The sequence below is a fragment of the Tachysurus fulvidraco genome, chromosome 17 (assembly GCF_022655615.1).
Source record: "Tachysurus fulvidraco isolate hzauxx_2018 chromosome 17, HZAU_PFXX_2.0, whole genome shotgun sequence".
Taxonomy (NCBI): Eukaryota; Metazoa; Chordata; class Actinopteri; order Siluriformes; family Bagridae; genus Tachysurus; species Tachysurus fulvidraco.
In genome coordinates, this window is record NC_062534.1 from 17,576,582 (window position 1) to 17,646,141 (window position 69,560).

At 35.0% G+C, this 69,560-nt stretch overlaps 3 protein-coding genes across 3 annotated transcripts in view; 2 read left to right on the forward strand and 1 right to left on the reverse strand.

Moving 5' to 3' along the window:
* Positions 1-23,575: 23,575 nt before the first annotated feature.
* slc25a48 (solute carrier family 25 member 48) lies at positions 23,576-31,449 on the forward strand. Its single transcript, XM_027136158.2, has 7 exons — positions 23,576-23,771; positions 25,731-25,774; positions 25,957-26,028; positions 26,209-26,461; positions 26,705-26,992; positions 27,167-27,300; positions 29,578-31,449. Exons 1-7 carry the CDS (start codon positions 23,726-23,728, stop codon positions 29,680-29,682), a joined length of 942 nt encoding a protein of 313 aa, XP_026991959.2. The 5' UTR covers positions 23,576-23,725; the 3' UTR covers positions 29,683-31,449.
* Positions 31,450-36,701: 5,252 nt separating this feature from the next.
* On the forward strand, positions 36,702-59,834 carry cplx2 (complexin 2). Its single transcript, XM_027135152.2, has 4 exons — positions 36,702-36,857; positions 52,738-52,894; positions 56,929-57,104; positions 58,048-59,834. Exons 2-4 carry the CDS (start codon positions 52,864-52,866, stop codon positions 58,243-58,245), a joined length of 405 nt encoding a protein of 134 aa, XP_026990953.1. The 5' UTR covers positions 36,702-36,857; positions 52,738-52,863; the 3' UTR covers positions 58,246-59,834.
* A 7,042-nt stretch (positions 59,835-66,876) lies between these two features.
* Positions 66,877-69,560, reverse strand: part of thoc3 (THO complex 3) — a 2,880-nt gene continuing 196 nt past the window's right edge. The window contains exons 1-6 of the mRNA XM_027136198.2: positions 69,529-69,560; positions 68,871-69,027; positions 68,345-68,549; positions 67,932-68,093; positions 67,712-67,812; positions 66,877-67,543 (exon numbers count right to left, since the gene is read on the reverse strand). The exon at positions 69,529-69,560 is cut by the window's right edge and continues 196 nt beyond it. Coding sequence (XP_026991999.1) covers positions 67,380-67,543; positions 67,712-67,812; positions 67,932-68,093; positions 68,345-68,549; positions 68,871-69,027; positions 69,529-69,560 — 821 coding nt within the window. The 3' untranslated portion in view covers positions 66,877-67,379. The remainder of the gene's footprint in view (positions 67,544-67,711; positions 67,813-67,931; positions 68,094-68,344; positions 68,550-68,870; positions 69,028-69,528) is intronic.

The window sequence follows — 69,560 nt, forward strand, 5'->3', positions numbered from 1 at the left end:
TTGACTGCTTTTATTTATTTAAAGTCATTACTAGCTTCAATCGTTTAAAGTTAAGAGTCATGACTTATGCATTGCAGGGATGAGTTGTTACAGTACGCCTGATGTTATTACGGTAGCTGTGAAGGGGACGACCTCAGCCATGGCTAGCACAGTGGGGTTTGTGCAGCGGAAGGAACATTTCAAAGCAGGAGCATCGCTCACAGGCAATTAAGCTGCTTTCAGCGTGCCTCCTGCACAGCCTACCTTAATACGCCACATTTCCCCAGACACTAGTGTTAGCAGCCTGTCGTGTGAATCAAGGCTGTTGTCTAGGATATGGAAGAGATAAGCAATCTGAGTCACTCTGCTTTTCATACAAACTTTGCACGCTGAGGCTATAAAATTAAATTAGGTGTCCATTTTCCAGTCAGCAGAGTATAATCAGACAGACTATGAAATATGCTGTACAAAGCAATTTCCATCCCTGTGTGTACTTACCAGACTGGATGATTTACAAAGGTAGTCTGATTTTGATTTTATCAGATGCTCAGAGTAGCAGACTACAAACAAGACAGAACACACTTTTTTCCTCTAAAGAACATTATCGGAATTACAAGAAATAATCAGCATGACAGAAGGAAGACTTAATCCTCGATGTTAGCCAAGCAAAAAATATAAGAATTCATTCATTCTTGAAGACAATAAATTGCTTTCAGGAATCAATCAAAACCTTAACAATGAAGGATTTCTCTATTTTCCTAATGAACCATCAAACTGAAATGATTGAGGTCATTGTTACACTGAATCAATGTACTAATTATTCTAAAAATCCCACAGCACTCTCAGGTCCAATAAATACCAAAGTTCTCTTTCAACCGTTTCACAGTGTGCTCATGCTAATTGAATTGCTCAGGCTTTGTGTTAAATATTCCCTTGAAGAGACTTTTATAAGATTCATGCTTTTTGGTTTATTTTTGATCTATAAGTCATGCGTAAGTTTGGCAGCGTGTAACATTCATGGTTTATTAAAATGACTCTCCCTCTGTGGAGAAATTTTGATTTGTCCCTCAGTATAATCATATTATGTCTTTTAATGTTCACTGTACCTGTACCTAAGGCACCACCACTTGGAAACAGGACCAGCTTCTCTGTTAAGTTATGTAATTATTATTAAGTTATTAATATTTTAAGATTACAAGATGATAAAGCTCAGTCTCATCAATACTGTACATAGCAGACCAGATATTACCTTCCACCTTTGTTCATTTCCTATACTGTATATAGGAGTTGAAGCATTAATTCTTTGTACTAAGAAACATGATAAACTATTTTTTTGTTGCTGTTGTTGTAAATGAATGATATATTGTTTGAACCAAATCTGCAAATTAGTGGGAGTTAATGTTATAAAAGTAGAATTAAATTATTTTGCTGCAGTTGATAATATTGCAGTATGTTAGCTTTTCAACGTGTCTTAAAATTGTATGACATCTAAAATTTGGAAATATTTTCGTAATAATTTTGACACACATATTATATAGATTCAACTGATCGAGAATATTCATAATCAACAATAGTCTACACAAACTGAGCCTTGTAACACAACAATTTCAACATTCACAATGGGGTTTTTCTGTTTAACCAGTGCAAATCTTGATCTTATTTTTGAGGATGTTTGTTAACACCAAATCTGTAATGTTTGCTTGAATCAGTGAACAGCCCCTGATAACACTACTGCTGTTAACTTAACTTAAGGCCGTTGCTAAAGTTTAATGAATGAATGAATGAATTCCCAGTGAATGGGAATAAATGAATGAAGTCCCACTCACAGAAATGAAGCAGTGGTGCTGTTGGTCCCATAGGTTTCAGTGGTGTTTCATATTCTACACCAGCGGTTTCCAACCTTATCCGGAAAGGGCCGGTGTTGGTGCAGGTTTTCATTGTGGCTTCTGCTTGGTTGGAATGAAAACCTGCAGCCACACCGGCTCTTTGTGGATAAGATTGGAAACCGCTGTTCTACACAAACTCAGAGACCTTGTGCATGGTGGTTAAGTAATCAATATATCAATTCTAAAATCCTTCTTCCATAAATATACTTACACCTAAGTAGCACCATATTGGTAAGACCCATGTATCTATTATTTGTGATATCTATATACTGTGGAAACCGTATTCACATTAAACATGTCATTCGCAAGCCAATCTTGTATAAATCCCACATGGGCATGTGGAGGAAACTAGAAAATAAAATGTGTGATGCATAATCCTGACTGAATGCTGTTGAAATGATGTATTGTTTCTTCTTCTTCTTAATCTCCAGCTGAGACAGATATTTGTTTCCTGGTGATGTGGAATGATGTCTTCTCTGAGACCGAGACACTGCACAAAGACAAAACATTGAGGATGAATGATATCATTAGAAGACGACATCACTTATTTATGTTTCTGTAATACCCCAAATTGATGATAAATATCTTAAGCCTCTATTTTTCATTTCTGAAGGGCGACTTTATAGTATCTCAGCAAGGTATAACCTTTTCTAAAGTTTTGCCACTGTGATTTGAAAATAATATTTTAAGAAGACCCCTATCTACTAGTTGGGTTCAAGCACAAACCTCACCTTTTTGCTCTTTATGGAATAACCTATGAATAATTTACCCCAAAGTGTCACCATATCCATGTTTAATTGCTCTCAGCAAGACACTTACTGTACTGTAAATGTATTAAACAGTCCCTCCAGGATTTGGTGAGCTTGTGATTGCAGATATTCTGTAATTGCAAAATCAAGCAAACTCTGCAATTTTCAGAGGAGCTTGCAAATTTTCAAAACTACTGCAGGCTTTCTGCTAATTTGGGCCATGACACATCATTAACATTAAAATTTCATGAGATAAGGTTAAAAATACAGATTTCATAGTGTTGCCAGGTTTTAAAAAAGGTAATTCGTCGGTTAATAAATATCCAATAGAATGTTAAAAATTGTGTTACTATTAGTTAGTTATATATAGTTATTTCAGATTATTTAATGTAAGGGAGTGAATCCGCTAATCTGGGCTTGATTGAGAGGGTAATAGCGATGATTAATCACGTGTGCATGTGAACAGAACAAAAAAAGAATAAAAAAATAAAAAAGTCCATACATTTCATTACAAATTTTGAAAAAAGCTGCAGCCATATCAAGCATTCTTTGGTTTGCAACAGTGATAGAAGATAAAATAAAATAAAAAACAGTCTCAGTTCAGTGCAAAATCCTCAAAACTCTATTATGCAATGCAGTAGAATGAAACATATGAGTTTCATAGATGGCCCCTGGTGATAAAACACCTCCAGGGTCAGGGTTCAATTCCCGCCTCCGCCTTGTGTGGAGTTTGCATGTTCTCCCGTGCCTCGGGGGTTTCCTCCGGTTACTCCGGTTTCCTCCCACGGTCCAAAGACATGCATGGTAGGTTGATTGGCATCTCTGGAAAATTGTCTGTAGTGTGTGTGTGTCTGCCCTGCGATGGGTTGGCACTCTGTCCAGGGTGTATCCTGCCTCAATGCACAGGCTCCCCGTGACCCGAGAAGTTCGGATAAGCGGTAGAAAATGAAACACTATTGGCTAAACTCAGATGAAATGACTTTATTTATTCTGCCTTTCAATCTATACTTATACTAAACAATTAAATAGGATTTTATGGATATTATCTTGCACCATGAGTACTGTCATGACAGTTCCACTCATCATTTTAAACCAATTCATTGATGAATATCAGAACAGAGTAAAGTTATTAAATATGCAACTCAAAAGCGAACTATTACACAAATTTCAGAAAGAGTCACAAACCTGTGCCAGGATCTATGATACTGTAATATAAGCTGCCACAGCTATAAAAGCCAAGCAAACTCTCCTCTTTCATGACATGAATAGCCCTGCCAATCAATTCCCTACAACATCCAAGGAAAAAAAAAGCTTAAATCAGTGTCAGAATATTAGCATATATTTCAGAAGAATATTCCCAGAGCTTTTGTCTTGTATAATGCAACGTGCACCATCACTGTTGGAATAGAGATCACACTCTGAATGATTTCTGGAATAACAATAAGACATAAGGTATCTGTGGAGTTCTCCAATGAGTGGCAAATAAAAGTATTTCTGGGTTATCAATGTCTGTGTGTTGTTTTGCTTGGGTTTACTCCAGGTTCTCTCATTTCCCCAACTGTCCAAAAACATGCCTATAGGTGGACAGGTGACTCTAATTGACTCATATGTGCATCATATGCAGGGTGGAATCCTGCCTTGAACCCAGACTTCCTGATGACCATGACCAGGATGAATGAGTGATGAGTGATGATGAGTAATTTATCTACTACAACAATTGACTGACAATTTATTTGTAGACAGTGCTTTGCAGTTCAATTCCAAAACTTTTAGCCTAAAAAATTGTAGCTTAGTAATTTTAGGATAGCATGTGTCCTATTTTTAATGTTTTTATAATACACTGTATGTGTACAGTGTATTATAGATTACTGATTATTTTCTAATTTGCAAATAGATTTTTGGTACAACAGCATATTGATATAGTTTATCAGTAGAAAATAATTTCAGTTTAAAATTTTAGCATTTTTCTCCTTTCTTAGCATGAAGTCTAACCTCAAATGTGCAATACTCAAATAATAGACTCCAGAATTATAACTGACTTGAAAATGAGAAACACAGGCCTAACCTGATTAGTTATAATGGTGAGATTTTGTAATGTATAAGCCACAACTGCTTCCGTAAAGAGGCAGGGAACTTCTCTTTCTCTTTTCTTCTCTACAGCTCGCCTCACTTGAGAAAGCAGCCTGTCTCAGCAGAGCTCTGGATTTGATTAATGACTAAGGAATGACTCAGAGTCAGAAACTGGTGGTTTCACATATTTTAAAAAGTCTCATGAAGGCAGATGCTAAAATTATTTGCATTTACACAGACGAGTGTCAGAAATGTACGTGTGTCAGCTGTCTTTGATGAAGTATGAATTGTTCTCAGAATTCAGGGCTCGATTTGATGCCCTGAGCTAAAATACAAATAAAACCGAACTTCTTTTAACTTCCTTTTTTTTCAGTCTGTGACTATCATGGTGAATGTCACGGTCTAAGTGGTTTTGCATGCCTTTGCTGCCACAAAAGCTCCTATGGGCCCTCTACTGTTTTGTCCTGATTAACATGAAAGGTCAAGGTGTTTAGAATTGATTTCTTAGCTGTCAGGGCTGTCCTGTTCTAGGGAGCCATAAAGGTAGCCTTTAAATGTGAGACGTCTCAGGCATCCCAGGTGAGATGCCGGTGTTTGTGTACAGGCTTAAATCACAGCAGCTCTTTGTCATATCTGCACATTTTTTAAACCTGAATTGTAATGAAATCACAGAGAAGGTGTCCCATAAAAAATATCTTTGATTTTCTGTTGCATCTTTTTAATACACGAAGGAATCCTTAGAAAATTCAACAAACATGAAAAATGAAAGGCTCTCTCACACCAGCATACAAATGCACATTGCATTCAATCTTTTCAGCATTAAGATACTAAGACTGTCCTAGTCACAGATGCTGAAGATAGACAGATCCCTCATGTGATCTGAATAAATTAACTAAAAGTCAATGTTATAGATCCATCCATCCGGTGAGATGCATTTTCATTATTTATAAGCCATAATTTCAAACGATTTTTTAAGTCATAATAAAAAAAGTCATCTCAGCTGTAGTATGTTTGAAAGTTATTGGCTATATTGCTGTATTCCATTTCAGAACATGTATCTGCAACTTTACATTCATTACATCTTGTGTTTATTTATTTATTTATTTTATTATGCTAGTTTATAGCTTGCCGGTTTCGTAGAATGTGCACCGAATAGCAATAAGGTAAAATTTAATTATGCAAAATCTCTTTCACCTATTGTACTAAATCTGTCTGTACAACCTGTGCATGATGAGTCTTGTGTCATGGGTACTGTAACATCGTTGTCTCAGTAGTTATAAATCAGTCTGTCAACCAGATGCAGGCAAATGGCTCATGTCACACATGGAGTCTCCTTCTGAAACATGAGCAGGCACTTTATGGCCAAGAACACAATAAAATGGGTAAAGAAGCACTTTTCAAGGTCAGTTTCCATAGTGTTTTAAAGGAACCTTTATATGAACACTGTTGACCATAGAGTCTAATAGTCATCGAATTGTACACAGTCATAAAGTGGAATTTCATTAAAATACAAACATATGTGTTATGCAGTGATAAAAGCAAACCAAGTACTAAAGAAAATTTCAATAGGTTAGATGTTAGCAGCTTCATGAGCAGTCTAAGATGCTTCTGAGTGGGCACTTTTTTTAGTAAACATTTCTAAATGGCAATAAAATATATTTATAGCTAGCTATCTATAGTTCATCATATAGTCCAGGGCACCATGCACACACACTCGCACCTAGAGGCAATCGAGTGTAGCTGATATACTGACAGGCATTTTTTCAGGAGGTAAAAGGAAACTGGGAAACTTGGAGAGGAACCGCAAGTGGGCACAGACAGAAAATGTGCAACAATGCACATAAACTAACCTGAGCTGATCTGACTTAAATACTATTGTCGAATCTTTACAAAAAACCCATAAAATACAGAAACATAGTACATTCCACAAGAGCATGTCCTAAATGGGAGGACAGGGTTATTTTGAACGTATCCCTCATTTAAATTAAATTTTAAAGACAACAATCATTGTAAGAGTTTTGCTTGTTTTGAGTGCATTAATCTTGATTTTCAGGCCTGTTGGGAGATCACCCTAAATCAATATAAGATTTATTTTGCTTATAGATTTATTATACTTAAACAACACTTAGTTCTAACTGTTCTTTGGGACTTTTTACAAATACTAGCTGAGATATTTAGGTTTAATAAAAAAGACTTTCAGTGAAGAAGTTGAAATTGAACCTGTTGTACCACAAAATAAATATCTTTTTTTTTGTCTCTTTATCAGGGCATCATATAATTCCCAAGTGTATAAAGTGACCAAATATTTCAGGTTAATTACTTTAAATCTTTCATTAAAAATTATATTAATAAGAATTACTGCTTAGACTATTGCTGCAGACTGTTCTGGAGCAAAGATGGCACTCATTCAATATCAAGTATTGGCATCAGGATGAAAGCAGCAGAAAAGCTGGATCAGATATTGTTGACTAAAAAAAGTACAAATTGAATGCTAATTAAACTGAATTAACCAGCTGATTCAGTTACTATAATCTGATATTTATAGTTCTGTTCTTTGTTGTATTAAAGATATTATTATATACATGATATACTAGAATTACATGTATTATTATTTGTATGTACTTTATTACATTATCTGTAGTCTATTGTGTGAACACTGGTGTAAGGCAGAAATACACACTAGATGGGACACCAGTCCGTCATATGGCATCATGCTCTAACACAATAACAGCTAGAGGTAATTTCGATCGTTTTCAGTAGGCAATCCACATACTAGCATGTTCTATTGCTTACATACACATCCACCTCCAATTTATCAGCAATTTACCACTAAGACATAAAAGTAAAATGTGGGAGAAGGTTAATCAGAATGGGTTCTTGCATTTGATGCAATACAGCATATTATACGAAGAAGAAAAAATATTTTACTGTCCAGTGAAATGCTGCTCTAAGCATTTTTTTTTTTGCCAGGGGTTTCTGACCTATCAACATTCAGGCCGACACTGGCTATAAATTACAAAGCTAGTCTTATATTGATTTCAAAGTGTAAGGAAGACACTGGAGCTCAGCTCTATTTAGATTCTCATTATCCACAGACACACACTTGTAAGTTGTAATACTATCTTTGCTGGTAGAAATAGCTTTGAAATCTACCCTCTCTAAACATTCAGGAAGAACATCCCGTATTAAAATGTTTTAAATGTAAAATGAAGTTACAGTTGACTTGATCCCTAGATACTGTGCAGTAGGATGCAAGCGACTTTTGCAATAATTTGAGGAATTAAAAGCCGTATGACTCATTTATAGGAGAAAATATCATAAATGTATGTGTTTTTTATTCTTTTTAAGGTTAGAATGTCAGATTACTTTTAATACCTACAGAAAAGAAGACTCACATGATCAATTGAGAAGAGATATAACACAATGCCAACTGTTCTTTTCCAATCATGCAGTTTTTGAACTACTAAACCTTTCAATAAGGTCATTTTGTATGAAATCACTTCACTTCACTTAAACAGTCTAGTGAAAAACATGACAACAGGATCAGGTATCTTTGTAAAATGCAAGACAAAGTGAAACAGCATAAATATCACACAGCGGCTGTGTGGGAAAATATTTGTAAAGGTGTAGCGTTCATGGTTCGATCCAGAGCTCAGGCTACTACCTGTGTGGAGTTTTTTTCATGTTCTCCAGTTTCCTCCCAGTTCTCCAAAACATGCAAATGCTGATCTACACTGATAAGAAGTGTATTAAATTAGTGCAGTTTCTCAAAATGAAGAGAATCTGAAACCAATCAGACACAATGTAAACAGATTCATGATTTCTGACTCTAATGTAATGCTAGAAACAACAACTAAGAATTGTTGTATGGATTTATCCCTTAAAGCCTACAGATTAATATTTCAGATAAACAGGTATACTGGATATAAAAGGTTTCTAGTGGCAGTGGTTCTGAGCCCAACAAAATTCAATTCACTATAGTGCACTGTTAACATTAAAGGGGGGAATATTGCATGTCAGTTGCATTTTGATAATGGATTTGTTTAAAGGCCTTTTCTTTTTCAGGGTGACATCAGCACTGTCTCTCATGTACAGTCCAGATGAGGTGTAGAGTCATCAGAGGATATAAATTATTTTCTTCCATCTGGAGTTGCTCTTCTTCTCTCACACACTGACTTTATTTATGGCATGAGTTCGCCCTCCTCTGTGAGCTACGATGCAATTATTCTAGCAAGCTTACGATAGATATTAGAAAAGGGCCCAAGGTAATCTAATGGTTAATGCTTTTTTGGAGTAAAAAAAAAAGAGGCTTTGATCAATGACCAAAACCTTCAATAAGAATTAAATTATATGAGCAGCAATGTAATGAAATAGGCAGAACGAAAACTATACCAAACAACCACACGTGTCCAGGTTTAATAGATAACATAATGTATAAATGTTCTCAGCTTGTGTCATCTACCATGGCATACAGCCAAGCATTTCAAGTTAAAACAAGAATAATAATGACTAGCCAGCTTCATTAGCAATCTTTCACTTGTTTGTTTAGTATAGTGTATTCTTTCCTGACACAAAGTGTTATTATATATATTTTAGGTTCTAACACTATATGTGTATCACTACAAACTACATACTGTAGAATTTCCAGCACAGACACAAATCTCTGAACCCACACAATAAAATCCTAGCTCAATTATACATAAAATCCTAATTTAACTAATTTAATTTATCCTTATGCAGTTAAACAAACCATCAGGAGCTTTTAATGTGGGGCTCAGGCACATATTGGTTTCAGTAATACTAAATTATGCATTAAAAATGCAAAAAAAAAAAAAAAGAAAGAAACTGAATGTTTGTAAACACATTACACTGTGTTCTCTTTATTAGTGTTGCTCCCAAACTTTTGTCTGTAGAATATCTCGAAAGTCTCCTGAAAGTAATACATTTTGGTTATGTAAGTAAGAAGTAAATATAATATACAGAACAATGTAAGTAGAATGCATTAAAGGTGGAAATTCTCCTCGCAAATATTTTTTAATATGCATCTATTTCATGGTCATTCCATGTTTCTCTACTTATTATACAATTATGGCCTAATAAATCTTCTAAATTGTTATATACGATGGAAATGGGCCTCATTAGGAGTTAGTGGGTAGCAGAAATATTTGTCTCAAGAGAAGGGAACATAAAGTGAGCAGCCATAATGGAGGTGTCTTAAAGCTGCAGTCTCAGTAAATACGCATTAATGAATGCGCTGTGGCTACTGCAGTGCTGTCGATACGGAGCTGAAGCTAGAGCTCTGCATTCGTGACAATATGCTCCAAACAAATGCAAGTGGGCTGGTTGCAAAGTGCAATCTCTGTTTTATTTTTTCAAACACTCGTCCCTCACTTCCCGCCCCTTCCCTCATTACATGCTGTTTTGGGCGGCTACACTCAGCAGTCCCGCAGTGCCATAATGAAGCTGCTTGCTCATTTCCCAACCCCATTCTGTCACACCCCCGCCACAGTGAAATATACATCAAACCCCACAATAAAGAGTGTGTGCAGCCAGCATGGCCATGCTATTGGCAGACCTATAATGGAGACAGAGATTTATTTCAGGGATCAGCTACGTGTTTGAGGGATTGTACTTGATCTAATGGCTAAGAGAGAGAAGTTGTGAAGGTGAGTGGTGCAGTGGCATTGACCCCACTACACAGCTCACACACTACATCACATCAGTGCTATGGAGCATTAGATTTGTTTTTAATAAAACAAATATTCTTTTCCACCTTTAACAGTCTCTCTTGGTTTTTCATTCGAGAGCAGAAGGGCAAATTTTCCCCATTTCTAAAGTGTCACTGCTGACGAGTGCTTTGTCATCGGCAAACTGACTTTCTCTTGAGGGAGCTCACCCATCATTTGTCTCTCAGCATGAGTTTAGAGGGAGGAGGGCATTATGAGTTGACATTGAAGTGATGATGCCATTGATCAGCCTTGAATCAACTCCTACACCATCATTTAATCATATCTGAAATTAAATTTGTGCCATTTTATTATTGTAGCAAAAAACTATACAGGGAATCGGTACAATAACATTAATATAATCTGTAGCAGCTGTGAAAGAGTTCATGATGGAGAAAACTCTGAAGTTCAACAACAACAACAACAACAACAACAAAATGTCATCGATTAAATTAAATTCCAATTCAACAGTCATCATCACAAAGCAGCTTTACAGAAATCCACATATATATTTTGCACTCTAATGAGCAAAACAGGGGAAATAATGGCAAGAAACAACTCTTAAGATTTCTACAGAAGCACACCACACATCAGACGCACATTAATTTCAGTCAGTTTGAGTATCTGAGCAAAAGTATAATTTCCTAAGAACTAACGTAGTGTGCAATCATATACATTTGTCGAATCTGACTTTTTATTGGCTACTGGTCATTGCATTGCTTTTAAATAAAGCATTTATTTATTAGGAAAAACCCAACTTCTTGTTCTAATATTGTTCACTGCTTGAATAACGGAATAAGCAGGTTCATTGTATATTTCAGAGGCAGCTACGATATCCCTTTATTTATTTATACTCAAGCCTTCGAAAAATACCATTGCTCTTTCACTCAAAGATATGAGTTTTTTTTATTATTACTTCCTTCCATCAAACCAGTGTTTTTCCTATAAAGTACACAACAGTAAAAAACAACACTGAAATCCATAAAGACAACAATCTCTGAACTCTTATCATGTAATTGCCATCTGTTCTTTGTAAACCCTATGAATGTTTGTCTAGAGAAAGTACATCATTCATTTCTTAAATCTGTTTACACCACCTGCTTCACACAGAGCAAACAGGACAATACACTGTGCTCTGTATATATATATATATATATATATATATATATATATATATATATATATATATATATATATATATATATATATATATATATAAAATTGCTCAGAAAAATACTTGTCCCTATAAGCTTTAAATTTTTCAATGACTACAACTTTTCAAATTTCAGTGACTACAATTCCTGACACCATTATATGGCAATTTTAAACAATAAATTAGTCACATGAAAGAGTGGGTCAATGTTGAATGTATGAAAATGACATTAAAAACTAATTTTAGCTCAGTGCTGCATTTCAAATATTATGTAGAATTTTTAAAAATAAAATGATAAACTATGGACCATTCCTTACAAGACAATCCAATTAGCCAACCAATTCCATGGTAAAATGATCAATTGCCTAATATTAATTAAAAACATGTTCTGAGATTAGATCAACTACATTCTCCTGGGTATGAAATGAACACTAATGGATTTTACCTGGAAATCCAAAAATATTTTTGAAGAAAAATGTATATAGTGAAATAAACAATATATGTCACCAGTATCATCTAAAACACTTCATGAAACAACCATCTTAAATGAAAAGAAATAGCATGCTAAATTATAAATGTCTGTTGGATATTTGAAGTGTGCCCTTAAAATATTTTAGGACCCTTAAAGATTCTGGTAGGGAACAGGACCATCCATTAGGATGCTATGAATCCATGCAATTCCCATAAATAAAATGAGCCCTTAAAAAAACTGAACGAATAATTTTGTAAAAAACTTTGTTGTAATAAAGGGTAAAAACCTACCGTGAACTAAATTCATTTAAGAAATAGTTAAAGAGGTTTGGTGCGTTGTAGACTGTGTTGCTTTACTGTATGCATTCTCTATAAAGAACACTTCAAGGGTTCCTTAAGGCTTCACTGGATAAGTAAGGCCTCTTAAAATCAGCCTCATAAAAGGTTTACTCCATAGGGATAAACAAAAAAAAAAACCTTAAAATGTTCTGAATTTCCTTGTGTTGGTGTAAAGCCTAAAGTGTATTAACTTTCGCAAAGTATACAAGTGACTGTTACTGGCAATCCAACACTATAGATTAAAGAAACTGGGCTTATTTAAATCAGAGAATAACTGGGGGGGAAATCATAAAAGATGTGTACTTAAAGGATATGTAAGTTTTTGTCTGTATCTTATATTCCATAATTAGCTTTTAGGGGTTTTGCCTCAGGCCATTATATCCAATAAATATCAAGCCATAGGATTCTGGTGTAATTTATAGTCTACAGCATCTAGGAATGCTCAGGGCTCATAAAAGAACTCTTAAGAACATTGCTTCTGTGGGAAAACAAAAAAAAACATTATGAACATTCATACTACAGTACTTATGGCAATCACACAGGCCTCAGGGTCAGAAAAGACCGCATTGACTTTGTCCCTAGCAAAAAATAACAAGACCTTTCATGGATGATTTACCATACACACAGATCAGGCACTGGCTTTGAAACCTTTAAAAGGCTGGACTGATTGCAAATTACCTTTTGTCTACCTTGGTTCTATGAAATGGTGCAAAACTAAATATATGCAGAAAATAGTAAGAGATATCCCAGTGGAGGGAATCAAGCAACTCGGATGCACAAGTACCTCTACAAAGGGGTACAATTATACTGTGCAGTATCATATACCATTTTTTCTTTGTCCCCTGAGAAGAAACCAAAGAAAATAGTGTTTATTTTCTCACAATATTCTCATTTGGGCTTTGTTTCAAACTAGAAGGAGGATAGAAATAAAAGTTGGTCTTGCACCAGTGGTTTCACTTTATGAAATTCCCTAAAAGAGTATGATACTCTAGGTATCATCCAATCATTTCTATTAGTAGACACATGTGACGGCACAAAAGGATAGATATTTGGGCCATCTATTGTAAGCAAAACTTTCTGATTGTCAAAATGTCTTATACATGTGACAAAATTCTGACTTTAGGAATTATGTTCTGAATTATTTATTTTATTTCTGGTTAAAGCTCTTCAGACTGCATTTTCTAATTGGACTGGAAGAATTCTATATCAATGTAAGCTGTCAGCAGAGGATTAGACATGTTCACCAAAGCCAAGAGAAGTGATTGGTATCATTTTTGGATTCAATTAGAATTTTAATTTTTCTAAATATTTCAATGTTGTATTCAAATATTACCATAGTGACTTTTTAATTTTCCATGCAGTATATCACCAGCACTATAAAAGCTCTTCTGAACTTCATATAAGGCTTTTCATATGATTCCCTGTAGGACTTTATTTAGTGTTGAGATGACACACTGAAAATTACTTGACAGATAAGCATTATGCTGCAGATTACCACGTTGATGATTATAATAACAAAGCTATCTGTCAGTATATTTTGATCACCTGAATACATTGACAAGCTCAAAAATATGCAATTGGACAGTGTGCCCCTTATCACCTCATCAGAGGCCCAGTCTGTAAGCAGTGTGAAGAAATGCCAGGAGTGACTAAGCACAAAAGATGCCAAGAAGGTGCTGCTCTGAAATGTAGCTTGTTTATTTATTAGCTAATTGACTAAACCTGTTGCATAGTGCACAGCATTATGACATTATGTTAACATGATCACACATCATCAAATATTACTTTAATACCTGTTTCTTCATTATAATTCTGATACATTAGTTTTGTGTTCTGCTACTTGATGGGCTGGTATACTGTAGCTTTGTCCCACCTTTGTGGAAGAATACAACATGGTTCATGGTACTGTTTGTACAGGGCCAGAGTTAGCCCTCATCTCATTCTAGCCTATAAGGTCCTAGTGACAGGTTCAGAGAAATACCAAAATTTTTATTTGTCCATGACTAATTTAAAACATATAAATACTTCATCAACTCTCTGGGATTCGTATGGACCAGTTAGCCGTGTTGAGCAGAGGTGGCCCATAGGTCGAGGGCTGGTGGTTCTGAGTTACTGATCAGAAGGTCAGTGATTCAATCCCCAAGTTGTCACTATTGGGGATTTCTGTTGGGCCCTAAACCCTCTCTGCTCCAGGGGTGCCATATCACGTCTGGCTCTGAGTTCTGACACCAGCTTCCTAACAAGCTGGGATATTCAAAAATGAATTTCACTCTGCTGCAATCAGTTGTGCTGCAACTGCACACTTCTATCCATGGATTATTTGACAGCAGGATCAAAACAAAATTTTGACTGTACCAACAAAAAAAACTCCTGGACCAGTTGTCACACTGCTAGGCATGAGGTCATTACAAGTTTGGAGAGATTGACACCTGTAATTTCAATTTAGCTAATGAATTGCAAATGTATGCCACAAATGAGATATATCTGTACATCTGGACTTCATGCTTTGTCTGATAGTGCCACCAACAAAACAGAGTTATCAACATCAAATGGGTATTCCAGGCCAATCAGCTCAAGAGTTGTCATGCTTGCTAAAGCTTGTGACTAGGGCCTGTGTGAAGTAAGGCAGCCTACCCAAAAGCTCTTCTAGAGATTATGTCTTTGCACTGTGGCATAGTGATTTCTTGATGATGAAATTTTAAAATACAGTTTCAGTGGTTAAAATTATATATCTATGTGTGTAGTTTATTCATTCATTCATTCATTTTCTACCGCTTTATCCGAACCTCTCGGGTCACAGGGAGCCTGTGCCTATCTCAGGCGTCATCAGGCATCAAGGCAGGATACACATTGGACAGAGTGCCAACCCATCACAGGGCACACACACACTCTCATTCACGCACACACTCACACACTACGGACAATTTTCCCAGAGATGCCAATCAACCTACCATGCATGTCTTTGGACCGGCGGAGTTACCCCCCCAGGCACGGGGAGAACATGCAAACTCCACACACACAAAGCGGGTTGGAGGTTGAATGTGAATGCACTGTGAAATGTTCTACATTTGTGATTACACGATCTAGTTTGCTATTGCAGATATAAGCATTTAAACTGATCTACCACTTTTTTACCACCAATTTGAGTTTTAAGAATATCACTCATCATTACTCAGTGTCTCCCCTCAATTTATCACTGTAGGGTAAAGAGCAGCTTTTACATAAGCAATTCATTCTTGTGCAAACCACTCCTGCAACTCAGGCATATAAATTCCCTCTCAGTGACTCAATAAAAGCCTTAACCATCTCTCTAACAAGAAAGAAAGTTTCCTCTTAAAGAAATGCAAAGACATTAACTGATATTAACTCTAAAGTTAACTCTTGGTTTATATCCACATTTTGGAGTAGACAACCAATCAGTTGTCATTTAGATGTTTGTTTTTGTTGTTACATTTGCATTGTGTTTGTCCTAACAGCTCTAAGCTTGGTAGCTTGGAAAATTTGTATTCATCCTTTCATGCTCACTGTTGTCCTTGACTTTTAAAAGGAACAGTTCCTCGAATGCAAATTAGCTCTGTACATCTGCTCTCAAGGCATTGCACTGAGCATTGCCATGTGGTTACAGTCAGTATGCATACAATATCACTGTAAATACCAGGTTTACAAATGAGGTCTATGCCCTAGCTAATAAAAACAAAACCCACATGAAACTAATCTTTACTCATTTGCAGCTAACATGATGGTACTAATTTACTAAGATCATTTGATTTTATTTGTATAGTGGTTTTAACAATGGACAGCTATACTGGAGTAATGTATATATATATATATATATATATATATATATATATATATATATATATATATATATATATATATATATATATATATATCCATCATATATATCCATAATATATATCCATCCGTCAATGGATATATTACTATACTGGAGTAATATATATATATATATATTTTAGGAAGAAAGTTCAAAAAGGAACCCATCCTCCTTCATGTGACATCAGATGGTGTAATTATAAATCATATTGCATTGGTTCAGTGTCATAAATAGAGTAGTGAGTGTTTCCTCCGACCATATTGTTATTGGCCATTCAAATTCTACGTTTGTGTTCTTTGTTATAGCCAAATGGAATAACTTCTACAACATGGATGGTGACAAAATCTACCTTGATGGTAATGGTGCATATTTTTCTGAAAGGATGTAATAAATTTCCAGGTATATGCATATGAGGTGAGCGCAACCTTGTGAGTCATGTGATAAAATGCTGTTATGGACTAACATAGGAGTGACTAAGCAAAACCAGTGATTGTAAATCTTTAGTTAATTACCCAGAATCCCCAACCAGACATGTCTGCATTTTAAACAGCTTATTTCAGTGAACAGAAGAGTGAAAGAGAGGGAAGTCCAAATGAATAAGTATTTGTTAATTTTTTTATTCTTTAAAAGAATACCCTATGAATGTCACTGCACAATGTCTCATTCTAAAGTGATGGAAAATTCCACAAAATCAGGCTGGACCACATTATAGATTAAATGCATCAGGACAGCTAAGATTAGTAAAGGAAGGTGCAATGAGGACAGAGAGGAGGAATTATGGAAAACCTCCACAGCTCAATGGATGTGAAGAAATTCTTCCAGACTCTTAAGCTTTTGCAGCAGAAGTCTATTGCAGTAATGGAAAGGTCAGTGATAATTTAATCTATGGAAAGGTTACTTTTAACCAGGGATCATCAAAAATACTCTAAAACAGGACGTTTAAAAAATTGGGCTTTTCTGCCACCTGCAGGACATGCTAAAAAAATGCCAGTTAAATGTTATAATAAATACAGTCTGTTAGCAAATATTCCTTATTCAGTTACATTTAATATGAAAACAAATGGCATTTAGAAACTATTTTTTGTTATAAGTTTGTGTGTTTTTTCTTCTGTGGTATTGAGTAATATCTTTCTTATTTTCTTATCTAATATCTCTCTTCAACAAGTTCCACTTTAGGAGAAGTACAAGTCAGAATCCTTCTAAAGCAAAGTACAACATGACCATATCTTTATTTTATTGAATGTACTTTCAGTTGTGAAAGTATTTGGCATTGTCTATTCATTTTTTTTTATTTATTTTTTTTGCCAGTTTATGACAAATTTGTCTTGCATATATTGCACCATTTGAACAGATACTTCTGAAACAACTTTGAGCTTTAGACACATTGAGCAATGATAGGGTAGGTGGTGTACTGATGCATTGGGTCACACACTGATATGAAGAATGTCAGTGGCATATTTTTTATCTGGTGGTTATTTGCAAATGTTGAACAGGTTTAAAGGCACAGATGCAGTGAATATAAAAATATCAAACATAATATATAAAAATATAAAATAAAAAAAAATCCACAACCTCATTAAAATTGCAGTGGTTTGTGATGTAGATTACCAAAAACAGGATGTCCGCTCCAAGTTTGATTAAAAGACAAGAATAAAACTTTTAAATGAGTTGCAGGAAAATTTTGAATATCTGCTCAATTACTGAATGTGACAGTAATCTCTCCTATTCTTCACTTGTCTGGGCTATGGGGTAAAGTGGCTAGGTGGAAGCTCTTGATTAATACAAAAAATAAATACATAAAAATAATCAAATTTAAATCACTTAAATTAACAAGACATCACCTAAAGAACACCCACAGCTGGTGGAAAAAAGTAATTGAATGCTGTATTACCAAGAAGAGGTCATTTGAGTTATAACAGTTGAGCCACACTTAAGCCAAAAGGTTATTGAAGGTTAGAATTTTGTCCAGCATTTTCTGTTTGTTTTCACCTTGATGTTGATAACTGAAACGCTTTATACTTAGAATAATATGTATATTTTGAGACAATAAGAGAAAAATATTTACAACAGTAGAAAATAAGTAGTCTATAATATATTTCCCATTTACGTTAATGTTTCCCAATCTCTAACAAGGGTCCTGACACTGTTATATTTATTCAGTGTTAATAATGTTCTTGACCACACTAGGGCAAGTCAGGGACCATATGGCTTATTATCAGTGCTGTTATTTATTATTGTTAGTTTTGAATTTAATCATAAGCATCATTTTTACAGAATTTACTTTTCTGGACTATGATCATCTTCACAGAAATCAGTGAAAAACAACACAGACAGATATTCAACATTTATTATTATTAATTTCTTCTTAACGAGAATCATAACTTGACATTATAAAATAACACATACTGAATTGTGCAGTGATCAAAATAGTGGGATTCCTAATAATGCTTTGTACATGTGCCATGTTCACAGCTGGCTTCATGAAGGGAAACTTTCTTAAAATCTCCACACAAAAAAAACCCTCTAAGATCCTTACTGATTCTCTCTAAAAATTCTAAATGTAAACTGTTTGTCTGGGTAAACAAAATAGAAAAAGAACTTAAATTAAGTAAAGTAAATAACTGCCTATTCAAATAATATTTGATGCAATAATACATTTATACCTATGGACTGTATTTCATTAATTTTGTCATAAGCATATGTCAAATGTATTTAAGACAATGAATTTTTTTCATTGTTTTTTTTTTCTTACTAAGAATAGTAAATAACCTCTGACTTCTATTTACCCAGTCAGAGGTTTGTTGACCTGTTTTGATCTTTGTATAGGATTTGACCACACTGAACAATTCGACCCCAGCTCAGCCTTGTTCAGCCAAAACCATCAGACGTCATTAGCCTTGAACTGTATTCCTCTTATCTAATAAAACAATATCCCTCTTAACTGATTTCCTGGAAATTCATGAAGGCTGTGAGACAGTTTGTGTAGGAAAATGTTGGTGTGAATCAGATATTTACACAGGGTTAGGCTAACCAAAAGCAATTCACCATCTGATGGTTTTTCTCTAAGTCTGAACGTCTGAAGCCATTTCACAGATGCCTTTATGTATTAGCTGTATTGGTTGTGCTTCCACTATTTTAGTAATCACAAGCCACCACTAATAAAACATTAACTTATTAAATCTGTGGCATAGCTGTACATCACAAGAAAAGTTGAACATGGATATGTCCATTGTCTCCCCAAGTTACAACATAGATGAAGGTAAAATTAGATTTAAAAAAATGAGTTAAGAAATTATTTGATTCCAAGTTCACTTTAGCACTTTCTCCTTCCAAGATAAGTCATACACGGCATGAGAGGTGCAGCTGGTGGAAATTATTTACATTGGAAAAATGGAAATTTTGAGGAATCATTAACAGTAGGGGCAAGAATAAAATGGTGAGGTCTGAAGAGTGCTCAATCAACTGTTATTTCTGAATATAACTGAATAACTATAATCACTGTTACATTTGTGAGAAATAATTTAGATGAAAAAATACCACCTTAATTACTGATGGGAAATCTTTAAAAAAACATTACAATCACACTTACAAGAACAATTAGTTTTTTAATGAAAGAAGCCTCAAATAATGCAAATTAAAACCTTCCAAGAAATCAATAAATCAAATCAATTTTTTATGTTGCAATGGCACTTTCCAAATTCAAGCGGAAACTTTGCAGTCTCAGCATCTACAAGCTCCTTCAAAATTGTGCTGCCATCACACTGCCATCTTTCTAATCTTTGGAATGTGCCATCTCATACAATATATTATTGTGTCGTTTATATACATGTCCTATTGTTTTTTTTTTGTTTTTTTTTTTGTTTTTGTTTTTTTTTTGGGTTTTTTTTTTTTTTATGACCGGTGTCTGTGTAAGCTGTAGATGATAAATAAGAAAGAAAATGGGAACCAACAGAGGGCAGTGAATGTTCTCATTGTATTTTCTAGGTGTTTGAGTCTTTTTTCAGAATCAGAATCAGAATCAGAAAGGTCTTTATTGCCAAGTATGTTTTCACATACGAGGAATGTTTTGTAGTACAGGAGCTCCACAGTGTAAACAATGATATGAATGGCAATGATAAGAAATGAACACATATATAATAGACAGTTGTATGTACAATGGAAAAAAATGTGCAAATTCAAATATAGATGTGCAAATTCAAATATAAATGAGTACTGTATGTGTAAACAATGTAAGAATAGGGTTTGTTCTGTGTATGTTAGGTGTTCATCAGATGTATGTTGTGTTCATCAGATGGATTGCCTGAGGGAAGAAACTGTTCCTATGTCTGGTCGTTCTGGTGCTCAGGGCTCTGTAGCATCGACCAGATGGCAACAGTTCATAAACAATAATTGTAGTTGTCATATTTCACATTTATATAGTTCACAAATGCAGTTCTCATACTTCTGATATCTCTCACCAAAATCAAAAATGCAATGCAAAAATACAAAAAAACAATGCTATTTGTCATGATATCCCCATTTCCATTTAGTCCTCATGCTCCCATATTAATGTTAGTTTAATCTCAACCACAGATGTTCTGTTTATGTCCCATGGAGCATCTGCTGTCTTGTGCAATTAACCGGCCACAGTTTGAACTTTGCAGTCTGAATGTCTGTTCGTACTTCTTCTGTACATGCACATTTGTGATGGGGAAAAAATCTCCTAACAATCAGGATTTAGGAGAAAGTTTTTGCCATTGAAAAAGATTACCAGATATCTATAGATCATAAGCACAAACACAGGGTACAAAAATAGTATGTGCATTTAATAAAAAACCCTCAGGCTCAACCTAAGGCCTAAAGAATAATGTCTGAAATGTAAGGCTGTGTATGATTTTGTCAGTTTAGCTCGTTAAGCAAGTTAATCACGACTGAGAGTTGAGTTTTCGAATTTTTCCAAGGACTTCTGGTTATTCACTGAAATTCTGGCCTTTGGTGTTTTATTTAATAAAGCATAAGCAGCCATAATGTAAAGTTTTTCATTGATAATGACACTTAAATCAGCAGTTTTTTTGACTATAGTGTTATGACTATATTGTTGTCAGATTGCAGGTTGTATCTGCTTTCTGTTACCTAGAATGACATAGGTAAGGTTATTAAAGGACAACCCATGAGGTCATATGTAGTTGTTGAGTTAATCATAAGACAAAATAACCGAGAGTTACTGTTGGAAGGTTTGAAAGAGCTTTTATGGACATAAGTTATCCATCATCCATCCTTCAGGGTTTGTTAAATATTACATAAAAGAATTGATTTACTAATCATTTGGCTAATAGGAATCTAATGAGTATCCTCCTGGCTGAGTTGCATTGTGCCTATAATATGTTTATTTTAATCAAATATATAATAACGTTGTCTTACTCAACAATTAACAGTGTGATTAAAAAAGACACAATCAATGGTTGATAATTTCCCCAAAGTTTTTCATTCAGTAAAAGAGGACATCTGATAAACAAATTAAAAGTATTATTGTAGAATTTATGTTTCAGTCAATCAAATAAGCCTTAATTGGTTTAAGGTGCAAAACTAATTAAGCGGTTTTCTAAATGCTGGACAGAAGTTTGTTTGTAAAACAGCAATATCTTCAGTCATTTCTGACCGCTCTTAGATTAACAAGATGGATATTTCCTTAGCTGTGTTCATAAATCTTAGAGTTCATATAGTCTAAACGATCTAAATAATATGATTTTAAAAAGGCAAGTGAATGTTTAACCAATGTTATCATGGGTTAGTCAGTTTGCATTTGATATTACATGGATGCTCCTAGAACACATCACAATAGTAATTATTCTTCTTCTTCTTCTTCTTCTTCTTCTTCTTCTTCTTCTTTTTCTTCTTCTTCTTCTTCATTGGTCTTTTTTCCTCTTTCAGAAACTTCTGACTAAGGATTAAGATTGCCAAAAAGCACAAGCAAAAGTATATTTAGTGAAGTCAGTTACAGTCATCAAATACGATGAAGGAATGTGAAAGGGACCATATTGCCTGTCATTATCAATAAAAGGGCGTTGTTGGATTAATGTATAACTCAAATAAAAAATAAAAATTTATGAAAGTTTATCATCGTAGTGACAGTATATGTAGGTCATTTGATGATTATCTATGATCTGAATATATGATACATTATCAACTCTCAGTAACTGTCTCAGTGTGTCAGGTCTCAGTGTGTCAGGTCTCAGTGTCTCAGTGTCAGTACTGCTGTAGTAAATATGTACACATCTAGAGCCTTACCTAATTACTGTAACAGCTGCCACTCTTGCAGTAACTGTATCTACAGTACCAGTCAAGTTAAGGTCATGAATGCTCCAGTAAATCTCAATAAACCTATTACATTCATACTGACAACAAGAGCGCTAATTCATAGACAGAATTAATCATATATTCAACAATTCCAACATAAGCCCGATAGGATTTTGTTTTCTTTGTAGTTTTTGTTCAGCATCAACCAAAGAAAACAATTAAGAAGGTTGTTGAAACTACTAAAAGTTTGTTTAAAAACATTATTCAAACCTGGAAGGGTATTGGTAAAAAAAAAAAAATCTTTTTCAACAACCATCATCTTGTTTTGATCTGAGCTCACTTAAATGTATGGTGAACTCAAGGCTATGTTTAATAGTGAAAGTAAAAGCATTTCCACATGCACAAAGCAAAGAAATCTCAGTGGATTGGGAGCAAAATGCTGTGTAGTTCTAAGAAAACATCTTATCAGTAAGGCTAAAATCAGTAAAAAAAAAAAAAAAGATGCTTCAAATTGCTAGGCAGCATAATGATTATACGCTGTAGCAATGGGGGGTGGACGGTCATGTGGTCTAATGAGTCCAGATTTAAACTGTTCCAGAGTGATGGGCACATCAGGGTAAGAAGAGATGGCAGATAGTGTTGCACCCATCATGCCTAGTGCCTACTGTACAAGAACGTGGTGGTAATGGGTTTGCTGCAGTTGTTTGGGGTTAAATTAGCAACATAATGTGCAAAATGAAATAATCTGACTACCTGAATATAATAAATGAGCAGGTTATTCTATCAACTGGAATATTCTAAGATGACAATGGCAGGATCCATTGTGGAAGTGGTTCAGGGAGCATTGAACATCATTTTTGCCCATAGAGTCCAGACCTTAACCCCACTGAGAATCTTTGGAATTTCCTGTAGAAGGTATAAATGCATCTCTGGACGGAAATAAATAGTTATAAGTATAAATAAAAGGCAGTCTAAAGACATTAGAGTGTGGGACACTTTTTTTTTTGTCCAGGCAGTGACTATCGGTGCAGTGAGCAGTGCTTCCAAAAAAAAAAGAGGAAAAAAAAAGCCGCGCCCCCTAGAACGCACAGATCGAATGGAAATTTGTTTTTGCTGTAAGTTCTGTTGTGCATTCGCTGTGCTCAATAAAAAGCCGGTGATCTAAAATGCTCCCTGCAGTTCGGCGGAGACTCTTAGAAAAAAAGACCCTTTTTTAGTGTCTGAAAAAATAAACGAGCAGGATGAGTTTGTTTCAGCTGGATGATTTTTTAGCAGGATGGATAGGAGGTAAGTCGGTTAGAAGGAAAAGTTCAGATGGATGTCTGGTAGCTGCTTTGGGAATTAAATATAAGCAGACCTGTTTGTTTGCTTTGAGAAGTGTGGTAACATATAGGGAAAAGTAGGTCTAGGAGTGCGGTTTAAAGTCAAATAAACATCTTAGGAAGAGTCGATAACACGCAGGCTGGGAATCTGTGCACTGAACCAGTTTACTGAAACTCACATTGTCACTGATTTAATGTGCAAACTGTTGTTTAATTCTAAAATAAAACACAACAGCGTCTCGAATGCATTAAAGTAAAATGTCTGGAACTTCTATTATTATTATTATTATTATTATTATTATTATTATTATTATTATTATTATTATTATTATTATTATTATATAAGAAGAAGAAGAATAGTAATAATAATACTACTTTTTAAATTATTAATGGTTAAAAAGCATTTTTCTTTCTTTCACATTAGTTGGTTGTTAAATATACCTGGTAGAAAGATATGGGTTTTTTATGATTAAAACATATACTTATTTTTTTTTCATTATTTACTCATAAACAAGTGTAAATGTGGAAAAGTAACAACATTGTAACATGTTCATATGACATCTAAAAACCCCACTCTAACAATATAATCTGTTCATTAAAAACATCAAATAAGCTAAAGATATCATGTCAGGAAATATATTTATTAACTTTAAAATTAATAAATTGTTTAAAAATAAATAACTTATCAAAACATGAAACAACAATGTTTTTTTTTTCTATTTACTTACTTGCTTGCATATTGCTTAATTATCTGTGAGTGAAGGCTGTCTATGGATTAGTTTGTGTATGCATGATCCTTTCACTGTTTTACCCACCTCCTTTGGACACATAGTACATGGCAGAGGCTGTTTAAAAGTACTGGCTAAGTACCCTGAGGCTAACTACCTCCTGATGTTCTCTGAAAATGTCCTGAGGATGGGAGTACCTAACAGAGGGGTTCTGTTAACCCCCTATTTATAACCCCTTACTCCTAAGCAATTATTTCTTTCCTTCAGTCTGCTAAATCTATAGAGTGTCACATGACAGCTATGTGTCACATGCTAAAGTTATCTTATTGACTTATTTTGTTGACAGCAGCAGGTACACCGCTGTCTGTTTTTCTTGCTGCTTTTCTTGCTGCAGTAAATATAATCATTACAAAGAGAAATATTTGCATGGCTAACTGCACGGATTATTAACTACACATTTATTTGAATACCAGAGAACGTTCTAACACCTGTGAACAACTGAGATTTGGACCTGACAAACCCTGCAGGCTATGTAGAATTACAGCTTAGACATTATTGATTAAAATGATTCTAATGTTTCAAATGAAAAATGAAAATTAAAGTCTGTGTGAAACCTTAGTTTTGCTATGGTTAAATAATTTCCTTTAATGTCTTCCAAAGATGTTTGAATTTAAGTGTGATTGCTTTTCAGACAGTGATGGTATAGCAACCATTAAATACAGGAATTATTCTCATTACTTATTACGTACATTCTAGTGTAGGTGAAAACTACTAAATAATGTCTGTTACAACATGCCCCACTTTGGTTAGTGACCTGCCTGTGAACTTTGATTTTCTCCCCAGAAAAGTGGGCAGAAGTTGCATCTTAACTGTTGTTTAATAAGACCTATTTAAAATGCAAAGTGGATGCTTAATGCAACTAGCACTGCAAGTTGTTTTGAATCAGCTGTACCCTAAATCCATCCTTTTACAAAGTGCCAACTTGCATGTTTACTTTACGACAATCTATCGCATGGGGCTGCAATATTATGCCTGAAGTACACAATGTATGGTATTCAACAGAGTGAACAAAGTGTTATTCATTCAACAGCGCTCAGGCTGGACAAGAACCTACAAAGCTGAATAGCTCATCCTCTCCAGCAGCCTGTTTGCTCCCTTTTAAAATAGGCTAATGAAACATTTTTATTTTTCACCAGGTGCCTCCAGTGTGATTGTAGGACATCCACTTGACACTGTGAAGGTATATCAAAATATACAAAAAGAATAACTATATGTTTAAAACAGTAGCTGTAAAAGACAATAACTGTGATTTGAAGCTTTCTCCCACCCTTGTGTTCACATTTTTTTTTTTGTTTTTGGAAAATTTTTTCTAAAACTCACTATTCGTTGTTAAAATTTATTCATACAATCTTCATTTAACAGACACGATTACAAGCTGGAAAAGGCTACAAGAATGCCTTCCACTGTATTGTAACCATATACAAAAAAGAAACTGTAAGTGATGTTAAACTTTCCTCATTTTTATGGATATCTGCCAAGAAAATTGACAAAATACAATTTATGTTTTCTCCTTGTTCGTCTCAAAATAAGTTATTTATTTCTAAAGTTCCAGAAGGATATGTTTTTCTTAACAGGTCTAAAATGAAAACCAGTGACCTTATGTTTTACTTCCAGATTACTGGCTTTTTCAAAGGCTTGTCCTTCCCACTAGCAAGCATCACAGTGTATAACTCAGTGGTGTTTGGCTTCTTCAGCAATGCTCAAAGATTTATCAGTGATCTTCGGTATGGTGACAGAAGGCACCCGTGCGATATGATTGACCTTACTGTGGCCAGTATGATTACAGGCCTAGTATCAGTGAGCCTTGGGGCCCCAGTGGACCTGGTCAAAATCAGACTACAAATGCAAACTCAACCAATCCTTGCACGTAAGTCTGAAATTGAAACAAGAAAGAGTGATGCTATGCTCTTTCTAGTGTCGGCCATTTCCAAGTCAATAAAATATTGTGCATGTACCGTGCAAATGTAGTTGTTAAAATTGGATGCAGTGCAAGCAGATTAGCTACCATTGTAATCACTGTTTAGGACTGCAAAGTTAGCAGAATGGAGACATGACCTATTTTTGTACTCGGACAACATGTCTCAAGGGTCAAACTAAAATATGTTAACAGAAAACTTCACACTTGCTGGCAATGGCAGTGTCCCTCTTCGATCAGTGGGGCTTCAGAATCAGCGTACAGTGTGTACAGTATACAGAGGGCCTCTTCACTGCATCAGCAGCATCCTGCAGACTGAGGGAATCCAAGGGCTCTACAGAGGTGCAGGGGCCATGATACTCCGTGATGTGCCCGGTTATGCCCTTTACTTTATCCCATACACACTCTTCTGTGGCTGGATGAACCCTAACAGTAACAGCTCCCCTCATCCCTGCTCCATATGGCTTGCTGGTGGGTTAGCAGGTAAATAACACCATGGTGTCATTGTAGACATACTCTGAAAACTTCATGAACAATCAGTAAGCAATCATAGAAACAGCCAATGGTATGGGAAATTATGGGTCAACAAAAAAAGGACGTTTAGCTGCTTCTCAATCAAGCATAGGTCTCACATCTCTCATGTGTCTTGTTCCACAGGATCTATCTCCTGGGTCACAGCAACACCAGCTGATGTAGTTAAGAGTCGAATGCAAGCTGACACAATGCACCACAGGAAATATAGAGGAATTGTTCACTGCATCATACAAAGTTACAAGACAGAGGGAATACATGTGAGTATATTAGATTCTAGTTTCATATTGTACTGTGTGGATTAGGGGTTCACTGGAATACCACCTTTTATTGTATACCTTATTTTTTATTTATGTCAATTTTAATGTGTAAATTGACTGTATTACACAGTATTTGTACAATGTAGATTTTTGCTTTAAAAGACAGGCAATTCTGGAGTTAATCCTATAGTTAGATACATGTACCTATAGTTTATTTCATCCCTATTAAATGTCATGCTTGGTTGATATCTGATTATGCCAGAAATAAGTACTGTCCATGAGAAAGAGATGCAAGTCACATCCTACCTAAGTTTGTAGGCTATACTGATGACATGTTTAGAAAGGGGTTCCTCCAGTCAAAAGAGTGTTGCAAGTTACACACTGTGAAGGAACAGTCAGCAGGTTCCTATCATGGAACGAACTTGTTGTGAGATCAATACATTGGTAATCTGGTTAAGTGTGTGATTGGAATTCAAGCAAAGCAAGGTACAGTTATAGCCAAGGCATACGGTTCTCCCCTCAAAGGAACTGGTCAGTAATTGATCAATCACTTTAAACCCATTTGCAAAAGATATCACACAATATAATTATCAGATCACTTACAAAGTGTTTTTGATTAAAAGAACATTATGATCAGCTGAGTTTGTAGAATTTTCTTGACATCTTCTTGGTTTTATCAGACTTCTGAAGTCATGTTCTGCACAGCGTAACATGCGTATATGGGATCTCATTGTCAGAATGTATCAGGATTATTATTCACTCCTTACCCGTGACAACTTGCTAGTTTGTCTCTTGTTTTCTTCACATTCTTTGCGTGACTAGGCAAAAGACCAAAAAATATTTCACCTAGCCTACTGGTTATTCTCTATTCTATGAAACCACAGAATTCTAGATAGTGAAACGTACAAGATTGTTCGTATACTTCTGAAGAGGTGAAATTTAAGGGCCCTGCCTCAGGGCTTAGCAGTGGCAGCTTTGTAGTCCTGGGATTTAAACTCACAACCTTATGACTAGTAGGCCAACATCCTTAGCACCTTAATCCTTAGAACAATATTCAGTTCAACAAATGAATGGCTTTAGATGAAGAAAAATTTCAACATTTTGGAATGGCCCATCCAGAGCTAAATCATATCCAAAAGCTGTGGGATAACTAACAGAGGGATGTACACTGGAAATCCTCCTACAGTTCAATAGCTCTGGAGTATTTTGGCCAAGAAGAATAAAGTTATGGTAAAGACATGGAATAAAGTTGCCAAATTGAGACTGCTTAGTTGGTACTTGGTAGGCTCTGTTCTTGATTGCTCTATTGCAAGCAAAAGTGCTTTAACAAAGCACTGGTTAAATGGTGTACACACATATACCACAGATACATATACATTGTGTTTTTCACTTGAATATTGTTAGTGGATGCTATATCATCTTAAAGGTAGAAACAAAGTTGACGATTTAGTTAAGAGATTGAGTGTGACACTGTCTGTTTGAGGCTAACTTGTGCGGTTACCTAGAAAACTGTGGTGATTTAAGGATAGTGGGCTGTTTAATTGTGTTGTTTCTGAGATCTGTCGTCGTTTCTCAAGGGCTTTTGGGCAGTGTGAAATTAATCCTTGGCACATATAGAAGGTTTCACAGGGTTGATTTATATGGGTCTGGCAGGGTGGATTGTGCCAACCACACTTGAGCCTGGGCACGTTTTGAGCAAAGAAAATGAAAGGAAATGATAGATGATTGACATCACCACATGACTCTAACTGCCCATTGAAGTTACTCAGGTAAAAATCATAGTTCAAAGCATTACCCATTTTAAAAACTATTATAGTTCCTTTAGAGCTTCTAGCCTGATGCTTGATTCAGCCCACCAGGTACAAGCAAGTAGTAGGTGCTCAAGTTATTTTTAAACATATGCATGAAGATTTTTATCAGTAGAGGCACACAGGTAGTGAATTGAACAATGACTGAAGATTCAAGCATTGTAATTACAAAAAACATAGTGTGTTATTGTTGCTGACTAGTCTGTTGTTGTTGCTGTAGTAACTTGTACTAACTCCTTTCAAACATTCTTGATTTTACCATAATAATATGCTTTAACCTTGGCCTACTTGTAATAGCATAACTTGTAAATTTTTATGAATTATCGAATGACCGCTTTAGTTTTATTGCTGGAGTAGAATTATCGTATTCCAGTTGTTATATACTCTATTGTAGATTGTACTGTGTCATCTAGGACAAATGTATTCATGGTCATGTCTGTAATATTCCTCCTTTTAATCTCTAATTTAGGTCTTCTTCCGTGGTGCATCTGTGAGTGCCGTCAGAGGATTTCCAATGAGTGCTACAATGTTTCTGGGTTATGAATTATCTCTTAAGTATTTCCGAAGCCTGTGATAAGTGTCTAAAGTTACACCTAACATCAACATTTTTAACATGGAACATGTTTAAAGTTGTTTAATGGTTTTTAAGGTTCAACTGTGTTTTTACTTCTTATATTAAGAAAAATGAAGGCTATGAATTGCATATGATTTTAAAAATCTCAAACTTTTTATAAAAGCATTTTAATATATGTATATTTAGTCATTTTTTTCTTTTATTGACATGCTTTCTCTAAACATAATATGTTGGGCAGTAATTTAGTGTTTTAAAATGCCATATTTGCATGATTATTTTATTTTCATTTTACCATATCATCAAAATGAGGTTATAATGCAATCATGTAAAGTAGCAAATTTAACAAACACGATTCTATAAAATATACAGTTGAATCAGTGGCATTGATCTAAGTAAGTAATAGTATATGTTTATCAAGATCCAGCAACATTTGACTGTGGGTTAGTGTCTTAACTCTTTAGTGCAGAAACAGCTGCACTAAAATGTAGCTTAAACAACCCTCTAAAAACCCACAGACCTAATCAAGTCAGCACTTTTTGTTAGCTACTTTAGCTAGCTAGATGGATACACATTACTTATATTAGTTATAGGTTTAAATGGCAAAAATGATATATATAATACATATGTTAAAAGGGGTCTAACCCCATGGACACTGAGCTTATTTAAATAATTATGTTAGCAGATACCTGAGGTATTTTCCCTGAAGTCTGTGTTCATCCTGCATCCCCCAACAACCCTGTGGCTTACTGTGCATAATTCAAAAGCAATTTTAATGTATTTTTATTTTATTATAATTATTGTACTGATGTAAACTATTGGAGAGAATGAATATAAAACTGATGTGATGTTTCCACTAGGTGGAGATATTGTATAATAATCTGTGCTGTGAGTTGTGTGTCGTATTTAATAACAGTCACCCTTCACTTGCTTTTTTTAATTACTTAATTGTATAACCCATTTTTCTGTGTTAAGCTTAAGGTATTGTTAGACAACCTGTACTCACTGTTGTGGCTTTTAATTTAAAATATCAGGAACGACAACAGTTGTCTTTTTTTTAATATAGAACAAAGATTTAATGTAATGAAATTTTTAAAAGAACTTGTGTTATTCTATAAAAGGATATCTTATTATTGACCAACATGCACTCAATATGTCAGTGATATCTTTCCTTAAGATCTTCAGGTAGCTTTACATGCATATTTAGGATATTAAGTAGAACATATTGGATAATAGTGGATCAGTGGAATAGTGGTTACTTGTGTAAAGTGTGTTTGGTGGTATTTACAGTGCACTTTTAATGTTTTTCTTTTATTGTTTATATCATTAAATAGAATGCATTAAACCATACAGATGCTAGTGAACTAAAACCTGAATATTCTGAAAAGTGGTTATGTGGCAACAGATTGCAGTGTTTTTATAGATGAAGGTATTGCTGGCAGGTCATAAAATATCTTCTAGATAACCCTGTTTACAACCAGTGTATAAGAGATCTTGATTCAGTTACTCATCACTGTTGATTCTGAGCAAAATGAATCCAAATAATCTTTATATGACTGAGCAAGATAAATAGCATACGATCAATAATCATATGGAAAAGGATTGAAACTACTTTATAAAATCGCAATAGTAGTAGGAGCACAAAGTACATGTATGTATTTGAATCCTCTGAAATGCTTTAGAACTGGTAAAATGTAATTATTTTTGTTAAAAAGTATTTATTATTATGTACAGTTAAATATCCAATAAAAGCCTACAGTAAGAAAATGAGAGAAGGGTCTTTGGACATTGATTTCTTTCACAGGATTAAAGTGAAATCTAGGGGCTTGAAACCTCCTGAGCCACATAAATGCATCCTCATTCCTAACATAGATGGATTATTGTCCTCCTCAACTCTGTCAGCCAGGCAATGCTTGGCTCGGTTCCTTTAAAAAGGAAAAGACATCATCAACCAAACAGTTATACTGTAACTACTGTAGCTTTAAATATAAAAGAATAAAGCAAAAAAAAAAAACACCTTCATGTAGTTGGCCTGTAGTGAAAAAAAAACACATTTGCAAAAAAAATCTTATTTAAGATTTTTTCTGATCCAAACATTCCAGTTCCATTACCGAAACAATACATTAAACTAAATTTGGTTGCAATTGCATTTTTAATGACATTAATGCTTGAGTAACAGCACTTGCAGTCCACGTGCTCTAATTCATTGTGCATAAGTGACTGTTTCTCTGCAGAGACAATGTGATTGAGTTACCTCAGCGTGTCCGTGGATGTCATGAATAAGGTTTTATTGCTCTTTTATTGTAGGGACAGGGAAGGTTCGTATGCCAGCTGCTGCTCCTGGCTGGTATATAAATCCCCTGAGTGCACCTACCTACAAAAAGCAAACATGAGCCAAGAGAAACATAATAACCAGCCTCTGCATTACCTGGGGATTCCTCTTTACTAAACTGACTTGAATGTAGAACAGATTGCCTGGACATTATTTTGTAGCAGTGACATAAACCAAAAATGAAAATAAATTAGTTTAAATAACGTGTGGAATTTAGTTGTCATATATCCTAAAAACTGAGGTGTGGCAATAAAATGAAACTATGGTATTTATGGTATGTTGGCCCCCTTTTACATGCACATCTCTGTGCTTATTGTAATAGTATGAGAGTCCTAAAAGCAACACAAAGATCATTGCAGAATGCTATAATTTTGAATTGCTATATTTGCTATAATTATTATGATGTGATGCTTTTCGAATCCTGGATAAAAATAAATGGCTATGCCAATAGCCTTTGAGATGAAACACAGGACAGATGTTTTTTCTTCACTGTCACAAGCAAACTGGACATTAATCTGTCTAAACAAGACATATGTTTTCCCTTTGGACCACTAAGCTTTTCTTAGGATAAATCAATTGCATTGAGTTGTGGGTTCAGGTAGAGCAGCACACCATGTCTCCTCACTGTATTTCACATATGATATTAAACATAAAAAAAATCTATTTTATATAAAGTGTAAATCATTTTAATTCTGTTTCCAGGCGGGATTGTAAAAATCCTGAGACCATAATGAATGAGACCATAATGAATAAAAGATTGCAATTATATAACTGATCTATTGAATCTATCGTTCAGTGAGCTGCAAAGTCATAAAAAAGCTGTCCATATGTTACGGTCAATAGATCACTCTGATGTAAATGCTTTCAGATAGATTTAGTCTTCTGGGCAGCAGGATTTATTACAGAAAACTGTGGAATGCTAGTAGCAAGTGATTGGGCTTCTTGCTATTCATAAGTACTGTAGTATATCAAATGTGCAAGCTGTCAAATGGATACACTAAACTGAAACCAAGATCAATCACATCAGAACTTGATTTCTCCATCTTGATATTATAATATTTTTCCATTCTTTCTTGCAAAAACCCTGAAGATCCATCAAAGTGTCTTCTGTGTACGGCCTGCTCCAGATCACCTCACTGCTTCAGGATTCTGGATTCAGTTTAAATGTCGGAGGTTTTGAACATGATTTGTTCATCCTGAACACAGTCACACCCCCAGTTATAAAAGTATGTGCACACTTATGCATTCAGATTCTTGTAACTTTTTTATTTTTCCTATTTTTTTCCCTAAAATGTTTCTGATTGCTTTTCACATTGTAATTTCACACCGATTGTGAAAATGTTCTGACATGATTTCTCTTAACATAACAAAAAGCTGACATTTGCAATATGGTAGTTCAGGACGGTTTCGACTTTCCAATAGTTATTTTTTGTATTACAATTTTTTTTCACTTAATAAATGCTATTTTGGTTTTATGGTTCTTTAATGCTATTCTAACATAAAAGGTCTCAGAATATCCAAGCTTATTTAAAATTCACAGTAATAACTTTTCACTATAATAACTTTTCATGATCTAGAGCTCATTGTGGCTCTAATTATATAATCATAATATTATAATCTCAATCCTCATTGTTCTATTGTTACAGCATCATAAATCATTATCAATATACAAAGTTTATACATTCTATTGTTTGTTTAAAAGGTTATCTGTGATTAAAGATTATAATCCATAACTGATAACATTTAACTAATTACAGATAATAAATTAAACTAAAACACAAGCAAAAAAAAGACCACAGTAAATCTGAAGAATATTATACCGGAGAAATACAGGAGTGAGTCTGTAATGAAACAATATGATTCTAGCTTTAGGAATGCATTGTTGCTTTTTAGATTATAACATATATTATGTCCAATGACGTTATACACTTCATTTAATAATCCAAGGTTTAAAAATATTGGCTTACATTACATTATATAGTGTGTTATGGTGTCAGCATGCAAGTTACTATTTTTAAAGAATCTCAAAGTAAATTAGACATACAGTGGACCAAAACATTAGGAACATGTTTTATATATGTTATAATAATATTAGTGATAATGCTATAACACTAAAAAACTACATAAAAGAGCTTACATTGCATATTTGCATATATTCTTTTTATGTGGTGTAATTTATAAATGTACTTTTTTGGACCACATTTCAAAATAAAATATCAGAATTGAAAATAATGGATATTTTAATGTTTGAGATTGAGATTGTATTTATATATATTTTTAAAGGATATTTTTCCCCTAGCTAGTTTAAACTGTCATGTTTAATATATAAAAAGAATTTAGTTTCATGTGATGTATTTAATCCAAATACTGTATATTCAAACATTTATGTCAACTTCTAAGCTCCATAATATTCTACCCTGCCTATGCCCACAGCACAGACTGAACAGCTGTCAGCAGTGTTTGTTTGGCTCTGATGAATAGGAGAGATAATGAAAGATGAGTGCTGCACCTTCACAGCATCACCTAAAACCTGTAAAACCCCTCTTATAAACAAACTAAAGTTACTGAACACATGTAATGCTAAGCTGTTGATTGATGGTGCCAGTAGCAAAGAACAGTAATTCGGTGCTGATGTGTCCTTCAGCACAGGTGTGAATATATGACATGGCAGCCAAAGTCATTGGTGTTAGTGAAAAGTAATAGTATTTAGAATCTCCTCAAAATATCCGTTTTCAGATAAGGTACAGTACACACCTGTAGAAGCTCAGAACCCCTTATTCCCATCAAGTATGTTGTTTTAATCTTACTGCGTATATTTTTGTTTATTGCATGAATGTACACTATACAGTATGTGTTAATGAAACAGCTGTATAGAAAGCAGAATCTAGTTGTTTTGAAACATTGTCCACAAAGTTCAATCAGGTGCTTGTTCAATGCCTTGTTATTTCGAGACTGGACTACAGCAACTCACTCCTGCCTCTGAGCATCATGCAAACTCTGCAACTGATCCACAATGCAGCTGCACGGATTGTTTGCAACTTTCTGAAGTTCTGCAACACTACTAAATTTATACGCTCTCTCCACTAGCTTTCTATAGCTGCCATCAACAGATTTAAAACACTGATGCTTGCCTACAAAGCCAAAAACAGACCTTCACCCACAAACCTCAAAGCACTTGTCACACTGTGTGCTGCGCCACACTCCATCTGATCCTCACACTAGAAACACATTCATTACATTATACATTTCTGTCATTTTTATCCAGTGTCATATTTTATTCCAATTTAAGGGTAATTAAGGGTTAAGGACCTTGCTCAGGGGCCCACCAGTGGTAGATTGGTGGGCCTGGGATTCAAACTCATAACCTTTCAGACAGAAGTCCAATGCCTTAACCACTAGGCTCTTACATCCCTCTGAACCCATTTCAAGACTATTCTCTGTTTTGGCACCAAGGTGGTGAAATGAACTTCCTAGATGCCCAAACAGCTTAGTCTTGAAATAAATGACCTAAAGATCTACCTCAGGTTTCATGTTTATTCTCATGTGAATAAAGAGTGCTTTAAGCAATGAAATTCTTATGCTACCTTATACAGTACTCCTACCCAGACATAGTGCAAAAATTAAACTTAAAATAAAACTGCAAACTATGTATGCAGTCATGAAGTGACATAGTGGCAGATATTGCAGACATATTCAATACTATAAATTATTAACATAGACTCTTTCTAAAGTACTTAAATAAATTAACACTGAAAAGAAAAGAACATTTTTAGTCTGATGGTGTTTTTAGTCTGTGGCCTAGTAGGCCAGTATCAGGATGTATTCATTGTTAAAGACTTCAAAGCACTTCTGTAAGTCTGGAAAAGGGCGTCTGCTAAATTCTATAAATATAAACAGAAATGTAAAACTTCAGATTCTTCCTCCAGTGATCACCTCAAAAAACAACATTTGAATAGGCAGAAAATGTTGTTACAAGAAAAGACAGCATAAGTGCTGGGCAAGAAGAGACACTACCTTACCATGGTTGGTTGGAACTTGGAGTTTATTGATATAAGCATAAATGGAGAATGGAGAAGAAAACTAAATTGTACAAAAGGCCTAGTTTAACACAATGTCACATTAACATTGCATAAAAATAAAAAAAAAGACTGTCTGCAGGGCTGCATGATGGTGCAGGGAGTAGTTTGATCACGCCAGAAATCCAGAGGTCTGGTGCCTCGGTTAACGTCTTTGACATATATCAGATGTTGTCCTCATGTCCGTGTGAATTTTACATCCTCCCACCTGTCAGTATTTAAACTGTTTTGTTTATTTCTTGCAGCTACCTAAAGATTAATGACTAAATGCATTTGTACAACAGCATAAGTGTTTAGTCTGTCTTGTCAGGTACAATTCAGCACTTTGGATGTAAAACAATATAAGTATTTATGCCACAGTAAGAATGTGTCCAGATGAACAGCTTTGCATCCGTTGAAACTCTGTACACGTTAAAGCAACAGTGAAGGGATTCCACACTATGATAGCATATTGAAAACGCCATTTTAAATGGAATATTATCTTGATAATGTTGTTGTTGTCGTAGGAAGTATTACTGCATTGTTTGCAAGGAAAAGACGCGTAGGACTGCTGTTATTTATAGTAGGTTTCTGAAGACTAAAGTGAGGGGACAGAGAGAGGAGGGAGGTACAGAGTGAAGGTAGGAGGAGTGCAGCTCTGCGGAAGAAGGGAGGGACGGAGGGTAAGAGGGAGTCTCGAAACAGCGCAGGCTAGCAGACGCTGTCCTCTTCAAACAGATAAGGCGGACTAACCCGAAGGCTGCAGCCCTCTCTCCCTCCTGTCCACGCAGGTCTGTATGCCTTATGATCATTGCATGTCTGCTTTTATAGCTCATTATCATAGGCACGCGGCCGAAGGGTATCGTGTGAGGCGCAGGGCGCGCGTAGTAAAACGGGATGCGCCGCTTAAGCCTCATGTTGCACGGGGAGTGAAGAGCAAAAATAAATCAATTAAAAATAAATTAAAAAACATAAGAGACTCACTCAAACACGCACCCACACACCATGAGTATATACCAGTTTCCATGTGCATGTGCGTGCGTATTTGTTACTGCTTTTATGCGGAAGGAGGATGGAAGGATGCGCAGGATACAGAGAGAGAGATGGTGGAGGCGGCGGAAGATGTTGCTGCTGTTGGTTTCGTTGTGGAGGCTGCCGGTGTAACGCTGGTATCCTAACCCCGAAATTACATACACATTGCTTCTTCTCATAAGGTTCCTTTCCGTTATAGTTCCACCAGTAACATGCATGGGCCTGAACAGATGCGTTTTGTTTATAACAGGTTTTCACATGCATACACAGCTTAAATAATTGATTTGATGCTGAATTGATCTTCCCTGATGTCTCACGATCACGATCGGCTGTGTTTGTTTGTTTGTTTTTTTGTTTGGTGTGTGTGTGTGTGTGTGTGTGTGTGTGTGTGTGTGTGTGTGTGTGTGTGTGTGTGTGTGTGTGTGTGTGTGTGTGTGTGTGTGTGTGTGTGTGTGTGTGTGTGTGTGTGTGTGTGTGTGTGTGTGCGTGCGTGTGTGTGCGCGCGCTCTGTAACGCTTATTAAGTAATAAGTCTTATCCTATGCATAATGTCTTTTTTTGCAGTTCGAAATACAGCAAACACGGAGGTGGGATGATGTGTAAACTGCACTCAAAAGTCTCTCAATTAGCTTGGGACAGAGATGTGTAAAAATGAGTCAATTAGTACTGATGGGCAGATCGACGACACTAGCTGACGATAAACACAACACGAAACCTTTGCAGAAAAACATAAAGCATGGTGATGCTTCTCTGTGCTACAGAGACACTAGCTGTCAATGAAAGCCTGCACACCAGATGCCTTGAATGCACATTTATGTTTTTCACCACTGGATACTGATACTGAGGTATAAGTAGAATAATGCGTAGCCTCTGAACATGCATGTGCTTTCACAACACAAGGATGCTGTCATTACTGTAACAGTCAGACACTAAAGCTGCTGTACTGCACTCTTGTGTGCTGTTATGTGTATGAAGGTTAAAATATTGCAATAATCCAAGTATAAAAGGACATATAATTATTCAATTAAAAACTATACAATTATTTAATAATATACTAATCTGACAGGGAGGGCAAATAAAGAAAAAACCAAGGAAATTGTAGAAATAAAATCATGCACATCCCATAATTAGATAAATGCTGTGGAATTTCAAAATAACCATTTCAGACACATCTATGGGGAAAAGGATAACATTAAATAACAAAAAAATTATATAACACAGTGTGTCTAAAGCCTACTTCTATTTTGTCATGCAATAATAAGCAGCCTTTTTACTTATCCACTGCTTAAATGATTGTTGTAATATATTTGTCCACTATTAAAAGGTCAAAATCCAGGACACCTTGGTGATTCTCCTGCTATGACATGCTTGTTATGTTAGTAAAATACTAAACATGACAATGAAATGAAGAGTTCAGTCATGTGACACTGAGTCGCATAGTAATTAAATGATCCTGGATCCTGGGTTTGATACACTGGAGTCTGAAAAACTTAATTTAAATAATCCTGATAACCTTACTGGACCTTTGGCTCCAGAAAAAACAATGTTATAACACACATACACACCTTAACCGAATATAAAACTAACCAAAGTGAAGTGTGTGTGTGTGTGCGCTACATCATATGTTGTATGTGACAGGGGAAGAATGGCATATTCTGAAGCTTTTTCTTGTTTATTTATTTTTGCTTTTTTCAAAAACTCATCAGCAAAGACCCAGCAGCAGAGAGAGAAATCAAGTTCTAAATAATTCATATCTGCACCAAAGAAATAGCCCATGCAGGATGTAGTCTGAGCTTTCTGAGATTCACATTCATCTTGCTAGGTTATAATGGCATTTTCCCCATAGGAAATCCTTAAACATGAAACAGCCAGAGGGCAAAAAAAAATCTAGTAGAAAACATGAAACACCTTCCTGAGTACAGAGCACATGAACACGTGTACATTTTTTTTCTTACTGGACAATACTAATACCAACACTAGTACTGAAACGAGAAGTTTTCCAGGTTGACATAGTAGCACACAATACAAATGTCCATTTCTGTACGCTAATAGATCTGTTCTTTATTACTTTAGCTACTTGCATTTTAATTGGTTAAATTAGTTGCTGATGTGTGCTTCTAGCATTTTATATTTAATATGTTTTAATAGGTTACTTGTATTGTAGGAAGATACTGGCATTTTGTATCACTGCGATATGTGATAGTCATCATTAATCATGAAATATGTCCAGATCTCTGACATTTTGTGTCGTCTGTTTAGTGATTAGTCATTAGTGCGAGAATACACACTAGATTAGTAGCACACAGTATCAGAGTTTTTTTTATGACTATGAATAAATGAGCATGGTATTGGACGCCACTCTACTACAGAGATTAGAAATACACATGAAAATATGTCTTATCTTCTTCTCAGTTATTGGCAGTCTAAACAATAAACAATATTAATTGAAATGCACACAAAAGCTCTTCCAGTGCTTGGAGAGCCTCATGATAGCAGGTGTGTGTGCACAGGTGGGAGTGTAAATGATAGACATAGAGAAAGGGACAATCACATTAGCATCAACATTTTATTTTAGATTTACATGCAATGTTCATTGTCAAAAGGTACCTTGTTAATCCAAGATTAAAATGGAATAAACATCATTTTTGTAATACAAACATGATTTAAGAATTTTAAAACGTTTCGGATTGATCGGAGGAGATAAGGTTTCACGTTCAGTAGGACTCTGTGTTAACTAATCTTTTTGACCCCAGACAGAACAAAAGTGTTAAACAAAACTTGCCACACGCAGTTAGACATTTGAAAATATTTTTAATTAAGTTAAAGTTAAATAGCTGGAGATGATTTTCTTTTGGATGCCTGCTCACAGCAATCATTTTAAATAAGAGCTTATCTTTCTTCCTACTTCTAAATAGCACACTATTGGGCAGACACTTAGCAATCCTCCAACTCACAACAAATGCATAAGGTACCCAAACATTAAGTTTTTTTTTTGTTTTTTTGTTTTTTTTTATGATTTATTTAACTGAATAACCTATTATTTTTCATATATGTTTGAACTGATAGAACTTTTAATACAATTTATTTTTCATGATTCGTTGTATACAAAATATAATTTAATATAATATAAAATAATATAATAATGTTGTTTTTATAATATTGTTTTTTACTCATTTTAAATGCAGTTGCAAAAATAAAAAGCTCTACCATACATCATAAAGCACAGTAGGCCTGTTCCTGTGCCACAGATGGACTAATATATGTTCCACAGGAGTATTACTGCTAATATTGTTTGCAAATCTTAAAAAACTACATGTGGTGGATGAAAATTAAATCATGCTTTTATGTGAAAGTCTTACTAGCAGATGTTGCAAGCCAGGATTTTTGGATTGTTTACTTTATAAGCTCTGTGTTAACTACCTGCTGTTTATACTCGGATAATGATAAAACACCAGAAAGTAATTAGCCTTTCTACAGGCCTGAGAGTCAAAGTAGCATGCTTTGCAAATTATTTGTTAATGAGTTGAGCAGGACAAGATTAAAAGAACATGACAAGATTTATTGGTAAACAAAATATGGGACTAATAAAACAAAAAAAATGTTCTTTGTATAGTGTATACAAATTTATATCTAAATTTGTATACAAATTTATTTGTATAGTGCTTTGAACAATAGACATTGTCTCGAAGCAGCTTCACAGAACATAAACATAAAAGAAAATGTTCATATAAATATAATGTTAATATAGTACAAAAATTAAAGATTAATATTAGATATATGTCAATGTGTTTGCTTTTTCCCCAATGAGCAAGCCTGCACTGTAAAAAAATGATGTGTTGGATATACTTAAAATATGTATGCACCATTTTTGCATCACACTTTTTAAGTAAACCCAACTTGGAAAAAAATTACTTAAAATTAACAAGAAAACCGTTGTTATATGTACTTAAATTTTTGGGTACACACAACATTGTTTATTTAAAAATATATGTAACATGATAGAATCTACTAAGTAATTGCAAGTTAAGTTATCTTAAAATTTAAGCTCATTTATGTTAAAAAAGACAATTAATTGAGTTGAACCAATGTAAAAATTTAACTTATTGTAGATTATCAGCTATTGGTCTGCATATTGCACTGTTTAATGGGTTAAACACAGAGCACAAATTCCGAGTACAGGTATGGGACACCATATGTCACTTCACTAAAATAAATTACACATGCAAATCACACAAAATAAAGCATTTCACTTTATTTTTTGAAACAGGCTGCAATGCAATGGTGAAGCCTAAAACCACACATCATTAATGTACAACAAATGTGTTACATTAACAAATGAAAGATCACTTCCAACAGGACACTTCCTTCATGCTGCCCCCTTTGCAATAGTTTCTTGCTCTGAACTAGAACAAGAAAAAAACAGTTTTATATTTAGTATGAATAGGCTAGACATTGAAGTGTCTTACTAACATAGACCTTTTCAGTAAAGGATTGTATATACTAAAATGACCTAATATTACACGGACCAGGGCGGGAACAGAATTATCAAACGTGCTAACGTGATGCATGGTCATATTCCTCTAAAATAAACAAATTAACCACTAGAACATTCATTCGATGGAGTCACACTGTTTTTGCTAGTCGCACAATCGCGTGCACACTCGTTCCTCCTTATTTGTACAAATAGCTTATTTGTACAAACTAGACTTTCATAAGTATTTAAGTAACACATTTCTAATTGTTGAAGCTAAATTCGTAGCAATTCAGATATTCAATTTAAAAAAGTTTCTTTCTTGACCACAAACGCATTAACACAAATAAACGAATGTACATTAAAACGACAAATCTTACCTCTTTTCAGCGTCTTCGCCTCTTTACATTTCAGAAAATATCGTCACCTAACACTACAAACAAGTGTTTATTAATGTCAAAATCTCAAAATCAAATATTTTGCTTAGTTTATAGAGAGTTAAGCTTACCTCTTTCCACCGTATTCACATGTGCATCACCAGATGGATCCAGTTTTTTCCAGATTTGCATATCACGTGGCCCAGTCATATACTTAAAATATTATGTTATAATTACTTAGTTTTGATGCAATTTTAATACTAGTTGACGTGACGTGTTTTTTCATTATATTTAGGCATACACTTAGGTTCACCTTGTAACTTATATATTTATGTTACAGACACTCTATATGCTAAGTAGAGGTTGAAAAGTTAAAATTACTTTGTTATTTGTGTTTAGTTTATTTATTTTTATAAGTAATGGTTGTTCAGCCAACGAATCGTTTTTTAGAGTGTGAGGTGTCTGAGGCGACCATGATCATAAAGTGATGATTTATGTAAAGGCTTTTTAGATATGTTTTTTTTTTCTATTTACTATATATTTAAATTTGTCTAGCAGTTATTCTCTGTCTGGTTATTATATTATATTATATTATATTATATTATATTATATTATATTATATTATATTATATTATATTATATTATATTATATTATTATTAATAAATGACATTTAGTTCTTAATTCAAACTCGCAAATCAGAAATTTGTATAAAGTTAATCAACGATTGAAAATTTGTAATGATATCTAGTAGTATATTGTAGCGCCTTCTTCTCTTTTAGAACTATAGTCCATCATAAGACAATAATCTTATCGGTTTTGTAATCATTTTAAAGGTTTTAATACCTATATACATGCACAACAATCTTGTAACATTTATTATTAAAGTAATAATAAAAATTTGAAGGAGATATAGAGTCCTAAACGTTTCCATATAAGTGGCAAAAATATAAGTACTTTTGCATTAATGCTGCACATCTACGTATGAATACTGCTGTAACTACTGAAGTCAGTAGATGTGTGGCAGACATAGTGTTGTGACAGGGGCTAATTGGCCCCCATATGAGAAAGGATTTTCTGTGACCTCCCATGCTATTAGCACACTCTGATATACTTTGACACCTACTTAGCAGGTGGTTAGTGAAAGTGAGGACAAAAAACCTTCCTTTAAAGCAACTGCTCTTGCAATAAATATTCATAAAGTAGTGTAAATATTCTTATGTTGGCCCATGTGCATCAATACAGAAAAAAATAGAAAGGAGTGAAAGAACTAATATTTGATGTTTAATTTTTGAACATTGACATAATATTTAAACATAATATTTCTACAGTGTGTGCGATCTCTTTAGTTAAAACAACCAAAAATTCAGGGAACAAAAAAAATACTATATAATAAGGTACTCCTACACTGCTGTGATAATGAATAAATCCGTCAGTGCAGTGTCAGAAGGATCAAGTCACATGTCAGCTTTGATATATTAAACATCATCAAACTACATCTTTATTCACAAAAGAAATCTGACTCCACAGTAGCATGCAGGAGTCATAGCCTCGCATTATATTTATTATACATAAGATATTGAATGGTGTTAAATATTTTTATGTAAAATTCTGTTCCAGAGAACCAAGTATGAATATATTATTCAGAATGAACAGATAATGTGTTCTACATATGAGGATATCAGTTTTTTTTTTTTTTTTTAGCAAGTTTGCAAGAAAGATTCACAGGGCATTGGTTGTTGAGACTAGAGACGTGGATCAGAATGGGGATCACAAAGGACACAACAAAAAATGTCACAATAGTTGGAGGGAATTTACTTTTATGCAGGTATGAGCGAGTGGTCAATTATGAAACAAGACATGTAGCACCGCACATTGTACTTACAGCATGATTAAGTGGGAAAAGTCATGGCCTAATGGTTAGAGAGTCTGACTCGTAATCCTAAGGTTGTGGTCTCGGGCCGGCCATGACTGAGTTGCCCTTGAGCAAGGCACCGAACCCCCCAACTGCTCCCCGGGCGCCGCAGCATAAATGGCTGCCCACTGCTCCGGGTGTGTGTTCACGTTGTGTGTGTTCACTGCTGTGTGTGTGCACTTTGGATGGGTCAAATGCAGAGAACGAATTCCTAGTATGGGTCACCGTACTTAGCCATATGTCATGTCACTTTCACTTTCATTAGTAACAACCTGCTAAGGGTCATGGTGGTTATATAGGTAGAATATATCATACAAACAGATCTAAAAACTATGTTTTAGGGAACCTGTATATAACTCTAGTTGAGAACAGTTTTGATTTTAAGTGATGTGGCTCAGATTCAGGTACGGTCAGAGCCATATTTACCAAGCTGACAGTCCTGCCATGTCTACTGATATTTTTTGTTTTCAAATAAAATAAAATAAAAGCCTCCAGTTTAGGTCATGTCCACTTTGGGCTTAAAATCTAAATACAAATTTGAATATCTACCCGCTAAACAGTTACAGATTGCATAAGCCAATATACTTTATGTCAAAGGTTTGCACCACTCATCTGACCACTGAGTGACACAGTTAAACAAAGAAACAAAATAAATTCTATGCAAAATCTTTAAATGTTGATCATTACATTTTTTTTCAATATGCAAATTAGTATGTTTAACAATATTTAAATATTTAATGCACAATTTTATTGATGTATATTTTCGACTGGATGACTTTTATTCTAATATGATTAAATATGATAAATGGGCATATAATCATATACAGTAATATGGTAAAAGGGCAATAGATTGTACAACCATTGAAGACCTGCAGAACATATTCAGAGAAACTGTGCAAATGTATGTAGTAGAAATCAAGGTGACTGACATAACTTGTGGGCGTTTTAATTAATTATCTGGGAGCTTAGCCTTTATAAGTAGCAAAAAATATCTTAAATTTTTAAATTTTGAATGTAGACATTCCCTATTGGTCAGTTATTAAAAGCCTTGACAGGCAAGTACAGGTGCCTGAGAGAGATGATGCAAAACTTTGGCAAAAATTAGCTTCTTCCAGTCAATACAAGCTTTATTCTGTAAGTCCCAGGTACAACCTGCTGTGTGCTGAAGCGTACAGTGTGTGGAAAGAGTGATGGGTAATGAAGAGTTGATGTCCCGGAGTCTCCTGTTCTCCACTAAGCCTCATCATCTCCTCATGGCACCCTATGTTTTACATGGAAAACTGTTGCCCTGGTAACAACACTTCACACCTGATTCTTAAAAGCCACTTCATTTGCCCCTGCCAATTTGTGCGAAACACTCAGGTGGGACCTAAGAGGTTATTTAAATGTGATCTTTGGGTGGATATCCAAATCTCTTTTATTCCTATTGAGTATTAGCTTTGCAAATCTCATTTTTATTATATTCACTACTGGAAAGTTTCAGACAAGCAGCATCTCTACTTCTTGTCCCAATGACAAATGACCTAAACAATATAGGTTACAATACAACACAGAACCTATACAATCTGGTTTCAACCTTGAAGACCATTATTTATAATGTTAATCTATGCCTATACAAAATTATGGACAATTATTACATTTTCTGTCATTTTGTTATATTCATAGAGTAACATAAAAAACAGACTCTTTACAATATTCAAGCTCTACTCTAAACAGCACTTGTTTTATATTCTTACTAATTAGACAGGAGTTATTGGTGTGATGTTGACGTCACTGGCCTAAGATTGAGAACCCCTGGAATACAATAGTACCATGTGTGAAATGCAAAGATAATTCCTTGGCAAACTCTACACCCAGCATCTCAGCAGCACTTACAACACTGTCACTCATCATTAAAACCACAAATTATTGTTCAGTCAAGCATGCATGAAGTAGGCAAAGCAGAGGCCAAAGTTAATTAAAGACACAGCACGAATGGGTGAAGTATCCCATAAATTCAAACATAACACAGATATATAATGGTTTTGATAAGACTTCCTCAAGAGACTTACTAAGACTTTAATTTCCCAAAAGCAAAGACCAACCTTCAGTTACTTAACAATTTATTGTCCTTTTTAATTCTCCTTTTAATTTTACAGAAACAGAAATGCTTCAGGTATATATGTTTATTCTTTTTCATAGAACATTTATTTTTATTTTCATACATTAATGTAATATTTTCATTAACATTATCAGCAGAATCAGCAGTAATCTGCAGATCCTCAACATGTTTGAAACAGGCTCATGTAAAGTAAAGAAATTAAAGCCTTAATGTCTTATGGAGTAATGGATCTGCACAGCATCTTCTCTTGGCTCTATGCCGTACATTTAATCTTACCGTATATGGTGCTTTGCTGTCAGAATCATTTTGGATACCAGGTTGGGAAACATGCAGTTTAATTTAATTATTCTTCATACCCTGACTTCCAGTATGCTGACATATGACCCTTATGTGTTCATGTTTAACGACTCTGATTCTTTTCATGTGCAGCTCGGACCACTTTGTTGTTCTTAACATAAAACTATGCAAATAAAGACTTGTGTGAGAAATAATGATTACAGACTGTAGTATATACAGTACTACATTTTTAAATGTCAGATCTCAGCTTGAAATTGATTCCAATTCAGTTGTGTTTCAGTACAGATTTGTTATTTTGAAACAGACGTTCTTCTCTTCACAAGGACACAACAATTACATCACAATTATTGTCATTACAAATAACTAATTACATGATTAGGAATTTGAACAATAATATGAAAATCAGGTTAAGGTTTAAATTACATTAGCAGTCATTGTACACAATACAGGGTTGCTTTTTACTGGTGGAAGGTAAGATTAACTAGACTAAAGAAGAAGAAACTAGACTAAATAGTAATTGGTTATTTTTTACTCAGTTAAACGTTTAGCCATGGACAACACACATATATATTCACAGAGCACACAGTTTCTGAGAACGAACAGTTTTTAAAAAACATCCAGTCTAGAGACAACACTTTTGCCATGTTTAAAATCACTGAGAACATATTTTTTCCTATTCTGGTTGTCGATGTGAACATTACACAAGTTGCTGGTCTGAATCAGCAAGATTGTATGCATCCCCCTGCATCCACACGATCGGCTGGTTGGATAAGTGTATGAATGGGTAGGTGTACAGGTGATGCTATGGTTAGCCAACCAAAATCTTTGTTATGCACAGTGTTTTTAAGGATGAAAGGTGCTATGGATAATTTTGAAAATATAGATTAATTCCTCTTTGCACTAATGTATTCCAAAAAAAGCTCATATTTGCATATGGTAACAGGAGTGGTAATAAGTCAAGGTAGCCAGCTACCTAATAGCTAATAGGCAAAATAACATTATGAATAACTTCTGACACAATAAATAAATATTGTATTGTGTAAATGTATTTATTTATTTATGAATTCATTAATTACTTTATTAATTAATCTATTAATTGTTGCTTTCAGTAGTTGTTAATTAATTAATGTATTATTAAGTTTTTATATAATTACAGGAGGGAAAACTGCAAAGTAGCTGATTGGGATGATGTTAATTATAGCAAAAGGTTTGGGGATCATTGTAACTAAACCTGTAGTTGTTTATACATTGATAACAATCCAGCTGAAAAGGTACATTAATTCAAAGCATTCAAGTGATTCACATGAGGAAATCTGGCACCTCAAATGCCTGGTGTAGATGATATTTTTATTTTTTAGAAACTTAACAAAAAGTAAAAACTGTTAATCTCATCTACCAATGGAATATTGTAGAGCTCAAAGCAAGGAGACGTTCAGAATGTTGTTGACATAATGCTCGACATTATGTGACATTTCCAGTATGGTACAAATAATTTTTCAGATGTGCTATTATTCATTAAGTGAAAGTTAATTAAGTTTATTACTGTGCATTTAAAACAACTCTTTGTAAATGTCATCTGTTTATTTAGGTGTTGTAGAAGTAGAACTTCATGCTAAACATGTAAACATGTACCCCATTCACTAAAACAAATTACTCGCATGTAAAAACATTCCTGGCAATAAAGCTGATTCTGATTTTGATTCACTAATTGATAAGTAAATAGACGTGGAATATAATGAGTAAAAAGATGTCCAAATGGATGATAATTTCTACTCCAGATTAAAACTGTCTCATCAATTATAATTGCATTGGAAAAATGGTTGTTTAAAGCAAATAGACTTAAAATGTGCATTGAAAAAGGGCGACCCTTTGTAGGATATGTGATACAGAAGATGAATGGATGGATGGATGGATGGATGGATGGATGGATGGATGGATGGATGGATGGATGGTTGGATGGATGGATGGATGGATGGATGGATGGATGGATGGATGGATGGTTGGATGGATGGATGGTTGGATCGATGGAAGGTTGGATGGATGGATGGTTGGATGGATGGATGGTTGGATGGAGGGATGGTCATAAAAATCTGGCATTACAAATGATTCCAGTGATCCTCTATTCCATTTCATAAAGAAAAAAATCCCCCAGTGTCCTTCTGTGACTCAAGGCTCATTTATACTGAGATATCTATATTGTAATGACTTTGTCCTTCAAGCAATGGAAAAATGAGATGGCTTTTTTTAGAATCTATTCTTAGGCTAAGGGGTAAAAATGAGTTGAGTTCCACTAATTTGTTACAGACCTCTAATATGATGGGGTTGGTGTATGATATTGTAGTAAAAAATGTATGAAGCCAGACCACATTTCCCTTTAGCACAGACTGCTGCTACAATTTATGAGCATTCAGCCACAGGAATAAATGATTTCAGTCTATGAATTTACAGGTATAGATGAAGAACACATTATAAAGACAGGTATTTATTGTCTAAAATGTTGTATTTTTGTATTTTTTAATTGATATAAAATGTTTGCCAGAAGGGGGGCACGGTGGCTTAGTGGGTAGCGCGTTCGCCTCACACCTCCAGGGTTGGGGGTTCGATTCCCGCCTCCGCGTTGTGTGTGTGGAGTTGGCATGTTCTCCCCGTGCCTCGGGGGTTTCCTCCGGGTACTCCGGTTTCCTCCCCCGGTCCAAAGACATGCATGGTAGGTTGATTGGCATCTCTGGAAAATTGTCCGTAGTGTGAGAGTGTTTGTGTGAATGAATAAGAGTGTGTGTGTGCCCTGCGATGGGTTGGCACTCCGTCCAGGGTGTATCCTGCCTCTATGCCCGATGACGCCTGAGATAGGCACAGGCTCCCCGTGACCCGAGAAGTTCGAATAAGTGGTAGAAGATGATGATGATGATGATGATGATGAGTGTTTGCCAGAATCACTATAGAACTAGGTCTTCTGTCAGGGTTTTCTTTCTTTTGCTGTTTTATTCCTCCAGCATATCTCTTCATAGATTCTTCCTATATAATCAGCAGCCTAGCCAAACAGCAATTTCTGTTCATGTGCATCTCTGACAGCTCTAAGGCAACCCGATTCATTGATTTTCCTATCGCCTGGACCCACTCACCAAGGTCATTAAGTTTTTGCTGGAAACTCTAGGTTGCAACAGGATTATGGCATGTAGCCAGTGGCCTTGCATGTATAGACATTATATGTATCTGCTTCTAACAAATTCTGCACTTGGAATAATGAACAAAACGTTTACATCAAAACCCAGACATACATGCAACACATATTAATAACTAAATGCATATTGTGCAGTGTATTAGAATCATTCCTCAATCATTTTTGGCAGTGGTAGCTTAGTAGTTCATTCCCAGTGATTACAGTCTAAGATACTTCAAATGGTCATGAGCTCAAATCCCAGCACTGCCATCCTGCCAAAAACACCTCAATGTTCTCTGCTCCAGAGGCATCATATCATGGCTAGCTCAGCTCTCAGTATAACCCCACTTTTTTAACAAGCATGGGTAATTTACAGAAAGAAATATCACTGTACTGTACTTGTACATCCAGGGTGCTCAGTTTGACCCTGAGCTCAGGTCTGTGCAGACTCAAAAGTTGCAATGTCCATCTGAGATTCCTCTTGTTTTTTTCCCCCTTTTTTAAAGCATGCTGTCTGAAAGCAAGCTAGCACATTTACTACCTTGCTTTAGGACAGTATGCTTTTGAGAGATGGGCTACCCTAATTTCCTCAGGTGTAAATGAGTATATGAATGTCTATGGATGACGTGCTGTAATAAATATCTCTAGATCTACCTTGAACCTGGGATATAGTATTTAGTGATTAATAAATATGAATGGATGTATTTCCATATTCTTTCTTTCCTAATTTATTTCTATTTTCTTTCTTTATAAATAATATGACAGAACATTTCTAGAACTGTATATTATCAAGCAATAATCTTGTCTGTGCGAAGTATTAGCTTATTTGATTTAAAATAGTCTTATAAAAGTCTGATGTATCAAATCAGTAGATGCTGTAAACCTAACAAAGAAGAGGTATGCAGTCTTGTAGCACATAAGATAAGATAAGATAAGATAAGATAAGATAAGATAAGATAAGATAAGATAAGATAAGATAAGATATACCTGTACCTTTATTCGTCCCACAATGGGGAATTTTTTCTGTTACAGCAGCAAAATATATAAAAAGAATAGGGACATAATATAATATGCAGTAAATACAAAACAAAATATATAAAAAGAGTAGTGGATACATACATTGTTGTATAGACCTGGCCAAGCCATTATAAGGTTTGCTAATCTATTTCATTATTATGCTTAGCCTTTCCTCTGCCTTACTTTGTACTTTATTATTACTTAATTATTTATATGCTCTAGTTATCATCATGACTGAACTTTAATTACTTTGCCCACAGAGAAGGAAACTATATATACTGTGTGTGTGTGTGTGTGTGTGTGTGTGTGTGTGTGTGTGTGTGTGTGTGTGTGTGTGTGTGTGTGTGTGTGTGTGTGTGTGTGTGTGTGTGTGTGAAATAAATATGACATGTGTTTTAAATGCATTAATAGTTATAGTATTTGCCACAAGTAATGTTGTTGTCTATTAATTGTCTATTATTGGTGGAGTGAAATGTCAGACTTCATTAACATCTGTGCAAAAATAAATATAAATATAAATATAAATGAATAAATAATATGACACTTATGTCTTAATGGTATATAACTTTTTTTATCGTGTCCTTTTGCACATAATTGTATGGGTTTAGTTAAACATCACATCAGAAATCTGTTCATCTCTGAATACATATGTTATGGCTTTATGGTTTCTCCTCAGTGATTTCATGCAATCCAATCCAATAAATCTTTTTTCAATTACCTGTTAGTCTAGCAAGATGGATGACATGAGTATACTGAAATGCTATAGTGAAAGTGCTCAGGGCTGGAAACTAAAATTAGATTTATGATGTATTTCCAGCCGTGCTATACACTCTCTATACGACTACTGTTTGGCTCCTGCTTCACCCTATTAATATAAGTCAGGTGGTGTCAGGATCAAGCTGTAGAGGACCATGGAAAAACCATTCCCAAGTTAAATCAACTAAATCTCATGATTCAGCTCATGATGTGTCTAAAATCAAGTAATGTTCCAATCTATACAGTGCTGTGTCCCAATGGGAATAGATTGTGACAGCCGTGATAGTTATAGTTATAAATAGTTAAAGTTATATATATTCAAGCAGGATATCATTGCTGTGTTGGAAAGGAGGCTTCTAGAAGTTTTCCCTCATATCTTATAAGTATTTCAGTGAAATAATTTAGACTTAAATATGCTAAATAATATAAAGAAGACAGAATCTTTTATTTGATGCTGTTGAAGTGATAATATGGGCAATTTCATATATTAGAAACCTATTATACAATAATACCAGCCCATTGCTTAAGATTGCTTAAGATCAGCCCATTGATGCTGAGTGAGCTTATTTCCATGTGAGGTAGACCGGTGTCATTTTCAGTTTGTTTTACATTGTTCAGTGTTACCATGATCCCCATTACAATGGCCTGTTGTAAAATGGACAATTCTTGTATGTTCATGTTTATTAGGTTCAAACCATTTAAAAAATTAACACATAACATGCATATAAATGTTCTGCCATTTTTATTTGGAGAGATACTTTCTCAAAGCATGACTTGTTGCAGTTATTTTAAATACATTTTTCTCTTGTGCTGCCAGGCACAAGGACATGATTAATACAGACCATTTGTTGGTTTGTTTCATAAACTTATTTATAATGCTGTGCTAAGCATACCACAAAAAAAAACCCTCTAATGGATTTGATTCCCACTAACATGCTATATATCAGCCATCTGTTTGCATTTCGGTCCATTAACATGATCTAACAAAATGCCATGCTTAATTTACCCAAAGGCAGCTCCTTGTGGCGCATATTAGACAAAATCCAGTGAATTCTTGCTTTCCATTGCAGCTGTCTCGCCCGTTTTTGTTGTTGTTTACACAAGTCGGAGTTGGAACAAATAATTCTTACACCCTTAAGTCTTAGAAATAGTATTTTCTCAGTTGGCAGTTTTTATATGAATCCCCAATTATTTGCAAAGTGAGAGTGTTAATAATCAATTCTGTTACTTTTCCCTGACTTGGAGCTTGATTGAGTTATGAAAGGGATCGTTTTCACTCCACGGGTCAGATTTCTGTTGCTAGAGACAGACTTGGAGACAGAAATACACAAAACCTATTATAAATTATATTATAACCTATATTATTATAAAATCTATTATATCCGAATATATGTGAATAATATATTTGTTAATCTACATTCTTAATTGCAATATTGATTAATACATTGTATGCATTACTGTTTGTGTATAGAATGTTTTCATTTTCTCCATCTCTTTGGATATAGACCATTTACCAGTATATTTTTTCATGATTTCTTTTCCCAACAGAAGTGAACGCATCATCATCAAGCACAAGAGAACACATGCTGTAGCGGCCTAACACAACCGGGACTGCAGATAGATTACATGCGTCATTCTTTGTAGCTTTGTCAAGAACTGAAATCAAAGTGCATCATGGATTTTGTAATGAAGCAAGCACTGGGAGGTAAGTAATGTTTTTGACCACTAATATAGTCTCTGTCTTGGACAGTTTGGACTAAAATTCGGCATTGTTACAGTATCTTTACAACATGCTTTTTACAATCATAGAAGAGGAGATAGTTATGTGTTTATGTGTTTCTACGTTCAGGCAACAAACTATTTATCAGATACTTAAGAGTAATACCATTTTTAGTAAAACAACAGTTTATTTATTTTATCATTCTACACAAGGCTATGATCTAAGTACGTTGTCATTTCAGGCATTTGTTGATATGAGATATAGATTTTCCTATTTAAGAGGACCGGTTTTGTTTAAAGGTCAACTCCTCAAATCAATTCCTTGCATCGGTTTTATCAGCTAAATGACCATAGATAATGTATTTCTCAATTGCCTCAGATGGGTCCAGATGTGTCAGACACTTCAGAGCCATTGTGATCGGATGATGACCTTTCGTATTGTGTCTCAGAGGCAAAAACACTAAGCTTGAATTACTGGCTTTAATGGTTCTTTTATCTGCCAATGTTTTAGCATCACAAATAGCAATTGTTCCTTTAAATGTGTTCTGACTAACTGCAGCATGACATCTGCAGGACTGTTGCTTTCAACTCATTGCAGTTAGATTCAGATCAAAGCTTGAGTCTTTGCAGTTGCTTTTATTGTTGGAACTGGAACATACTGTAATTGTGGTAAGATTTAGGGCTTCGCTCTGTCTATAGTGATTGATAAAGAGAGAAATGTTTACAAAATAATGTTCTTCATTGGAGATGGTGTTATTTATGTAGTACATCTGTGTGTGTGTGTGTGTGTGTGTGTGTGTGTGTGTGTGTGTGTGTGTGTGTGTGTGTGTGTGTGTGTGTGTGTGTGTGTGTGTGTTTTACAATGTCATTAAAATGTGAATTTTTTATGTCCAAATATGCATATAAAGTATTTATAACATATTTTCATTTCTTCCAAACAAATCTCACAACTTCTACCTTTTGGTTACACAAATAAAATCTGTGTACAGTTTTGTAGTAATAGTAGAAGGACATGATTTATCCATGAGGTTCATCTATTATTCAGGACACATCTACGCATCAAACTTCCACATCCTGTACAAATTATTCAGGAGGATATAGCACTTGAGGTTCTTACTTAGAAGGCTCTGGTGAGAGTATGTAAAACATCACTGCTATTCAGAAATAAACGCCAGGTTTAATGAGAGATAAAAATCATCCAGAACACAATGACAGATAAAATATGCATCTCATTAGATTTCTTGCAAGCAAAACAAATCTTTAATATTTTAAAATACAAGGATTTTTTTATAGATACGTGGACACAGATGGAGGCTGTAAGTGGTCTGGTGTATTATTTTGTTTCTTACTTTGAAAGAAAAATAGCCTAATTACTATGTTCATATGATCATTTTCATTTTATCAAGAACGAGAGCTTTTCTCGCTATCTGTCTCAGCACCAACGCTGTGTGGTAAATCATCAGAATCGGTTGCCCACCCATCCTCCATCTTCCATCCTTCATGCTTATAGTTTTTCATTCATTCAGTGCTTTGATGTAAAGCCATGCAGAATCTAATATAAAGGAGCTCTTGTCTTTCTGAATGGTAAGGACACTATGTACAGTAGCAGGACTACGTTACATTGCCTAAATATTTCCTGAATGCTAATTTGGTAGCAGAAATTTCTTATAGGAATAATATGAAAAGTGACAAAGATTTTAGCTAAAATGGCTGTGTTGCTATTGAGCCATTGCTGCAAAAATAAATAAATAAATCAATTCAATACTAAAGCTTGTCTGTAGACTTGTGTTGTTCAGACCTATGTCAGACTTGTGTATTTCATTCTGTTGCACCATTTAGTTGTGAATATAACAGCAATGACCTTGAATACAAGAGGAATTTCAAAACGCCCATGCATTCAAAATCAGTTAGCCAAAAGGTGACAACTCGGGAGGCAAGTCAATTGTCTTTTAGGACGCTGAGTGTGTGTGTGTGTGTGTGTGTGTGTGTGTGTGTGTGTGTGTGTGTGTGTGTGTGTGTGTGTGTGTGTGTGTGTGGAGGGGGTGGGGAATGGGAGTTGGCAGTCCAGTCCTGAAATTAAAAGCGACCTTTTACTGTCTACACTCTAGAGACTGTACACACAGCTAGACCATAGCTGAACGCTAATCTGTCAGCCCAAGGTGTCCTAATCACACACACATTTGCCAATTAAATCCTCAACTGCTAGCACTTTTTCCTGGGGACATAATTAATGGCAAGAGACTGTGCATTATAATTTAGAAATGAATTGAATTGGGTTTTTGCACATAGCATAGGATTGAGTATTCAGATTTTAAAATCATAGTCATTCCAACTGTTTATGGAAATATGAGCTATGCATTGATTTAACAGATGAAGTCAATGACCACAAGAAGTACTTAATTAGATTCTGTCACACTCTACTTTTGCTGATTAGGTTCACATGGATTCACACAAAACAGATATTCAGGTTCCTTTTGTGCCTTATATATAGCATTGACTCATGTAAATTTATATAGAATAGATTTGTGCTTTATCTTGTAACAGTAGGAGTTCAGAACACTTTTCCTCAATCATATCCATGAAACTCAGGAAAATGTTAATCTAATATATATGATGTAGTATATCGCAGCTGAATAATACACCAACGAATACAGTTAACATCACTCAGATGTTCTTAATGGCTGTTCTACAGTTTTTCAGACAAATCTCTCACACAGAGACAGACAGGGTCATTAGCCACATTAATAATTAAAGCAAAAGTCGTGTGCTGTAGAAAGTATTACAGAAGGTTGCAATTTTATTGCATGTGATATTAAATCATGGAGCACTCGTCAAATATACTGGGGCTAAAGTTGAAGAATAGAAAACATTCAAAGTGTCTGTAGGCTAATTTTTTCTGTAGAGTTTATTTTCTTGTATTTTAAATCATCTTATTGCAATAACAGCAAACATATTGTTTGATGTCAATATCAGATAATAAAGTCATAAAAACCTTTATGAAATCTTTTTCCAATCACCAGATAATTCAGTGAGGTGACTTAATGAATAGATGACTTAATGAATAGATGAGTTAATAAAGCACAGTCCTGACCAATATCTTTAAGAGTGTGTGTGTGTGTGTGTGTGTGTGTGTGTGTGTGTGTGTGTGTGTGTGTGTGTGTGTGTGTGAGAGAGAGAGAGAGAGAGAGAGAGAGATAGAGAGAGAGAGAGAGAGAGAGAGAGAGAGAGAGAGAGAGAGAGAGAGAGAGTGGGGGGTGTGGGAGGGGAGGAGGAAATACACGGTAGATGGCTCTAAAAGGGCTATCTCTCAAATGCAGACTTAGACAAGTGAAACAGATGGCAGTGAGGGAGGAGAAACATGTATCTCCCCAGTGGCCCTGTTTGGCTTCTTTATTTTGGCTTAGGAACATCCATTTAGATAGCGTGTCACACTGAGAACACCACAGCATCACGCACAGTGAAACAGTCTTTTCACAAGCAAACAGAGGACACTTTAAACAGTGTGAGCAAACCTAAAATAAGTACCTTACAGTTATGCCTCATTCGATTATGCTGAGAATTTCTCTTTCTGTCCTCTGTGATTATTTATTTATTTATTTGCTTGTTTGTGTATTTGTTCACTTATCTTGTTCATTTAAAATGTAAAAATAATCAAGAGGACACTATACTACTGTGTTGTTTTCACCATCTATGCCTACATGTACAGTATTTATATTTTAACATCATATTTCAAACACCTGCCTTACAGTCCTTACAACTGTGACATAATAGCCTATGTGACATAATAGCCAATGTAGGTCAAAGTCACTGAATAATCGATAATAGTTATTGAATCATATGTGTTTAGATTGATCAGTGAATAATATGGCGTGTGTAAGGGGTTAACAAAAACAATCTGCATGGGTGGTGTAACAATTCACTGATTTATCATGTATAACGTTGAATAATAACAACAACAAAAAATAAAGTTAAAAAATAAACAAAACTAATAATAACACAGATTCTGGCTGCCCTCTACAGGGGCCACCAAAGACATGGGGAAAATGTTAGGTGGAGAAGAAGAAAAAGACCCAGATGCCCAGAAGAAAGAGGAGGAGAGGCAGGAGGCACTGCGGCAACAAGAGGAGGAGAGGAAGGCTAAGCATGCTCGCATGGAGGCCGAGAGAGAAAAGGTCAGACAGAACATCAGAGATAAGGTGAGCTTCCTGTTTTTCTCCAAATACCTGTGAAACTGAGCCAACACCACAGACTCGGTATTCATTAACAGTATTACTCATTTAATTTTAACACTGAGCGAGTCATGCTATGTTTTAATATGTGTTTTTAACTCATTATGTCTACAGCTCTTCAGTGACAAAATACAGAAAAATACAGTATGCATGTCCTTAAAGGAATTAATCAGTATATTTAATGCTGACACACAGTAAATTGTATTTGCATAGACCTTTTAACAACAGACCCTGTCGAAAAGCAGCTTTACAGAAATCTTGATGTAGATTTATATTGAGCTCTCTAATGTGCAAGCTGGGGAAACGGCAGAAAGGAAAAACTACCTGAAAAGACATGAGGAATGAATCAATAGTGTGTAAATCATCAGTGCAACAATGTTCATTATCTCTTTAATCAATCAGAAGTAAATTATGTTGTTATATTACTTTTTTAAAAGATTGAGAATTAGATAGAATTAGCCGTTTAGATTAGAATTAGTTGAGTATCAGCCTCTTGAGAAGATGCGCAGTTCCTGGCAATTGGTAGACAGTAGACCTTATTATCCAGAGCAGCTTATGAGTGGGGCAGAATAAAATCCACACATTGAGCAGTGGAGGGTTAAGAGGCTTCTTCAAGGCTTCTGCTGTGGCATGCTGGGAATGACTATGATTTGAAAAGTAACAAAGCACCTGTTATTATTTATTTTTTTTCTATTCAAGTGCAGGCATTCAACATGATTTTTATTGAACATTTAACATTTTTGAACATTGAGGGTTTTTTTTTTGTGAAAACCATTGCGAATTTAGTGAAAACCCACTATACCCTAATACACGTAAAAGACATTCAAAAAGCATTTGTACAAACTTAAGCATGTATTATTCCTTGAATACTTCATCTTGTTTTTGGTCTGAATCCTTTATGTTTATATAGTATGGACTGAAGAAGAAGGAGGAGAAGGAGGCTGAGGAGAAAGCAGCTATGGAGCAAGCCTGTGAAGGCTCACTAACTCGCCCAAAAAAGGCTATTCCTGCAGGGTGCGGGGACGATGACGACGAAGATGAGGAGAGCATTTTAGATACAGTCCTGAAATTCTTGCCTGGACCTCTTCAGGACATGTTTAAAAAGTAATGGACATGAGACTGTATTTGGGGGCTGCTGGGAGGGTTTCTTTTGGAGGAAGATATGTAGTTTGTGACTGGGGATAGTGGGAATCTTGCCAAACTGTGGAAGGCTTTTCACTGCCTCAACAAAGTCTTAGTTGTTATTTCTACTGATAAAAACAATTCATTCCCCTACAAAATCTTGTCACTGCCATTCAGGTTCAAATTGTTTATATGTGAAAGATTTTTCTATTGGTTAATTTATATGCACAACCATGGCCTCATACTCTGCAAACTGTGAGCCATCGGGTTTCATTATAAAGGATACAACAGGAATACATTCCATGAATTCGAGAACTCTGGCACTGGAATGAGGTGTGTATGTACTGTATGTGTGTGTGTGTTTGTGTGTGTGTGTGTGTGTGTGTGTGTGTGTGTGTGTGTGTGTGTGTGTGTGTGTGTGTGTGTGTGTGTGTGTTTAGCTAGCTTCTTCCCAGTCTCAACGCTTGCAGTTAAAGCTAACAGGGCAATTTAAGTAACAGCAATTTAAGCATGATGCCTTCTGATGACTTTCTACACATTTGAATTATTTTTTAAACTTTTTTGTTTTTTGTATAGAAACTTTAGGTCTTGAATGATTATGGACAACATGTTATATGTGGGCAATTGTTTAGGTTTGGTGTTTCCATGCTTAGACCTAAGAGCGAACATGATTGTGTGCCATTCTAGACATTCTGAATGCTCATTGTCTAGTTGTCATTTCTTGGACACTCTCCTTCCTTTTTTTAAAACAGTCTTTTAATCGGTGAGAGATGTAATAGTCATTGTTTAATGTTTGAAAGAGAAGTAATATGCACATTACTCCTGCCAGCATGAGTATACTGTAGGAAAGGAAAGCATGTTTAGGTTTGCACTGGGGAAAAATGTAAAGAAAAACACTGCCACATTTAAGCCAACAAATTACTTCAGTGACCAAAATTTTTTCTATAAATAAAAACTTGCAGAATATAAAATAACACATAAACCTATTATACTTGTATTTGTAATCCAGCCTGGAAAAGTACTGCACTGATTGGAGCTTGATTTTCTGGAAGAAAATTGATTTGTTTGGAGGTAACAATTTTGCCCCTAAGGACAATCAGATACAACCATTATAGTGCAGTAATATGGTATCAATATCAAAACTTTAAACATGTAACGTGAAATAACCCTGCTAGTTAATGTGCATCCATTTGAAAACAGAAATGTTTCTCCACTGAAGCCTAGGTCAGACTCAAAATTTGCATTCAAAAACAATAAACCAAAGATAGATTTGGAAAATCTAAATTTCTATAAACAAATCTAGATTCTAGACAGATCTGTTTTTTTATTTCTGGCCTCCAAATAAAAAAAAAGGAAGAATCAGTGGAAATACAATTTAAATTCACACTCTAGCTCCATGACAACTTTACTGTCTAATACTGCCAAGATCTTATGCTACGTAATTTTGATTTCCATATCTCCGTAGATAAATAGCTATCGATCTGTGTAACCATAGCTCTAGTTATAGCTATAGCCATCTACGTTAGGAGATAATTTTGTAAACATTTGAACTACTGTGTCATTTATAACATAAAATATAATGCCATTATGAAGTTGGCAAAAAAAAAGTCTTTGATTTCTTCACACATAGACTTTTATAGGGAGAGATTTTGAGGGGGTGTACAGTATATACACGTGTACTCATCTAATATTGAAAGAATAAAATAAATAAATACTCGTCAGGTCAAAACCCGGACAGAGTAATGCATAAAGGATAACATACTAAAACCTTTAACTGTTGTTAGTCAGGCAAGGACTGTAGGTGTAATTAGCAGTTGTAGATTTACTGAGAGTATTTAAACAAAATTTACAAAACTCCCTGAGCCACTCATTAAATTGACGGATTTGTTTAAAAACATATTAGAAGTAAATATTGAAAGCAGTTTTAGGTCCAATCGAACAGGTGAGTTTTCTATTTTGAATAGATAGAAAGATAGGGTGAACTTTTTTTCTAGTGCTGAACGTTTTTTCACTAGTTAAAGCCATATTGTGTAGACTGCAATAATTAATGAAAATAATATGTAGGTCAACAATTTTCAGTCATGCATTCATTTCCTGTAAAATGTAGAAGTTTGTGGACGCTTCGTGTATCCACCTATCTTATGTGTAATCTCTGACATCATGTATGTGATACTGTGTATATACCTAGGTATATATGCAGCAATTCCTGAAATGATAACATACTAAAAAGCCATTGTTAATGTCTACAGTGTGTACTACAAGTTTTCTATGTGAATGTGTATATGTATCCGTGCTCGTCTGTAACGTTTGACATGTTGTTAGCTCATGTACTGTTGATGCTGTGGCTGTTTTCATAACTGAATGTGAAAGTCTCATTGTCTCAGAGACAGCACAATGTATGACTTGCATGCTGTCTGATACCAAAACACTAGGTTCCGTGCTGTTTATGTACAAATGTCCCTGCAACAGAAGCTGCTCATTAGACTGAAGCGTAATCTAGTTCTTCTCTTGGAATCTTGTTTCAAGCCCAATGTTTGAGGTTTACAGTCATTGCCTGTTTAGCTCTGTACATGGTTGAGGGTCAATCCTACTTTTTAAACTGTACACTCTTAGAAAAATTAATACCGTACCTTCTGAAAAATAGTACTGTACCTGTAAAACTGTACCTATTGTTTTTGCTGTGGTAGTACCAGCACATCTTCTGTACCGTTATGCACCTTTCACCTGGAAATTTAGCTGTATTGGACCTTTAATAATGATTTAAGTTACAGGGAGCATTAGCAATTAGTTTTTATAGAAAAGCTTTTAGGGTAAATTATTCACAGCTTTTTAGGTAAAAGGTACACACTAATAGTACAAATAGTGTACTCTGGAGTGTACTACCTCAGCAAGTGTACAGTTTAATATTCTTTTTTTTTTCTAAGAGTGTATGATATTATATGCTATACATGTAATTTATTTTCTAATTTTTTAATTAGTCTGATTGTTTTGCTTACCCTAGGTCAGACATATCTATCATGTTTGTAATATATAATTGCAAGTGGCATTTTTTTCTATAGAAGACATCACATTCTAATCAACTGGGTAAAAGGGCTGGATATACAAATCGTGTTTTTACATTTAGATATCCTGGATCCAATATGATGTTCCTCTGTTAAAAAGTGTTTTTAACATATCTGGTCATGAGAGCTTTTTTCTTTGTTTGGTTTTGTTTTACCTCATTATTTCATATCCACGGTAGACCAACTCAACAATATGTGCTTTCACTTAACATTCGATCTTTACCAGGCTTACTAAATGTGATACTTGGAAATAATGTTTGTGAGTGTTAATTTCTGTCTAAGGCAAATTTCATAGAAACTACCTGTGCTAAGGGCTATCAATATCACACTTATCCCACTCTGTCATATTTTTGTTGCCATGTTAGCAGAAAAATTTATTTAAGGAGGAAAATTAGGCTGTATTTACACGAGTATTAAAACATTCGTCTCAGTTCCCTCACTCTGATTTCTCAACCTTTTATTTAGTACATTAATGCATTTTCTTGTGCATGAAGTAGAAAATGAAAATAAAAATAAACCTTTGAATGAATGTTATTTGAATTAGTTTATTTGAGATTAAGTATGTATTATCTTATATATATATATATATATATATATATATATATATATATATATATATATATATATATATATATATCAGGTCTTTTTTCTTGACTGCGTAACATAAGCTTCTTACTTCTTTATTTGTGGTTTCTAATGGTTTCTCATGGTATTTCTCAGTTAAGGAGTAAATATGAATTCAGATGATGAGTAATTTAATCAGTTTCTGTTGCCAGGGACCTAAAAAACTTCAATCAGGGGAATAATATTATTTCTCAAAATCTGTTGCTACATACTGTATTTCTTATAAAGAGTACAACATTTTTCACATAGACTGTATTTAAAGCTTGGAATGTTCTTTCTGGAAAAAGCAATTATACAAAATGTAACTGAACATGTGATGTGTGAATAGATTACATGTATTAATGTTTACTGCTTGATGATTTAGTCTTGCACTTAAGGGGTATTACTGCTGGGGTTAGTAATCTAATCGATTATTCTATATTATAGAGTTTAACTTTCAACTTTATCATGTCCAATAAGAGTCTACCGTACTCTTAAAATATTTTGCATTTATTTAAAAAAAATGTAACAATTTTTCATGTAGGACAAAATTCTTTCTTGCATGTTGAAACTTTCTTGGTTTATTTTTTGTTTGTTTGTTTTTTGTTTATTATTTATTAATCTGCATTAACACTGCCACCTTAAGCCTTTACAACGATACTAACATTGTAAACATTACAATTATTACATCCAACAGCTAAAATTGGTCACTGTTAGACAACAGTATGAAGGAGTATTCCTCATAAGATATTTAACAATCAAACAAATATATAACTGGACTTCTTTGTAAACATAATTATCTACCAAAAAGACTAATAACTATAACAATGTCAATGTTCCTTCTTTTATGTTAAATCACCCCTTGGTGTGCTACTTTATATTATTTTTATGGTTCAAGATAATGATAAAGTTGAAAGGTATTAACTTACAAATTAAAGATAAAAAAACAAAAAGTTTGATACAGGGTGTGTGTGCGTCTGTGTGTGTGTGTGTGTGTGTGTGTGTGTGTGTGTGTGTGTGTGTGTGTGCGTGCGTGCGTGCGTGCGTGCGTGCGTGCGTGCGTGCGTGCGTGCGTGTGTGTGTGCGTGCGTGCGTGCGTGCGTGTGTGCGTGCGTGTGTGTGTGTGTGTGTGTGCATTTGTGTGAAATTTATAGTGTGAGCTCAGATGGAATATTTATTTGATTGCATGTCACAGTAAAAGTCTGTCAAACCAATTCACTGTAAATTTCTCATTAAGAAAATTTACAAGTTAACTTTAGCCTTTTTGGAAAGATCATACGCAAATAAAATTGATTTTTAAAAACATTTCTGTGTCGAATATTTGTTAAACTTGTCTATGAATAATTTATACTTTAGTCTTTGTTTACTTTAGTTTTAAAATCTATTATAATAAAAAAAGATAAACAAATGTGTGGAACAGAAGCCAGTAGCTACAATTTGTAAGATGATGATGATTGTTGTTGTTGATGATGATGATGTTATTATTATTATTATTATTATTATTATTATTATTTATAAAATTTGTTCAAAAGCTAAAAGTGAACAGCAACAGGTTTGTGTTTTTTTTTTTGCTAGTGAAGACATATGTAGATATGTAATCTAGAGCTTTCTAGACAGCATGAGTTGAGAAAAAAGGCAAATTTGAGAGTGAAAGTAACTCATTAAAGCTCATCAGGAACTGACAGGCTGTTTGGAGGCAGCAAAGAAAAGATAATAATGAAGTAGAGGACAATTTCTTTATTAGAAATAATACATTTAAGGATGGAGCAATTGTTTTTATTGTTTTTTGTTAAAAGACTGTAAAACCAGTTGATGTACATTTTATAGAATTCTTTAAAAAATATCTAGATGTACAATAACCCCAAGAAACATTGTTATATATTCTAAGTATCTAAAATACTGTTTATACGTATATACATAACAAATTTGCCTTGTACATGCTGGCTTTCTGTTCTGTTATCATTAACTGCCTCGCTGTAAGTGGATTTAATGCTCATACTGTAGCTGACTGGTGCCTGGAAAGAAACATGATTTAAAACTATCCACAATGTGTGGAGTCTCTCCAAAGATTCCATTTAGATTAGCAACATCAAACCTTTGTGAATTCTGTTATAGGGTATCCAGACTGCTCTAATCTCATTTTATTCCTATATGAGACCAGACCTTAACAGTGATCAGATTTCCTCACTTTAAAGGAAGGCTTGTTGTAGTGAGTTAAATAGCTTCATATACATCAGCATGTAAATATTTACCTCATTATTTGGTGCTGTTCAATTTTTTATCCATTTCCATACATCCATTTGCAAAGGTAGTGAAAAGAAACCAAGCCAATCCTAAAGTCTTTTGCCATTTAGTGATTTCATTGGGTCTATAAGACACAGAGCACACATATTGTTCACGCTCACACAACAAACCATCTGGACAGGCTGCCACTCCTGATGACCCTGACAGAAACATTTACATCAGATATGGAATCACACTGAGATACTTAAAGATTGCATGGAAAAATAATAAAATAGCCTGTGATATATCACTTACAAAGCATGCCACTCTCTAGTCTAAAGCATAAATGCAACATCAGTCTTGAGCTGACAGATAGGAAACAGAGGCTGTCAAATGGAGAACATTTTGTATTAAGCCCCAGTCTATGGTTACACTCAAATGCCCTTGAATATCTCTAAGACATTTCCTTCTGTTTCCACCACACTTGCACACTGACAAGCATTAAGCACTGGTCTATATTTACATCCATTTCTCTAAGAGACATTTCCCTCTCATTTTCTTATTCCACTATATTGTACATGCACACTGGCAAGCTCTCCTCTCTAGTGCTTTCAGCATAATAGAATCATTAAATACTGTACTCCAAATGTACTAAACATTTCTACTGTTATCTCTTTAGAAAGCTCTCTCAGCACATCATTTATGCAGCATTCATTAGATATATTTATTATGTCATCCTTACATTATAAACCACATGAAATATTCAATTAACCAGGCAGAAAGTGTAACATGTAGATATATTTCAACCCTCCTACGCTCACCTGGACTAAGACAAGAGAAATTAAGCGTAATTAAGGTGTATTCAGAAGGTGCTGGTAGCTCCCCGTAATGTGTAGGAAGTGAAGAAGTGAGACATCCTGGAACCTGCAGGGCTGAGTCACTGGAGAATGGGGTGAGGACAGCTGCCACCAGCTTGTGTGGACACACAGCGTTCGTGCTGGGAAAGTCTGTCACCGCTGAAGAAGATTAACTTGATGCCTGTGTCTAATCTCACTTTGTGCCTCATTCCCCAGTGACCAGAAGCTCTAAGTCTGCAGGCAACCAGTGTTTACTTAATCAGTGGTAGCACTCTACTGCACTCTTATTTAATGCATGGCACAACTTGAGCACAGCGACTGTTGACCTCAGCATGTAATAAGAGGCAATGAGTTGAGAAGCCACATTGCAGGAACAGCAGTTTCCTAGTACCAGATAAGTGGCACAGCTGCCAAATGTCTTTTGCTTTGCCAGCAGGTAAAAACCTTCCATTCACACTCCCAAGTCTAGCTGAAATAATACCCAAATGTTTTTGTAATATATGAAACTGAGTGAACCTTATGTGCTTTTAAACAGCCAGTGAGACTCAACATTTCAACACTGATCTCAAAATTATATGAAATAGCAGTAATATTAAGTGCATGAATGGGGCCAAAGAGAGTCAGTGTCGGTGAACAAGTCGCATTTTTTTATTTTGGGCATCATGGTTCTTGAAGCAGATCTACTACATGCCCAAAGGTTTGTGGACACTAACTATCATACTCATCTATGCTTTTTTTTTTTTAATTAAAATACAATCCCAGATTCAGACCACTTTTGCTGTTATAATATCCTCTATTCTTCTGGGAAGGCTTTCCACTAGACTTTTTTAAGTATGCAATTTGTGTTCTGTGTTGCTCCTTCTAAATGCTTGAAGCAGTGAGAATAACCTAGATGCCACAATGTCATGAGAAACCTACACAGGACTAACTGGAAAAGTATTCAGAGATACTCATGCCACCTGAAGTTATGTTAACCCTGTAGAATCAGGAGCAGGTGCAAGCTGAAGACCAGGCAGATCCATCACTTATCCGAGTAACGCTTATAAATGAATATGTTCTCTTAAAGTTTTGGCAAAGTGACCAATCAGTATATACAGTACATATCACAATAACATCCATCACGGTCCAGGCTCTGCTTAGACAAGACTTGTGACTGTGACTGATGTACAGTTGGTTTAAAGATCATATGGTCACTGTCTGGTTAAAATAATACTAGGAACAAGACAGACATTCCAGGGTTGCCTTCATAAAACCCTTAAAGATTAATTAAAATATTTTACCAATTTGAGTGATATGACATTGGGCAAAACTCATAGTTTCAGCCACAATGGTGCTCTGGAATTATGTAACCACTAACACATACAGTACAAAACAAGCTTATAACCAGAGCATGTGCTTCTCCCACTCATTTTTACAGAGACCTATAAAGCATACTGTATGTGAAGGCACAACCTACGGAGTGCACATAATTCAAAGAACAGGATCCATCTAAGAGCATACACGACTAATGGATATAGGGGTCTTCAATTCAGGGTCAACAGTTATAAGTAAGGGCTTCTACCAGGAAGCAGTGACGAAATGGTAAACGATTTCTGCAGGAATATATCCGAGTGCTACTCCATAGGGCAAAGCTAAAGAAAGCCTATAAGGCACTTGTTTTTTCTCTTTTTCCACAAATGCAGTACCTCACTCAGAGTACTGATACTTAGCTTTTTGTATTCTCTATATTGCACCTGAATTTCCTGTACAAAGCCCTTCTCTGAAATGACTATTTACAATTCACTAAGAATTTCAGAAGCAAACGTGAAAGAGAGCATTACTACGTTTTAGCAACCAAAACACATCTGAATGTAGTGTTTCCTACATGATAAGTAAAAAAAAATGATAAAGATTTAATAAAACACAATACAAAAAAAAAACAGTAGAATGTCTGCAGAGAGACAAAGTACAGCAAGTCTGCACTACAGTGGAAATGGCCGTGATGCCATCTAGTGTCTATTTTCCAAAATGATGAAATGATGAGCAGTAAACTATAATCTGCAAGACATTTCACAAATATTGGTGAAAATATGACAAAATACTCAAACAGGCTTAAAAAATAAATTACACTACTGACAATATCAGTTTGTGCATAAACCAGAAGATTTCATATTTACAGACTTTCAAATAAGCTGTCAGATATACTACAGCTTCTTACAAGCACTAGAAGTAAAAGCACCTGTGATTACCAAAATACGATATTTTAGGAAATAGTGCCTGTAATTGAACAAGGATTGGTTCCTCCTCTTGCTAGAGTAAAGGCATGTAAAAACAAGCAAGGTAACAGTAGATGTTTTAAGAGGTACAAAGTCATGTCTGAGTTTTAATTTCACTCTTTAAGAGTCATTAGGAAGGCCGAAGAGTTTCACAGTCCCTGCCTCCCGATTGCTGTCATATTTGCCCTCTTTATCATCACAGGCATACGCCAGGAGTGGCCGTTTCGGGTGCCAGGCTACAGTGAAGGTTGGAGACTCGCACTGCACTTCCCAAAGCTTCTCTCCTGCACATATATACATCACAGACAGATCAAATAGTCAGGTATTGTTTGAATAAGCTGAATGCTGTATGTTCAAAACAAACAGCGATATGAAGAGGGAAGAGTAGAAAACTATTTAAATGTACAGCTGATTTGTAAAACCAACTATGGTGTACAGAAAAAAAAGTTTACCTGTCTCCACTTCTGCAATGTCAATAAAATGATCTTCAGAGGCGGATGCCAGCATTTTGCCATCGTGACTAAAACTAAGGGTTCTCACTGGCCAGTCTAACCTGTAGGACATCCAAAAGAAAAGTTGCACAATATAATATATATTTACATGCATTCTTTCTTACACAATAAAAGTATAATAATAATAACAAATTACATTACTGCCTTAAAATCTCTTTACCTGGAAAAACACCGAACACACACCAGCTCCTCAACATTCCACAGACTAACCAGAGCATCTGCACTTCCGGTAGCAAAATATTTGCCAGTGGGATCAAATTTGATGCATATACAGTTGGATGGATGGGCATTAATTGACTGGATCAGCTTCAGTTCAGGATAGCTAAAACAGGAATTAATCACAAAAGCAGATGCAAAAATCACAAAAAGAGAGAGAGAACAATTTCCATAATACACTGCAAAACTGATTCACTTTCACCAAGATATTCATGTTATAAATAAACGGTCTCAGAACAGGTACTTTAGATTCAACATTAACTAACAAATTTATACCTGCATCCAAGACTTAAAAAAAACAATTTGAACTGACCAAATGCCATGTTCCATCATTTACCACAGAACATTTTATATTACCTTAAAATATTGATGCAGCCATTGCCGTTTGTCAAAAAGAACATATCATTGTCATTGTTCCAGGAAATCTCATTGACCTCAAACTTGAATTGCTCTTCAGCACGTGGACGGTGAGTCTTTGCATCAATGAAAGTCACCACATCATCCTTATTCCCAACAGCAATGGTCTGGCCGTCAGGACTCCAACATATGTTGATGTTCTCTCCTGAAAATTACAGACATCATGGGTATGAAAGGTATCTCTCAATTTAGACTGGTTCTGATTCTTCTCTACACACAGCTCTGACTATAGTGCAATACATACATACAAACTATGTGTATGTCACATAAGTCACACATGGTCAATGTTGGAAAAATGCTGTGAGAGGAACACAATGAAACAAACAGATCAAGCTCTTAGTCCACGATGATCAACTTTGTGTGGTAGTGCATCACACCAACTAGTCATAAACAGTCTTCCTATAACAGCATGGTGTGTTTTACTCCTTACTTTATTCAAAATAACAAAAAGTGTCTTGAGTTTTACCTTTTGTGCTGACCGTAGCCATACACTTAGTAGTCCGGACGTCCCAGATCCGGATGGTTTTGTCTCCTGACGCAGTAACAAACAGATCTGGGTTAGTTGGGTGCCAACACAACTGATCGACACTGTCTCCATGTCCTCTGTAATTATTCTCCTTCACCTGCGTTAAGCGGAAGAACCGATAAAAGTCCTGAAACTATGGTAATAACCCAAAAGTCTTATTTACATTTACATTTCAGGTATTTAGTCGACACCCTTATCAAGAGTGACTTACAATTTATTTCACTTTATACAACTGAGCAATTGAGGGATAAGGGCCTTGCTCAGGGGCCCAACAGTGGCAGCTTAGTGGAGCTGGGATTCGAACTCCTGACCTTCTGATCAGTAAGATTTAAGAAAAAAGAAACTATACTATATAAATAAGTAACCTATAGGCTTATGCAGAACAACAAATCTTAGTTCAGTCTGATAACGTGACGGGAAATGACAAGCCACCATTAGCTAAAGTGACTAGCATTCTGTCACTTATTTCTCTTTCTCTAATGGGGAGATGATGAAGCTTATAAATAAAACTACTGTTTACCTACAGGATAATGTGTAAAAATCCTACACAGTGTTCAGAATGTGTATGGAAACGACAGCTAATAACACTCGGACCTACCAGGCGGTCTTTTTCCAGGACAAAAACACTAG

Coding starts and splice junctions, on each gene's coding strand:
- slc25a48 (XM_027136158.2), top strand. CDS start 23,726: ATGAGTTTGTTTCAGCTGGATGATTTTTTAGCAGGATGGATAGGAG. Junction 26,029..26,208: donor CCATATACAAAAAAGAAACT/GTAAGTGATGTT, acceptor TTTTACTTCCAG/ATTACTGGCTTTTTCAAAGG. Junction 27,301..29,577: donor ACAAGACAGAGGGAATACAT/GTGAGTATATTA, acceptor TCTCTAATTTAG/GTCTTCTTCCGTGGTGCATC.
- cplx2 (XM_027135152.2), top strand. CDS start 52,864: ATGGATTTTGTAATGAAGCAAGCACTGGGAG. Junction 52,895..56,928: donor AATGAAGCAAGCACTGGGAG/GTAAGTAATGTT, acceptor TGCCCTCTACAG/GGGCCACCAAAGACATGGGG. Junction 57,105..58,047: donor GACAGAACATCAGAGATAAG/GTGAGCTTCCTG, acceptor ATGTTTATATAG/TATGGACTGAAGAAGAAGGA.